This window comes from Lutra lutra, chromosome 2 (genome assembly GCF_902655055.1).
Source record: "Lutra lutra chromosome 2, mLutLut1.2, whole genome shotgun sequence".
In the NCBI taxonomy this organism is placed as follows: domain Eukaryota; kingdom Metazoa; phylum Chordata; class Mammalia; order Carnivora; family Mustelidae; genus Lutra; species Lutra lutra.
In genome coordinates, this window is record NC_062279.1 from 80,837,094 (window position 1) to 80,909,182 (window position 72,089).

At 37.7% G+C, this 72,089-nt stretch overlaps 1 protein-coding gene, 1 long non-coding RNA gene and 1 other non-coding gene across 5 annotated transcripts; 1 reads left to right on the forward strand and 2 right to left on the reverse strand.

The window, feature by feature from the left end:
• Positions 1–732: 732 nt before the first annotated feature.
• LOC125093103 (uncharacterized) lies at positions 733–5,520 on the reverse strand. Its single transcript, XR_007125155.1, has 3 exons — positions 5,415–5,520; positions 4,964–5,052; positions 733–1,277 (listed from the first exon to the last, which is right to left on the reverse strand). It is a non-coding gene; the product is annotated as an uncharacterized LOC125093103 (long non-coding RNA).
• Positions 5,521–5,596: 76 nt separating this feature from the next.
• GASK1B (golgi associated kinase 1B) lies at positions 5,597–58,778 on the forward strand. 3 transcript variants are annotated; one of them, XM_047717809.1, is made up of 5 exons: positions 5,597–5,732; positions 6,888–8,024; positions 23,626–23,840; positions 51,725–51,951; positions 54,834–58,778. In XM_047717809.1, exons 2-5 carry the CDS (start codon positions 7,127–7,129, stop codon positions 55,039–55,041), a joined length of 1,548 nt encoding a protein of 515 aa, XP_047573765.1. In that variant the 5' UTR covers positions 5,597–5,732; positions 6,888–7,126; the 3' UTR covers positions 55,042–58,778. The 3 variants fall into 3 exon arrangements, with proteins under 3 accessions (XP_047573765.1, XP_047573767.1, XP_047573766.1); XM_047717811.1 differs by lacking the exon at positions 5,597–5,732 and adding an exon at positions 5,909–6,191; XM_047717810.1 differs by lacking the exon at positions 5,597–5,732 and adding an exon at positions 5,909–6,182.
• Positions 58,779–62,356: 3,578 nt separating this feature from the next.
• Positions 62,357–62,493, reverse strand: LOC125094611 (small nucleolar RNA SNORA66). The gene has a single exon (XR_007125620.1). It is a non-coding gene; the product is annotated as a small nucleolar RNA SNORA66 (small nucleolar RNA).
• Between the last annotated feature and the right edge of the window lie 9,596 nt (positions 62,494–72,089).

Here is a 72,089-nt window from a genome sequence, read left to right on the forward strand (position 1 = left end):
ACATATGTCAAATCGGCTATCATACATTTTATTTGTTTCCTCTAATACGCTCATTCCATACAAACGTTGCACTGTTTCTCGTCAGGTGGCAGAAACATCCTGACCCAAACAAAACTTTATATAAGTGCAACAAACACTCCCGGGGAAGAGAAGCTAAATGGGTGATTGCAGATTTCCATACTGGCAAAAGGCACGGAGGCTTGTGTTCCTCTTTTCCATGTATAACAGCGATAGAGGGGAGAACACCCAAAGCAATAAAATGTCAAGCACTGCGTTCCCGGTAACTATGCCTATTTGGTGCCCTTCTGGTCACACATGAGAGATCAAGAGATGGCATGCAGCGTCACTTCACAGATTTGAAAGGCTAGCTCTGAGAAGACAGCTAGTTCTCTTTCAAAGTGCTTCTCCTACGTATGGTAAATAGATGTAGTGGTGTAGGTCAACCGGGAAGATGTCCTTCGGAGTGACCGAATAATCAGGTGTCCAATGGAAGGGCACACATTTTTTTAATACAGCTGAACACTGTGATTTCTTTTGCATACAGTTCTGAAGACCTATATAATATAGAGCACTATTTAAGGAACTACAAAATTCTTGGTACCGATCAAACATCTTTATTTTTTTTTAAGATTTTATTTATCTTGAGAGAGAGAGCCTGCAAGCAGGGGTTGGGGCAGAGGCAGAAGGAAAGGGAGAATCTCAAGCAGACTCCACAATCAGTGCAGAGCCCGATGTGAGGCTTGATCTCACGACCCTGAGATCATGACCTGAGCCGAAATCAAGAGCTAAATGCTCAACAGACTGAGTCGCCCAGGCGCCCCAGTCAAACACCTTTATGACAACATTTCACAGATTGTAAGACTGAGAATTCTTCAGTGTCTGGACAGGCCAGCTTGGGGCTGCCCAGGCCTGGTGTTAGAATGGATAGCAAAAATATTGTAAATTCCATATCACAACCAAGACAGAGGTGGTACCTAAGAACCTAGGCTCAAGCCAGGATTATAGTTCTAGAACAGCTATAGGTTCTAGAGAGTGGGGAAGGCTGTGAGCAAGGGTTAGGGACCCAGTGAAAAGGTCTGGCCAGCACAGAACTAGGAATTAGGTGTTCCTTTGTAGGTCTGTAATCTGTGTAACAAACATGAGTTCACAACAGCAAGGAAAAGCGTGATTCTTAGTTTCTCTGTGACTGGAGCCCTTAGATATTTTTCCTCTTCATTTTCTGAGTGGCTCTGAGAAGGTGGCTGAGCTTGAGCCCACAGTAGCAACAAAAGGTACACCTGACAGGAGTGGAGAAATGAGATATGTGAGTAATGTGAATGACAGATCTGGAACCCTATGCACTGTCCAATCTTGTCCTGGAGTTCTCCTAGCCTGAAGAAGAAGCAGTCTTTACTGCACTCAGTGCTTACAACTAGAAGCCTTGGAGGATTTAAAGATTATTTTACTGCCAGTGAAACCTTAGACTTATCCCTTGCTGGCAAGAAGGTGTTAATTTCCTTCTGAAACTAACCATTTAACTTTTAGAAAAGTGAATTATAACCCTGCACACTGGAAGTCTTTCCAAGTTTGGATTGCTGGGTTCTACCTCAGATCAATTAAATTAGAATCTCTCGGGAGGTGGATGGGGCCTAGATATCTATATATTTTTAAAATTTTCAATGATTTTATTTTGCTTTAGCTTCTTTAATTTTAAATGATGAAGACATCATGAAAACTCATTGTAAATAAAAATATGTAAAAAATTATTACTTCTGGGTGTGGTGCATAAACAATGAATCCTGGAACACTGAAAAAATAAAATTAAATTAAAAAAATAAAAATTATCTGAGATCTAAAAAAATTATTACTTCTACTCCTTTTCTATATAGACGTAGAACATAAGCAAGATATAAAGTATATAAGAAGAATATTTGTTTACCTACCATCTGTTTCATAAATTGTAAGTGTATAGCCAACAAAATGTCTCAAAATAAACATCTTTTCCTAAATACCATATAGGTGGAGAAATCGAACACCACCAGAGGCTCTGGACCCTGCTCCCATTGCTTCTCATTACCCTCTTTTGCCTCCATAAAGGTACAAAAAGTTTCCCAGGTAATTTTAATGAGCCATATCATTGTCTTGTTGTCTACCTTTCTGCTTTGTTTTCCTCATGGATTTTTTTTTTTAATGGAGAGAAAGTACTTTAGGTATAAGGATTTGATCTCTCTCATCCAATATTAATATCAATAACAAACATTTGCAGTGTTATATGTGAACACATATATATGTGTTACATGTGAATGTTATATTGTGACAACAAACTTTTGAGCCATTATCATTCAAGGAATTTAGGTTTATTTTTCTTTCTTTCTTCTTTTTTTAAGATTTTATTTATTTATTTGACAGACAGAGAGTACAAGTAGGCAGAGAGGCAGGCAGAGAGAGGGGAAGGGAAGCAGGTTCCCAGCTGAGCAGAGAGCCCGATGCGGGGTTCGATCCCAGGACCCTGGGATCAAGACCTGAGCCGAAGGCAGCGGCTTTAACCCACTGAGCCACCCAGGCGCCTCGGTTTATTTTTCTAAAATGAAATTAAACTTCTCTCTTGAGCTCGGTGGTAGAAAATACCTTTCGGTTCATTTTCAACCTGGATCGTGAGCAATAGATAGCAGTTGCTTCCCCATCCCAAAATGAGGGTCCACCATGCCAAGGGAAATAGATAGCCTGAGGTCGCTGGGGCAAAGGATGGTGACTCTGCGTATCAGACCACCTGTGGGAGATGCAGACAGGCCCACATGGGAAAGCCACCCCACTGGTCATTTTAAATGCTGTCCAAGAGAAGGGCCTGAAGAGAGAATGTGACCTCAACAGGGCAGAGGGCTGCTGGAACCCAACGGGCTGAGAAGAGACAGTCACAGTGGTGTTTTTGAAGAAACTGCAAAATGCTTACCAGATAGTCAGCTTTATATACCTGTGCTAAGCCCGGAGAGCTTATAAACCAATTCATGACAATATAAGGGAATGGCAAGAAGTTTTCCACTGTAGTTACTACTTTTCTGTCCCTGCTACCCTTCAAGTCTGGAATAGCCAGAGACAGACCCAGAGTGGGGTGAGTGGGTATATAGGTGAGGAAGAAGGTCTAGACAGTAAGAACAAAGAAACAAACAGTGCATGGGGGATTTCCTCTCCCCCTTTTCAGTAGGCTTTTGCTATGCTTTTTGAGGGACAGCTAATTTCTGGAAAAGGAAAATACTTAAAGCTTAAGAGAAATTTAAAAATTTTGACTATGTTTAGATCAAACATTTTGATTAGTTTTCATGCAGATTGTGTGTGTCTGTGTGTGTGTGTATGTGTGTGTGTGTGACTAAAATAAGTGGAAACATTTTAAAAAATCTAAGTATGACTAGAAAAACCACGTCTGCATTTTTATGCAAGGAAGTTGGAAAGTGCTACTAAGACACAATGCAAGTTTGAATAGGTAGTGGGGAGAATGAGGAAAATGGTTTTTCTTTCTTTTCTTTTCTTTTTTTTTTAGAGAAGGGGAGAGACAAGAAGTGAGTGAGTGGAGGGTGTGGGGATGGAGAAGGGGCAGAGGCAGAGGGAGAGGGAGAGAGAATCTTAAGCAGATTCCCCACTGAGAGCAGAGACGGACTCAGGGGCTCAATCTCATGATCCCGAGATCATAACATGAGCCTAAATCAAGAGTCCAACCCTTAACTGACTGAGCCACCCAGGTGCCCAATGAGAATTGTTTCTGATAACCTCTGATGAACATTCTTGTCCACTATGTTGGTTATATCCATATATTGACTACTCCAATGATTCAGTGAGCATGTTCCTAATTATATGATGATAGCTTCCCCTTTGATGAGGTGGTGATTCCCTGTCAAGCTGCCTGGGCTGGGAGAAGGGTCTCTGAGAAGTTCAGTAAGGTTCTGGGGAAATAAAAATATTGACTAATCTTTCAAATGATCATTCTGTCACCGTTACCTCATTTAACCATCACAAGAAACTTGTGCAGTAAGTGCTATTATTAGTCTTCTCTTAGGGAAACTGAGGCTAGAGAGGTAAGGCTATTCGTCACAAGGGACTACAGCTAGAAAGCCAAGGATGATTAGGAGCCAGTCTTTTTCCCTCTGGAGCCCATTCTCTAAATAGTCTACCCTTTAGCCTCTACTACTCACTTTTGAGGCTGTAAGAGGAGGCAGTGTGCTGGTCTTCTAATAAAAAGACTTCTGTTGGTGTGAGGGTCAGTCAAGCAAATTTACCAACTCATACAACTCTCGTCTATTTCTGAAACAATTCTTTACTGAAGAAGTTGATTTAGAAACAGCCAGTGAGGCTTTTGCCTGTTATAACTTGGCTTCTGCCTTTAATTTAAGAAGCACTTTTAATTTTTGGAATCAGGTCAGTTATTCTTCTCGGTATGTGAGAATAATATCATCGCAATATAATTTTTTAAAAGATTTTATTTATTTATTTGACAGAGAGAGATCACAAGTAGGCAGAGAGGCAGGCAAAGAGAGAGGAGGAAACAGGCTCCCTGCTGAGCAGAGAGCCCGATGCGGGGCTCCATCCCAGGACCCTGGGATCATGACCTGAGCTGAAGGCAGAGGCTTTAACCCACTGAGCCACCCAGGTGCCCCGCAATATAATTTTTTAAAGATTTTACTTGTGTATTTGAGAGAGAGAAAGTGAGTGAGAGAGAGAGCATGAGCAGAGGGAGGTGCAGAGAGAGAAGCCGACTCCCCGCTGAGCAGGGAGCCTGACGTGGGACTCGATCCCAGGACCCTGGGATCATGACCTGAGTGGAAGGCAAAGTCTTAACTGGTTGAGCCACCCAGGCACCCCCAATATCATTATAATAAAACAACTCTCTCATGGTTTCCTTTCAAGAAGTTAACAGTTACCACCTAGAAAATAACTCAAGTGAGCTTTAAGAGTTTTGGAACACAAAGAAAAATGCTTCTGGAAAAATGCTTACAGTCTCATGAAGTTTAGCCAGAATCCACAGGTACTTCTAGACCATTGTCAATATTAGAATTGTTCCTCTCTTTTCTCCATGTGGCAGAACTTTTAAAAAAGAAGACAGGAGTGAGTTTGAGTGTTAAAGTAACAGCTGTATTATACTTTTTGAGCATTTTAATCACTTGGAAGCTTATTCTTTCCTTCTCTCTATGTTTCAATCCCCTTGATCTGTTTTTTTTTGCATTATAAAATGTAGTATTTTTACGATTCTACACCATACGCTAATCTCTTACTGGTCCCCCAGTATCACAAACTTCTTTTCCAGTGAGACCGGCAATCCCTATCACCTTCCTACCTTCTGATTCTATCTGCCTTTGAAGCAAAAAGAATGAGCTTAAGTGAGACCCAGAGGTCATCAACCCTGCGTTTGTGTCAGGACATGCAAACTCCCCAAGCCAATTACTAACCTGTTTTTAAAGACAACCTCCAATCAGAGGGAATCCATGACTTCTTTTTGTGAGCCATTGCACCGTGTAAGAGCATTCTATAAATGTCTTCCTCTATCTGGGTGCACTCTTATCTCACCGGTCTATTTTTTTCCTCATTTAAGTTAACCCTTTCTTACCTTTTTATGAACCTCTAGGCCTTCTCAGAAGTGGTGGGAGACAAATGTTCTGTAAACAGTCAAGACGGTAAGATGAGTCGTAGTCGCTGGGAACTTTGGTGCTCTACTCCCCCGCTACCCAGGATGGACAGCAGGGTTATGGCATTCCTCCTTTTATAAGGTATTTATCCTGCTGCTGCTTAGCAAACACTTTGAATCCTTTTTAACACCGTGAGACTGAAATTTCTGAGTCTGTTTCCAAACAGGACACTAGAGGGCTCCCAGGGGTTAAAAATAAGTGGAAAATTATTTGATTGAACACTGCTTCTGTACGGCTTTGGCTTTTGTTTTTTTCAGATCTTAAAATTAAAGTTTATTTTTTAAACTATTAAAAAAACCCAAAAAACCTTGCGTGTCTTAAAACTGGGCTACCAATAGCCAGTTGACAAGTAACCATTTTGCTTTGCAATCAGGAGTTTTCAAGAGAGCTTTTAAAGCTGAGCTGAGATATTTGAAATGTGGAACACTCTTGACCATGAAATATGTTCTACTTACATGCCTCAGCCTTTAAAAGTTCTTTGCATTACAGTCAGGGATTACATTCTTCCTGGAGCCAAGCACGGCCAGCTGTGTAAGTAAGGTTGCTTAAGAGTTCTTCTGTTTAGTAATGTAAAAAAGAAAAAAAAAAAAGGAGAGAGAGAAAGCTAGAGATCCCTTTATTTTCTTTCAGCTGACTTTTGTGGGAAGAAAAGGAATGAAAGGCAGTTGAATTTGTGTTTTGTGTTTCTGTGTGTGTGACTGAAAAAATGTAACTTCTTCTGAGATATATGGACATTTGGCTTTATATCGAGAGCATTCTTTATGTAGAGATGATGAAACTTACAGTGAAGAAAAAGTTGCACCATCAGATTAAAAGAATGTTTCTGAATTTGAATGTTAATACTTGGTGCTTCTGCCCAATTTGTAATGCAGGACTTTAAAAAATAAAAATGGGATGGCTATAGATTGTTTTTAAACACCGTCTATCCCTTGTCTGAAATAATTTCTAAATTTCAAAAAGGGTTTGTCGGATTTTAACGCTTTTCTTTCAGAGTCAAATTAAACTACTTTAGCTACAAGTTATAAAATATTCTTGGATTTTCATGGTTTGTTTTCACTAGTTTAAACTGAATATCGACTCTATATTGTCCTGTTTCTCTTTTTAAATGTAACTAAAAAAAATTCATGGTGGTGGTATTTGTGAAAGGAAAGGGCTACTCTTTTTCTTTACTGTTGAAGAGGAACTGAACTAGTTTGAGATTGTGACTCAGTTAACTCTGTTTCCATTCATTCCCAGAAACAAGCCACACTTCTCCTTGGGGAAGCTGATAGGAGTTTAAAAGGTTTGTTGCCGCGAGTGTCAGAAACATTCCCAACTTCATCACCAGCCCTTTACTTCCACCTCTACCCTACCCACTGGAGACCACTTATATACCTAAGAGGAGGCGACAGCTGAATTCAGGAAACCATGCATCATGTCAGCAGGAACCAAGTGCAGACTTTAAACTCTGTTCAACATGTGGATGCAGCAGAGAAATGACCTGTCCAGACAAGCCAGGGCAACTCATAAACTGGTTCATCTGCTCCCTGTGTGTCCCGCGGGTGCGTAAACTCTGGAGCGGCCGGCGCCCAAGGACCCGGAGGAACCTCCTGCTGGGCACTGCCTGCGCCATCTACCTGGGCTTTCTGGTGAGCCAGGTGGGACGTGCCTCTCTCCAGCAAGGAAGGGCAGCAGAAAAGGGGCCGCACCAGAGCCGCGACACCGCCGAGGCACCCTTTCCTGAGATACCCTTAGATGGTACGTTGGCGCCTCCAGAGTCCCAGGGCAATGGGACAACGCTGCAGCTCAATGTGGTGTACATTACCCTACGCTCCAAGCGCAGCAAGCCTGCCAATATCCGTGGCACAGTGAAACCCAAGCGCAGGAAGAAGTACGCAGTGGCCTCGCCAGCCTTGGGACAGGAGGCTTTGGTCGGACCATCCCTTCAGCCACAGGATGCTGATGCTGAAGTGCCTGGGTACGTCCAGGGAGGAAACCTGGCCAAAGTTGGGGAACGACCCTGGAGGTTGATACGGGGCTCGGGAGTGCAAGTTGGGGGCTCAGATTTTCAGCGGTCCAAGACCCAGGAGAGCAACATTAGGATCTACAGTGAGAGCGCCCCCTCGTGGCTGAGCAAAGAAGACATCCTCCGAATGCGCCTGTTGGCGGATGGTGCAGTGGCAGATCTTCAGCCCGCGTCCTCTAAAAGTGGAGCGCACTTGCTGGTGCTGGAGGGGAGCTCTGCTGGCTCTGTGCCCCGCTGTGGCCCCAGCCCCTGTGGACTACTCAAGCAGCCTTTGGACATGAGTGAGGTGTTTGCCTTCCACCTGGACAGGATCCTTGGGCTCAACAGGACCCTGCCGTCTGTGAGCAGGAAATCAGAGTTCATCCAAGGTAACAGCTTCACATGCTTCGTGATTTGCAGCTGTTGGGGATTTGGGTTGATTTTCCTCTTTTCCCTCAGTCTCTCTTTCGAAATGATTTTCTCCACCCACGTCTCACATTTGGACAGCAGCAGCATGTCTTTCCATACGTTTGGCGTTCTTTATTTTCCCAACTTTGGGAGGATATGAGCGTTCCAGGGAAATGCTGTATTCAACATGCAAGGGTAAGCCCACACTGTGTAATCTTTGCTCTCCTTTTCCCTCACTGCACTTCCCAGTGGCTTATTAAATCTAATTAAAGCCAGTGGCAATTTGCATGATGAGAAGAGGAAGCCGGGTGGAGGCAAAGAACTTGCTGACAGTCAGGCATATTATTAGAGAGGTTACTATGGAAGTAAGTAGAATTTCATTCCTTAGGAGTTTTTAAAAGTAAAAGGGAGAGGGGGTTATCTTTCTTCAGCAGATGGAAACTTTTTAAAAGGCCCAGAGACAGACCATGTTAGATTTGACCCTTTGATTTTTTTTTTTTTTTAAGATTTTATTTATTTGGGAGAGAGAGAATGAGAGAGAGAGAGAGAGAGAGAGAGAGCGAGCACAAGAGTGGGAGAGGGTCAGAGGGAGAAGCAGACTGGAGCCTGATGCCAGACCGGATCCAGGGACTCTGGGATCATGACCTGAGCTGAAGGCAGTTGCTTGGACCAACTGAGTCACCCTGGTGACCAGACCCTTTGGTTCTTTTACAATTGATTTAACTCCCTTAGTTTTACAAAGAAAATGAAATGAAACTAGGTAATTTTTTCAATATATACTAACTAGGTATATGGTTTCTTCAAGCCCATGACTAAAATTTATTGAGCTTGATTTCTAAGACTCTGTCAGGTGACAAACATTTTGGCAGGTTCTGGGTTATATAGCCAGTCACTTGGGTGTCAGGCAAAGGGGCTGGTCTGTGGCTGTGCTCACACTATATGAAGGATATTTTCTGAATCTTGAGGCTGTTCCAGGCTTTGAATAAAGTGTGGGTCAGTGGTTTGTGTTTGAAAGCAGAATAAGCCCAGAATTTGCTGGAATGAATCGAGACTGGCCCAACAGACTAGAAAGGACCACAAGGGAATTATAAGCTCAAAGAATATTTTCTTATTTTTTGTCATCATAAAATTTAGCATTTTATGGAGTCCAGAATGGAATGGATTAAAATTCTTGGGAGTGGTCAAGAACTAACCTGTATTTTCAACGGCTTTAGGGTTATAATTTAGTCTTAAAATGGTACTTCTAGAAGTACCAGCGATTTATTTACAAAGACTTGACATTCCTTACTTATCCTGGTCCATGTTTAAGTGCTTCAGTTTCACAGGTATGTTTTGATGTCTCAAGTTCACAAAATAGTCCACCATGATTAGGCAGATGTGCGATAACCTCCCAAACATTTAATAAAAGTTTGGTTAAAACTCATTTTTCTTGGGTGCTCACTATTTGCTAGGCATTATACTAATTGATTCATATAGTTGATACATGCCTTGACCCCATATTTCTCACAACTAAGCTATAAGGTAGAGCTACCTATAAGGTAGGTTCTGCTTAAGCAGAACTTAAGCTCTAAACCACTGGGCTTAGGTGACTGTATAACTTATCATCCAAAGCAGAACACCCTGGAGTAAAAGAAGATACTGGTGAGCATGGAGATAACAGGCATCTACCAAGTCTGTCTTGGCAAAGTAGGTCATAGCATAGGGTCACTCTTATTACCCTATACAGCCATTCACTATCATGTCATAAAGGCCCCTGGGTAGAGAAGGTGAATAGATCCTGAGGTATGGTACTCCAATATGGTACTTCCTTGGGATACTCTTGGATGGAAGTTGGGAGAATTAAGTAGTGGGTAGGAACTTGGAACTGTTCTGCCTGAGTTTGACTTTACCAACCATGTGAGCCAGAAATGTTACAGTATCTCTGAATGCCTCAGTTTCCTCAGCTGTAAATAAAAGGACAGTAGTACTTACCTGATGAAGTTATTGTTAGTTAATACATGAAAAACAAGTGGAATGAGTGATTTTCACACAGTAGATCTTCAATAAATATTGTCTATTTATGTTACTACACTAGACATGAGGTACCAAGTTCACCAAGTTACTTACATGGCCTCCAAGCCTCATATATCATGTCTTTATATGACACAACCAGGTCTAGAACACTGGTCTCTTGACTGTTGAACTAAACTTTTCAATATCAGGATTCCTTGTATATACTTATTCTTTGCTCTTTGCTCTTAATATCCAGGATTTTTAAAAAAATATGTATTTTATACACACACACACATATTTATTTATTTGTTTTAGAGTGAATGAGATAGAGAGGTGGAATGTGGGGCAGAGGGAGAGGGAGAGAGAAAATCTCAAGCAGACTCCCTGCTGAGCATGGAGCCTGACACAGGACTTGATCCCACATCCCCGAAATCATGACCTGAGCTGAAATCAAGAGGTGGTCACTTAACCCTCTGAGCCTCCCAGGCACCCCTGAATATTCAGCATTTGTCGGGATCAAGAGGGCAGTTGTATTCAATTTAAAGGACGGGTTTTATAATCCCAATATATCTTGGTATTGTTCTCTCATTTTGAACCTAAGCAGTGATGAAAAGAAACAAAGTTGTATCAGTATGACTCTCAGTGTGATGAGTTACCTAAGATTATATCTCAAACAATACTAAATCTCTCTTTGTTTTTTTTTCTTTGATACCTTCTATGTAGTTATTTAGAGACATAAAATCAAGCCAATTTCCTCAGGAATCTGTGACATGATTTAAATATAGTTATGAACACTCTACACAATATAATTCTACTCATGTAGGCTATTATATTGGTGTAAAGTGCATAAATAGATCAGTGCTGGTCATGGTAGGAGATATATAGACAGTCTTAAGTTCTTGGTATCTCTCTCTATCCACCTATTTCTAAGCTTTTCTTGACATGTCTTTCCTCTCCTGATTTCCACAGAAGTGTGTATTTTCCTCTAACTCCTCTTATTCTTCTTTTGGTCCAAGCTTAGATTTATCTCAGGCTCCCTGCCTACCTAAGGAGATGATAGATCTTACCTAGTTGCCCAGGATCTATTTTTGGTTCATTTATTTTTTTTAAGATTTTATTTATTTATTTGACTGACAAAGATCATAAGTAGGTGGAGAGGCAGACACAGAGAGAGGGGGGAAACAGGCTACCCACTGAGTAGGGAGCCAGATGTAGGGCTCAATCCCAGGACCCAGAGATCATGACCTGAGCTGAAGGCAGAGGCTTAACCCACTAAGCTACCCAGGTGCCCCTCTGGTTCATTTTATATCATCTCTTTGTATTATAGTTACTTGTTTAATCATCTTTTCATTCCCACTAGTCTCTAGGTCTGTGAAGGCAGAGACGTTTCCTGTCTTGTTTATCATTTCTAGATCCTAGTGGAGAATCTGGCACATAGTAGGTGTTCAATAAATATTTTTGAATGAATGCAGGAATGCATTCTTGTCTTGTTCTACTGATTTTTTAAAAAAAAGATTTTATTTATTTATTTGATGGATAGAGATCACAAGTAGGCAGAAAAGCAGGCAGAAAGGATGGGGGCAGGGAAGCAGGCTCCCCACTGAGCAGAGAGCCCAATGTGGGGCTTGATTCCAGGACCCTGAGACCATGACCTGGGCCGAAGGCAGAGGCTTAACCCACTGAGTCACAGAGGCTCCCTGTGTTCTACTGATTCTTAACGGTAAATCTGTATTTGCTTCCACTTTCAATACTCAGGAGAAAAGTACGACCATTTTTAGACCTAAAGTCATGCTGAGATTTCTCCTGGAGGATCTTATAAAGAGCTCACTATAGAGGTAATGAAAAATGTCTTTGGCAGTCTCTGTGTTATGCAAATAATGAGATTTATAGAGCTTATTCTTATGAGGATCATCAATGTGGTCTGCTGGTCTTACACTGTAATGTAATTTGGTAATGAGTTTTCTGTAGGAGGAACTGTTGGATTATTTTAGGTATGTATTTCCTCTGATGATCTGGCTTGGTCTACGAATAAATTTTTTAATATATGGGAGATTGAGTGGCCAGAAAATCCTGTAAGTAATCCTGCCCTAAGTGTTGTTTCTGTTCTCTGACTTTTGATTAATGTTTGTGAAAATAAATTCATGCCCAGTACCAAGAACATAGCTAGTCTGTATTATGAATCAAATACAGATATTTGGCTTATCTTGGTAAATCTTTTGAAGAAACCTTTGCAGTAGAAAATTTTTTTAATGAGAAAATCCAATGCTACAATTAAATGGTCTACCTGCCCCCAGCCTCTCAGGTGAATCTTTCTGTTGATTGAGTCTGAAGTCTCAGTTATAAAGCTCATCTTCGGGTTTTGTTTGTTTGTTTGTTTGTTTTTAAAGATTTTGTTTATTTATTTGACAGACAGAGACCACAAGTAGGCAGAGAGGCAGGCAGAGAGAGGAGGAAGCAGACTCCCTGCAGAGCAGAGAGCCTGATGTGGGGCTCGATCCCAGGACCCCGGGATCATGACCCAAGTCGAAGGCAGAGGCTTTAACCCACTGAGCCACCCAGGCGCCCCTGTTTTTTTAATTAATAAAATTGTTGTGGGTGATCCTATCAGCAAAGACCCACTAGCTCAGGTTAGCTTAGGACAGGTTTTTGGTTGTATAACTTGATGAATTGTATCTGATTCTCTTTGAATACAAAAAGTATGTATGTGAAATTCGTGGACTCACTGACCTGGTGCTGTATATCGGACCATGTTCTGACAGGTGCAACTCCAAAGATAACCCAGAAAATGAGAATGGTGTCCTTAGGGAAAAGCAAGTTTGTAATTAGATAGGGAGTACCAGTGGTGCACCATGCTACAAAATCTAGCAATTATCACTGGAACAGAGTCTCCTCTTGTGCATATCTACGTGGGAAATGCAAAATTGAATGGAAATACAGCATCAAAAGGCTTTTTCAAAAAATCAATTCCTGCAACAATGATATCTTCTTCAACTGTGAATTTGTAATGAATCTACTGTTATACATCACCCAGTTCCTACAACACATTTGGTATTATATGCCAATGCATCACTTTATCATTCTGTAAAGAAGATACTATCGATACTTTAAATATGAGAATACTGAGATTCAGAAAGATTATGAAATTTGCCCAAGGACACATAGCTAGTGAGCAATGAAACTGAAATTTGTAACCATTCTGTCTGATACCTAAAACCTCCTTAAGCTGATTCTTTTAGCCCACATCACCTCTAAGATATAACTTGGTATAGTTATGGGATAGTGGCAAAAATGGGCAAATTTTAGCATGGTTATTTCTGATTTATCACTACTGTTTCTACTCAATTTCTGTTTTCAATTCAACAACTTAACATGGGTGATATTTTGTTAAAAGGAAGTATGACATACCACTCTAAATACTTCTGCAAGGTTTTCATTTTTTTTTTTTTTAATGCAAGCCAATGCTTACCAGATTTTCTTGTTTTACCATAAGTGATTATGCAAACATGACTGAACATTTTGGTGTGTTTTCTGCCAAACTATCCTTGCAAAAGTCATCAATCGTTTCAAGGGTCACCAGATACTCTATGGTGCTGATACATTTAATTTTTTTAACAAAATATTTTAAACTGTTTACCTAAGATTAGAAAAGCAGACTACATCCACATGAAAGTCAAGAGCATAAGAAAACCCAGCACCCCTCTGTGATCTTCACTTGAGCAGCTTTCCCAAAGCTTCCCTCAAAGTCTGTGCAGTAATATGAATGAATCCCAAGGGACACCATTTTGGTAGCATTTAAGCATTGTACTATTTTTCATGCCCAGTATGGGAAATGCATTATGTATGCTTTATTTTTAAGATGCTGCTTTATTGCCACAGAGCTGTCATACCAAATTAAGGTAGCCTAGTTCCAGGAATTCTGTATGTCAAGGCTGCTTCCATGACAAACTGCAGGCACCCCACTTCCATTTAAATTCATTGTAGATCCCAAGTTGCTCACTGTTTTTCAACTTGCATCGCCTCATCTTATTATAAAGTAGGAGCAATCCAGTGTGTATTTTCCACTCTCTTTTTGAGGCCATGTGGGTAGCACCGCATTTGCTGGGTAATGGGGCGGTAGCCAGAGTAGGGAGATGGCACCTGCCAATTTCATGTTGTTTCAGGCTCTCAGGTAAGGACAGAAACCTTTTGCAGGGAGTTATGAGAATAATCCAGATGCCCCCACAACCTGGAGATACACTGACTCAAAATCCTAAAGCCTTGGACATTTGTACAAACTTTCTTCAAAGATTTCTTTGGGATTGTAGGAATCATGTTTCATTGTTAAAATCTGGATTGAAAACACATTGTGTTACCAGAAAAGTCCTAAGAGTATTTCATTAGCAATCAAATTGAGCTGGTCAGCTTAATACTTTTCATTCATTGGTGAACAAAAGTTTGCTGACCATCCGCTCAGGGTGGCACTGTGTTCCAGGATCCTCTTGTTTGTTTATTACATACTTTCCTAGACAAGTGAGGGGACCTGGTAACCTTCTCTGCCATGCCTCTGTGGCTTGTCCCTTGATCCCACACATGGCCCAGATAGAAAGGACAATGAATAGTTACCATGGTGTGAAGGATGCATGTGTTTCTCAGTTCTGTGCAATCTGCGCCCTTCTCCAGTATCAGAGTCATCTTTTCTTCTTTTAGGAAATATATTATTGACCACCTGCTCTGTGCCAGCTGCTCTTCTGGTCACTGGGGGCTACACCAGTGAACACAAAAGTCAAGAATCTCTGCCTTTTTAGAGCTGACACCAGTGGGCTGTGTGGCAGTTGGGTGGCCCGAAGGGAATCTTCATCCAGCACCGATGCCAGGATCTACTTAGAACCTTCCTGAGCTCAAAGTTATGATCTTTCCATTAGGACTGAATCTGTTATTGTTTCTGGATCGGTCTAAGGACCACGAAGGTCCAGAGGGACTAGACAGCCTCACTCCAATTTCATTGAATGGGTGAATATTGCAGTCATATCCCATTGTGGTTGATAACATTTACTTTCTGTGTATGTGAGGCACTGTTCTAAACATGGAGAAGAAGCCGCACACTCTGATTCAAATACCTTTGTCGTTAAGGGCATGGATTGTCATATTAGTTTTCTAGGGTGGCCATCACAAAAATACCATAGGCGGAGTGGCTTAAATCACATAGTTTTATTTTCTCACAGTCCTGGAGGCTGGAAATCTAAGATCAAGGTGTCCACAGGTTTGGTTTTTTCTGAGATCTCTCTCCTTGGCTTGCTGATGGCTGCCTTCTCTCTTTGCCTTCACATGGCCTTTCCTCTGTGAGTGCCCTCACCTGTGTCTCTCTGTGTTTCAATCTCTTTTTACAGCAACACCAGACATTTGGGATTAGGGTCCACCATAATGGCCTCATTTTTTTTTTTTTAAAGATTTTATTTATTTATTTGTCAGAGAGAGAGAGCGAGAGCGAGCACAGGCAGAGACAGAGAGAGAAGCAGGCTCCCTGCTGAGCAAGGAGCCCGATGTGGGATTCGATCCCAGGATGCTGGGATCATGACCTGAGCCAAAGGCAGCTGCTTAATCAACTGAGCCACCCAGGCGTCCCCCCATAATGGCCTCATTTTAACTTAACTACCTCTTTAAAGGCCCTGTCTCCAAATACTATCACATTCTGACGTATTAAGGGCTTTCACATATAAATTTGGGGGGAATACAATTCAGTTCATGCAACTGACAATCCGGACTAACTGAGTTTGAATCCTGATACTGTAGTCACTTGTGAATCAGGTGGCTGTGTTACCTGGGATAAATTAACTTAATTTCTATGCACCTTATTTCTTCATTAGTATATTGGGGATGATGACAATAAAAATAATGATGGTAACAGTACTTACCTCATGAAGTTGTGAAAATTAAGTGAGTTGATATGAAAAAAATATGTTTTTCATATTAGCACTTGGTTGGCTCAGTGGGTTAAGCATCTGCCTTCATCTCAGGTCATGATTCTGGGGTCCTGGGATCAAGCCCCGAATCAGGGTCCCTGCTCTGCAGGGAGTCTGTTTCTCCCTCTCCCTTTGCCCCTCCCCCTGCTCATGCTCTCTCTCACTATTCCCCTTCTCAAGACACTGATCTGGGGTCTGGAGGAGAGAGACAGGTTTCCACCACCCTCATTTTCATTATTCCAGTGACTCACAAGGTTATGGAGACCTGGGAGTGGACTGTTGAGCACAAACTAGATAGAACCAAGTCATGGAAGCTTCTGCATATCCTTGCCTTTGTTTGTCAAGTTTCTTTCTGATCTTTCTTAACTCAATTGGGAGTGAGGGCACTTCAGTCACAGCTTACTGTGAATGGATGTCCCATTAACCAAACTTCGATTCTGAGCTCATTGACCATTCCTTGGAACTTCAGGGCTATAGATGAAAATTGAGGGATTCTGAAAAATTCATTCATTCATTCTCCAACATTTTTTAAAAAAGATTTATTTATTTGACAGAGAGAGAGAGAGAGAGTGAGAGAGAGCATAAGCAGGGGGAGTGGCAGAGGAAGTGGGAGAAGCAGGCACCCTGCTGAGCCCAGAGCCAGACACGGGGCTTGATCCCACGACCCTGGGATATGACCGGAGCTAAATGCAGACGCTTAGCCAAATGAGCCACCCAGGTGCCCCCATTCTCCAATATTTTTGAGTGCTTGCTTTGGTGCAGATATCATGTCAGGAGTTGGAGGTCCAAAAGTAATTATGAAATAATCCCTGTTCTCATTGAATGCTCAGCTTGGAGGGTAGAAGTCAGCTAAGCAACTGCACCATATAAAAAGGGTATGATAAAGACCTCAATGGAGATATTTTGAAGAGATCTTGCAGGCATAGAGAAGGAAAATTTAGCTCAGAATGCGTGCGTAGGGGGGTGGGTGGGGCATGTAAAAACTTCTTGAAGAGCTAGTGTCAGAACTGGATCTAAAGTCAATGTGGGTGAAGTGAGAGATGGGGTGGGTGTTGGAAGGGTAGAGAGAATAGATGTGTGAAAAACTTGTGAAGACAGAGGTGCTTAGGAAATCTCAGAGCTCTGAAGGAGATAGGGTTTGGGAGGATTGTGGGGAGGATGAAGTGAGATAAAACTGTGGTACTCCAGAGTGGCTGGGTTTGATGTCATCTAAGGACATGAACTTTATCTTGCAGATAATGGGGAATCATTGAAGTGTTTGAAGAAGAGGAGTGATATAATGAGTTTTGCATTGTAGGAAGGTCACCCTGGGCAAGAATTCATGGCTCCTTTATCTACATTAATAAAAATGAAATGGCCCAGGACTGGGTCACCCTAATGTGACCAGGACATTGTTTATAAAATGTGACTGTTTTTTGGAGCCTGGCACAGTGACCACATCATCACATATGTGACGCAGATGTGACACTCTCAGAAGTCACATTTGATTTCTGTTTTCCTAAATGGAATATTGAGACAGGAATTTTCTGGGAAATTTCATTTATATATATATATAGCAGAAGTCCAGGGCAGACCTAGAAAGCAGAAGTTTCTGTCCATTAGTCAAAGGTTCAGAAAAGAGAAGCACGCTGTGTTTTTAAAGTAGAACTGATGATTTAGATTGTTAAGTAGTTTGTGATGGCAGAAGTCACAGGACATTCTCCTTTCCTATTTCCTCAGCTTCACACTTAGCTAACTCTTAAGGAGATATGGAAATTATTTTAACTCAGTCCAATCTAGAGGAAGCAAGTTATAAACTGAAAAACAGTTATGTAAGTAAATAAATGTTTTATTTGTTGTTTGAAGAAATGTCGTCTGAATTAGCCAGAAATCTATTCTGAGATAGGACTTGGTTGGCTATAGAGAACCTATACATATGAAACCTATAGAATTCAGCTTCTCTTCTGCCTCTCCTTTCTTTAAATCATAAAAACCTAAGTTTGGTTCTCTTAAATATTTGACAGGGCTATATTTTCAGTATTTCACTGGATTCTCACACAACCCTGAGATAGATTTGGAAGGTACTCTTCTCATACCTTGGGGAACTCAGTGCTTTAATCAAGGTGGCTGAGGGACTTGACTCATGTTCTGTGGAGATGAGTGATCAGTCAGGAATAGAATCAACATTTGTGATTTCTTTTTCTACCACACTGCATATTCTTAGCTCTTTTTCAGTGAAGTTTCTTTTCCTTATTAACTGCGACATTTCGGCACATAGCTATTCTAGGGCACAGTATTCCTCTGTTTCTTAACTTTGCACTGACAGCTCAATCTTTATGTTAGTCCTTCACTTGTTCCCTTCAAACACTTGTTCAACTGGCAGATATTTTTGTCTGATCATCATTAGGTGTGCAACTTCTCTGCTTCTGAGGCCGGGGCTTACCAGGGATGGGGATCTTGTAAGGCTTCTATGTTTGCTGTGTCTCACTGAATTCTTTCCGTCCAAAACCCAGGCTCTAATAGGTCCACGTGAGGACAATTGTAAAAATTTGTTTGAATAAGTAAATTAACAATATCTAAAACCCTGAGCGGAATTAAAATTTCATCAACTCCTTCAAATTGTCTTCTCCCTCAGGGCTGTCCCAGAATCTTCTCTCACATTCTCTGACTTGTTCACATTTACCAGCTCTAAGCCGAGAGATCTTACCTGCTTCTTCACTTCAGTCTAATACTTTTAATTGCCAAAATCCTACTGGGAGAGGCACTCTAGAAAAATAGAACAGACAGTACTTAAGGGATCATTAACAGCTAGACACCTGCTACACTATCATTGGAGTTACAGCAACACCAATAATTGCCTTTAGCAATTAGAGATCCAAGGCATTAAGGTTTCCCTCCAATGCACTGTTGATAGTTGTTGTGGAACCCAACAGAATTCATTTCCTATAACAAAGATGAGTCTAAAATTTTGATTGACCTTTGTTTTCTTGAATAGATTTTGGAGAGTTGTTTTTAATGAAGGGCTCTGAGCTGAGCTGCCACTTCCCTTTTTGTCTTGTTCACAAGGAGTCTTGAAACAGTCTTGGAACTTGGCCCATATGATAGAAAGGGACCTTTGATTTTAGAACTCCAGAACGTTTTTACTTATTTTTGTTCAGTGACAAATGCAGACAGACACTCATAACTCCAGCCAGCATGCTTAGTGTTCACCTGCAGTTCAACAAAACCAGGCAGCCAGTGTTCAAAGTGAAGGGTGTTTAAAAATTCCAGACAAAGGAGATCACGTAGAGAACTCATTCTTAGTGAATTTTCACGTTCATCTTCTCAAAAGGATGTCTTCTTTGTGCTTTTGGGTAGAGAATGACTTGGGAGAACATCAAAAATCAGAGGAAATATTCAAATTTTTGGGAAAAAAAACAACTTATGCGGCAAGTCGCATTTTTTAAAGCAGCTGTATAACCTTTAATTCACACGAACACCCACATATCTTTTAAAACCTGCTTTCTCACCACTCTGACAGTGAGAATTTTATCTCTTCACTCTTAAGATTTCTCTGGAGAGTGAAGTACTGCATCATTTTGACAAACCTGAATGTGAAGAGATGAATGCTCCTCATCTCTGAAACACTTCAGGGTAAGTTGCTTTAACCAGTTTCCTGTTTTCAGAGGCTATTTTTCTGTCATCCCTTCAGATCTATCAAAGTTCATTTAATTCTTCTAACAGTCATATTTTATAAAAAGTGGAATTCTTTTCACACTCATACTCATGGCTCTGAGATCTGGAGCCATTCTGACTACCACTATCATCTGGAAGGAGACCAGTGTGTGCAAAGGACCCACCCCACCCACGCTCAGCCTGAGAATTACTACTTGCCCTGCTTTCTGGAAATCTCCCTTGCCTGAGGTACACAGATTTCCAGAAGGGCAGGATGGAATATCTTTATATTATATTCAGCATTCAAAATATTTTGCTGAGGGGACATGGATGGATGTGGAGAAAACCCCAGAATATTAACTGAAAACCAATTACTCCTAGCAGCTGAAAGCTCCCTTTGGCAGTTCGGGAACAACCTTTTTTTTTTTTTTTTTAAAGATTTTATTTATTTATTTGACAGAGAGAGATCACAAGCAGGCAGAGAGGCAGGCAGAGAGAGAGAGGAGGAAGCAGGCTCCCCGCTGAGCAGAGAGCCCGATGCGGGGCTCGATCCCAGGACCCTGAGATCATGACCCGAGCCGAAGGCAGCGGCTTAACCCACTGAGCCACCCAGGCGCCCCCGGGAACAACTTTTTTAATAATAATATAGAAAATGTATCATTCAGAAAATTCGATGTGCTGAAATAGAGAAATGGCAAATAAAATTCAGTATCCTTAAAGACTAGATCAGAGGCTGACTCACAACAGTCTGCAGGCCAAAGATGGCCCCTTTATTCCATATGCTGTTAGGTGATATTCTTTTCTAGTCTACTTTTCACTAAAGCTTCATGTGTGAGTCTCGGATTCAACATCTTCATTTGGCAAGAGGCTCAAGGCTTGGATTTCTATTCTTCTACAAGGTGGTACAAGTATTTCCCCATGATACAACCTTGATATTGGTTTATGGTTCACTACCTTGATTTTTCCTTCCCATCCCTCCAAAAAGTCCTCTTAAAACTATGACTCTGTTCTTGAAGTGGCTTGTGAGCTACAGATGCTTTCTCCAATTTGAAATTGTTGAAAAAAATCAAAAGAACAACAACATTTCTTATGACACTTGAAAATGATTTGAAATGCAAGTTTCATGTCTATAATAAAGTTTTATTAGAACAGTCACATCCATCTGTTGATATATTGTTTTTGACTGCTTTCATGCCACAGCAGAGTTAAGCATTTTCTGGGTCAATAGTTGTGATGGAGACAAGGCGGCCTTCAAAACCTAAAATGTTTACTACTTACCTTTGACAGGGTGTGCTGACCACTAGGCTAGGTTATTATATGACAGTTGAACTGATGCCATTTAAAAATATTTAATTGTAAGAGAAATTTTGTGGTAAAATATTTAGTAAAGCAGTCATGACAAACTCTATAATACGAGACAGTTCCACATAGTTTACCTTCCTCACATAATTTTTGCCTCTTCCCCCAGTTGAAATGTAAATGCCAGGAAAATAAATAGAAATTGGCATTTATTGATTGATTGATTTTGGTTCAGTTCCTAGAACTATGCTTGGCACATAGCAGATGCTCCATATACAAATGAAGGCAGTCAAAGACTGATGAATTGTGTCATTCCATCATGTCTCTATATAGTAATAGTTATAGCAGAAATTTCTGGGATGTGCATATACGTTAGGCATCAGGTTGAGGACTTCAAATGTAAGAGCTCATTTAATCCTAAAAGCCAATTTGGGAAGGTACATTCTCACCCCCATTTTACAGAGGATGAAAGCAAGGCTTAGAGAGATTGCTTAACTTGTCTAATGTTACAAAGCTAAGAAATAAGGTGACCAGATTTCAAAAGATCTGTTGGATTCCAGAGCCTAAGCTCTCACCAGAAGTTCTACTTCTTAAGTTTCTAAAAACAGTGTACATTTTGAGGTGAGAAAGAAAAGGATGAGAAAATACCAGAAGTCAGTATATAAATCACAGAACCAATTACTAAGCTCCTATCTGGGGCTTATAGATGATTTTTTGTTTTCTTAGTTTTACATGCTAATGTTTTTCCACATTTCCTGAAATGAGTAGATTTGTTTTTAATTGCTTTAAAAATAAGAATCAAATGTCTTAAAGGAAAGAAAAATAGCCCAGAAGGTTAACTGTTTCAATTGTTTATGTAAATCATTTCCCTATTTCTCTGTGGGACTCATGTGAATTGCTGAGGAAACGCCCTGCCTGTCTGTCTCCTGTATTGATGTGTGTTGTTGAGGTTCAGGATTAGGTTTCAACTCCCTTTGAATATTTCTTAGCCCTGAGAATCTAAAGTGCCATCTGTGTATAACTTTAGTCCAGAAACATCGATGGGTAGAACTCCTTGGTGTTTATCTTTCGAAGTCTGAAGTACACATGTCTTTGCAAGTGATGTTTTGTCTTCCACTCATATTTGGATTCATATTTGGTAGAGACATTGGTCTCTACCTGTCTCCCACTCATGATGGATTGCATTTACCTGGGCTTTACTATTATTATTATTTGTTAAATTGGCGTCGTATTTGGAGTCTACTCATTTAAAATTATATTTATCTTCTACCTAAGAAAACAATTAGTTTTGAGCAGCCCCAAAACTATTTAGGAAAGTCAGAGGAAAGAAAAGGGGAGATGGTGTTAAAAATGAAGTTCTTTAGTTTAGATCTATGTTCTTTCTCTATTTTTTTTTTCTTAATTGTGTGTCAGTGACTGTGGCATGTTTTCCCAAATCTAAAGGACTTCTTGCATAGAAGTCCTAGGCTGAAATTCCAAGGCTAAAAGGAAGAAGATTTTTCTTTCGAATAAAACTGGAATGCAAGTGATCTGAATGATCAAATGAACGCTACCAAAGTTATTGAGGTCACTGTAACAGCAAATTCAAAAGAGGTTAGAGAAGACGGCAGTTTCCTGTAGTAAAGACCAGACAGAGATAAGAACTCTACAAAAGGCAAATGAGCAAGATGGTAAAATAAATGTCTTGAACCAAAGGAATACAGTCATAGATCAAGAGCCTCTCAGGTTATTTAAAAGGACTTTTAAAAATTCCTGTGATGTGTCTTAGACATTCCAGTCATAATTTCAGAGGCTTCTGTTGTCCGGGCCTGTTAAGAATGAGTTAAGTGGGCTTTTCCAGATCTTTGTGACTCCCCCCCACCCCCCCAAGAGCATCATTCTGATTTTTAACTTAGAAGCAAAGCTGCTTAACATCATCTGTCAGTGACTTTATTTGGCAGAAATGGGGGCTGGAAAGTGATGTCATTTGTTTTAAGCTTGAAGTATCATTTAATGGACCTTCGTGATCTTCTCTGTTTATAACTTTACTTGGGCTCATCATTCTTGGTACAGTCTAGCAGTGGCATTTCTAAACTCTCAAGAGTGAGACAAAAACAATTAGTATGACAGTTTTTTTTTTAACTTATCGTCTGTGTGCATGCAGTTGAAGAAATGCATTTGCTTAAATGCACTTTGTGAGGTTATGTGTGAATAAATGATCCATTACCAAGAGCACTACTGTTTCCACCAGAAGAGAAAAAAAGTTTCCATCCTGCTTCTTTTTTTATTTCTTTGGAAATTATGGTGGTGGCTGGTGTGAGCCATGCAATTTCATTTTTAAATTTGTGACTTCCAAAAATTCTTTTTCTGTAGCCCCAGAAAATCAGACAGTTGTTATTACATATAGAGAGCAGCTCCACTCAGACATTGAATAGACAATTATAAACACCTGGATTCTTTCCCTTATCGTGGTGGTTGCTTTTAGAAGTGGAATAAAACCACTTTAACCAGAGGACATTGTTATTGGTAATTAGTGGCTTATTCCTGTGCCACATCAATAAAACATCTTGTCTCAAAAATCTTTCATTTCATTGACTAACAGGGACCTTGAAATATCATCTAATCAAACTCTTGCATTTGGGAGGTGAGAGGGCGAAGCTATGAGTGACTGTCTAAAATCTCACACTGAGTCATGCTGAACATGCTAAAGCAAATTTGTTTGTTTGTTTGTATTCTATAGATGGCCGACCATGCCCTCTCATTCTCTGGGACTCATCTCTATCTCCAACAAGTAATGAGACCCACTCTTCTGTTAAGCTCACCTGGGGAACTTACCAACAGTTGTTGAAACAGAAGTGTTGGCAGAATGGCCGAGTACCTAAGCCTGAATGGGGTTGTACTGAAATACATCACCACGAGTGGTCCAAGCTGGCACTCTTCGATTTTTTGTTACAGGTAAGCTTATCAGATCAAGTAAGGAGTGATCTAAGGCTGACGCTGAGTTATGTAAGGCTAACGCTAAGGAATTTTCTATACTTTGAATTTTCATGAAGCCAAAGTTTAAGTTCTATAGTGGCATTTTGTTATATAGCTTACAGCCACCATTTCTCTTGTTTTCTTTCTAGTAATTTTTTTTTGCAAATATTTAATTAAGATTGGACATTGGAGAATAATAGAATGATAAATATTGACCTTCTGTATAAGTGAGTGACACGGGATATCACAGATGTCTTATAACTCTTGTCCCCTTTTGATGAAGATCTCGTAACTCTCTTCATCCCCTCATTCTGATTACTGCTTTTCCTTTCCTCCATTTTAGAAAAACCTGTTGGCTGCTGTTGTTGTGTCGCTAATTAATACTTTGTAGAATTTAGGACTGTCTTAAGACATTTGCAAAACATTCTCCTTTCGTTAATTCCTCTGTGTGTGTGTGTGTGTGTGTGTGTGTAAGTGTGACATTTTGGGAAGGAAATAGAGGTGAAAATGTAAGAAGGAAACCAGAGTCACAGACTTTCAAGGGATTAGGAACTTTCAAGAAGAGGATGATTTATGGCGTCAGCATTGCAAAACCACCAGTGAGAACAGAGTTGGAGAGCAGGGCATTTGACAAGCAGGCAGTCAGAAGTCACCAAAAACTGTTGTAAGTACAGCTATGAGGTTCAGACTGGTCTAAAGCATTGTATATATATTATCTCATTTTTTTTCCATTTAATTAACATGCTAACTCTGAGATAGGCATCTTCTTTCCATTTTATGGGTTGGTAAAAGGGAAACTGAGGTGTAAAGAGGTTTTTATCAAGAACTGTGGAAAGTCTGAGATCTGACCTTTCTCGCAAGCTAATAGATTAGCCAGCCACATGTTCATAGATGGTAGCAGAGGACAGAGACAGACAGATGACTTCATTACTCATGGTATAGCAAATGGAACTAGCTTCATGCTCCTTTGCCCCTAGAGTCCCATTGGGATGATACAAAGTAGCCTGGTGAATGCTGCATGTAGGGGTTTGTCACTACAGAGGAACTCTAAGCTTAGGAAACCCCCAATCTTATAAGAGGTTGCTAGCAAACCTGTCCAACATTGCCCCAGAAGGAGACATTATCTTTATTATCTTAGTCAGCTGATAAATAAAATCTGACTTCCACATTAGTGGGAAACAATCTTTGTATTTTCCAAGGCTGTTTGCTATAATAACATCCTTGAAGAGACAGTGCAAAGTAAAACCTGATCTAAGATACGCAGAAATGCCATGGAGAATTGTTTCTAAAGAGTTACCTAACTTGTTCAGTATTACAGAGCTGGTAAGTTCCCAAATAGAGATTTCGGCAGTTTTGGCTGACACGAGATTCCATATTTTTGACCATTATTGTATGGAAACTACCAAGGTATCTTTAGGTTAATAAAGGGGGTTGGTGTGATAAAATGTATTAGCAATAAAATGAAAAATGAGGGCTAAGTAGGTAAAGGTACTTTCTATGAGGCCAGGTGTTTAGGGGAGTGGTTCATAGAGAGGTTGAAGCTCCTGAAAATGATGACTAGAGGCAGGAGGGATAGGAGAGTCATGAATGTGGCAGTGAAGTCTATAAGAAAGGAATGACCTTGAGGTTTGTAGTTGAGAACATAAGAGCTAACCTAGACTGAATTAGTGGGAAAACCCTTTTAGAAGTTGTCTATAGTGATGTTTGTTTTAATTATGGAAACTTCAACTAAATCTCCACCCACCTTCTGTCTTTGTTATTCTCCTTTCTATTGAGGAAAACTACAACTATCATTCAACAAATGATGATGTGTTTATGCAGCACCTACTGTGCATTACACTGAAGAAAACTGACACAGGGGTAGCAAAATAGTAAAGACAGTTATCCCCTCTCCCTATCCCACATTTGGGTTTTTAAAAAATTACATAGGGAAGTATAGTATGAAACAAAAATAGATCCATGTAAGAAGGGCTGGATGGGATAATATAAAATTTCTTACTGATACGAGGTTAAAAAAGAGAGAGAGTGCTTTGCCATAAAATAGTAAAGGAGGGAGAGTTTGAGTAAGATTGCAGGCTATAAATGATAAAGAGGATAGGCACAAATGTAAGGAAGGACATGGGGTTGACAATGTTCATAGGATATATAGGGCATCCTAAATATACCATTTATCTGAAGGAGAGTCATTTGGGGGAGTAGTGATGCTTCCTGCCTATAAGAGATATGATAGAAAACAGAGGAAGAGAGCTTTTATTCACAAGAGGTATGTTCGCATTGTAACCTTTGTGTTCATTACCTTGACTGAGCAAGAATGAATTCAAACTGACCCACAGTCTCCTGAGAGCATTAGCAGCTTTTGTCATTGTGCCCATTGTCCGTGGTCTTGAGGATGAATATGGACACATCACTATTATAAGTTTTCAAAGAAGACAAATATTTTAAGAACTTAAACTAATACTGCTAATATTCTAACAATTATGTGACACTTAGTATGTGCTTGGCACAGTTCTAAGCACTCTCTCTGTACTGAGCACTGAGATACTATCTTATTTAATCCTCATAACAGTCCCATGAAGTGGATCTTATTATTATTCATATTTTAGAAATGAGGAAATCAAGGCAAGGAGAAATTAATTAATTTGGCTAGAGTCACAGAGCTTGTATCCAATAGAATCTGTAGTCCAACTGAGGAATTCTGGCTTAAGAGACAAACTTATAAGCAAAGCTTCCTCCTATTCATTTTATAGGGCAATGATGCCATCGTCTTTCAATTTCTCAAGTCAAAAATTTGGGAGTCATTTATATGCCTTGTGATACTTACCCTCATATCCATACAGTGACCAAGTCCTTGAAATATCTCCCCAATCCACCTTCTTTTAGGTATGGCTTATGCTTGTATCTTAGTTTGGGCTTTGTCATTTCCTAACAGGATGAATTCCTCCAGTCCACTCAAACAATATAAGCCAAGATCACCTTCGGCTTGACATACTGGGCATCAGGCTGCTGCTAAATCTGCAGGAACGGATTCTATTGGTAGATCAGTTAGTTCTATTTGTAATCTACTCCCTTGTCCCTTCTGCCCATAGCAGCTTGTGAAGGTGTCTTTCATATTCCTCATAATCCATGAGGATGTGATCTCTGCAAGGCTTTACTGGAACTTAAGTTATGACACCAGTGGGAGTTCCCAGTTTTGGCTCTGCCTAAAGCATTGAATCTAAAAGTCAGAAATTAATTTGATTGTTAAGAGTTAATTTGGTTGGTATCTACCAAAGTATATCAAATTATATATATGAGGATGGCATCTGAGAGAATAGACTTACATTCTTTCATTCATCCACATTTACTTGCTTCCCACAGTGCAACAAACAAAAGACTGATTTCTTCTAGATGCTGCAGCATTTTATAATTTTATCAGTAAGTTAGAAGAGCATGTGTTTTCTTCTTTCTTTCCAACCTTGGGAAGTGGAAAACTGATTAATATTTTTACTGATTTTATGGAGGGTAGTAAGGTCTTGCTTATATTTCCAGTTTTTTCATTATGAGTGAGATTGAGGATCTCATACTTTCAAATATGCATTATTTATAGTTCATTTTTTGTGAGTTGCCTGTTCATATAATTCCCATTTTTATTGCATTCCATAGCTTTTCCTTATTTATAAAAACATTTTGTATATCATGAAAATTATTATCAATCCTATATATCTCAAATAATTTTTTTTTTTTTTAGATTTTATTTATTTATTTGACAGAGAGATCACAAGCAGGCAGAGAGGCAGGCAGAGAGAGAGGAGGAAGCAGGCTCCCCGCTGAGCAGAGAGCCCGATGTGGGGCTCGATCCCAGGACTCTGAGACCATGACCCGAGCCGAAGGCAGCGGCTTAACCCACTGAGCCACCCAGGTGCCCCTCAAATAATTTTTTTACTTTGTTGTTTTTCATTTGACTTTGCTCATAGTAAATATTACTCCAGAGAAATTTTACATTTTTTATAAGGTGATATCTTAGTTGACCTTTTTACTTTCTGTATTTAGCATCATACAATTTTTATAGAGAGGTGTTTGTTAAAATGTTTGCTGAACAAATAAATGAATAAATGAACATATGTAGGCCATTTTTCATGACTACTACAGTAGTTATCTTTTATACAATAATCCTCATCAATTACACTGAGATGTTTACTTTAAAGTCAAATATATGCCTTATTTAAATGGTGATTGTGAATGTGTTGGGAACGCATTGAGTAGAGTTTGTTAACAACTTTAGAAAAGTTCTGCCTGAAGTAAACTAAAATCACTTATTCTATGATGCTACAACAAGGCAAGGGAATACAGAACCCAGTTGTTAATTTTCTGTACACAACATTCTTTTTGTTTTACCCAATTAACAAATCTACATTCATAAAAGCTATGCCATTTTACTGGGTCTATAAATGTGATAGAGGCACAAGTAACCTTTTATTCTTGAAGCGTGGGGGTATGAACTGCAGAGACAAAAATTCACCTCCGTTAGGATGCCAGAAAAGAGTATTCTAGAGAGAATCTGAGTTTCTAAGACTTGGGAAATTTCTATCAAAAGGTCAAATAAAATAATAGGAAAAGATTTAGGATGTATAAAACTTGCTTTTTGAACTCGTAGATAGTCTGTATAATGGTTAGGAATTGAGATTCTGGAACCAGTCTGCTACAGTTCAATCTAAATGTCCAATACTAATACTAATTTTTTAACATTGAGAAGTTATTTAACCTCTCCCTACCTTGGTTCCCTCAGGAATAATAATAATGTTTATAGAGAAGGTTATTGAGAGAATTCAATACATTTACACACATGAAGAATTTAGTATAATGTCTGTTACATAATAGGTTCAGTGAGTATTACATGTTAAGAAATTTATTATTCAGAAATAAGAGTAAAGACTAATACCAATAAAAGAACTAAAGTATTTTACCATTATTTTTATTCATTAAATTGTAAGTCATTCCCAAATTGTTATATTTTCTACTCTTATAAACTTATATTAGAGACCTTAGTCCATTAAGTTTTAATTGTTTTTGACTAGTCTGTCTTTTTTAATAAGCTGTGAATTTCTTAAGGGCAAGTCCCTGTCTTATCCCAGTTTCTAACCTTTTCAATTAGTAGCACAGTAGCTGAAAATGTCACACTCAGGGCGTTATTTTTTTGATCAAAGGAAACTACCTAGTTATATTAAAATATTAAATCAAAAGTGTCCAATTAAAAATGTTAAAAGTTGAAGCAACAAAAGTGTAATTGTAATGAAGAAATAAATTTTGTTAAAATAAGAGAATTAGAAGGTTAGAAAATGAAAATTCAAATGAATAGAAAATATTTAATATTTTTCCTATTTAATGGAGTTATTTGTGTACTTATATATTCTAAGAATAATTTTATTTGATGAGCAATAAGACAAATTACATATATTTCTTTCCACTTGGACTTGACAGACTTTTTTGGGCCCTTTTCTGTCCCAGACACTTGGCAGGTTTAGTGCTGGTGATAAAATAGCTGAGATCCTGTCCCTGACCTTGAGTTATGCAGTCTAACAGCAGAGACAGATAATCATAACAGAATGAATCAGGTGTCATAATTAAGTTTAACATCCTTTTGAAACAAATAAGATGCTACTAGTTCTTCGAGATTTGTAGAGTGTAAACAGAGAATATGACATTTAATCTAGAAACTGAAGACCTTGCAGAAATCAAGTGAGTCCAGGAGACAGGAAGAGAGTTTCAGAGAGAGGGATTCTAACAAAGGGCAGAGTGGGAAAATCCATTAAGTAGTTTTCCCCAGGTGGCTTGTGAGTAATAAACTTATGTTCATAAATTCAACAAACAACAATAATATGAATTGGTATGCCTTGTCTTTTATCAGTCAACTCTCCTAGCTCTTACCTGGCTTCTAATGATTTAGTTCCTGAATATAATACATTAGATTAATAGGTGTTAATCTTTGACCTATTCTCTTCCACTCTTCTTTCTATGCATCATTTTTTTTTCACTTAATGATATGATAATAGTAAAAGTAAAAATTCCAATCAACTATCATCAAACCAGAGAAAATATAACTTTTCATTGAAAGAATATTTGTTTCCGTGGGAATATCCAATGCTAGGCAAAGAAAGATTCCAACTGTGGCCTTCATGGTAGATTATGAAGGTCTTCCAAGCATCGCCTCCTTTTATCCCCACTATTCAGTGACCAAGGGTTTTGCCTCCAACTTTCAGAGATCACTCACAATAGGTGCTCTGACAGCAAGAGGCATAACAATCCAAGGTCTTCGACACTGGGATTTCTAATAGTTTGGGTCAGTTTTATTGTTTTGCAGAAGTAACACATTGCCAACCCAAATAGCCTGTAGCCTTGTATTTATTGTTAAGTCCAAGCAAGCAAATAATATAGGTTTTTGTTCATTTGCTAGCAAACAATGAGACATGATGTAAGTCACAGACTATCTTGTCTTCAAGTAGCAATGAAAATGATTAGCTTGGGCAATATTAGATGCTGAGCTGACAGGGTTTGAGGGAGCAAAGATGGCCAAGGATGAGAGGGTTTTGAGAAGACATATTTCTTCTAATTATTGAAAACCTTCACAATTTGTTTTTATGATGAGAATCACAATGGTTCACTTGATTACAGAGAGTCATTTCCTAAGATAAAGGACATGGGAGTGTGATATTCTAGACATTAAAATTGACCAACTCTAAACTTCGAAGGTATGGATGTGCTAAGAACTAAAATATATCGCAGTTTCTACAGAATTTTAATTGTATAAAGTGTGCTCTTTCTTACAAATGAAATTCAAATGTCTGACTTTGACATAGTTTTTACTATACACATGTCCATGATTTTTCACTAGGAGAAATTATTTTCGGTATTATTGATGCTATAATACAAGGGACTATCTTATTTTAAAAGGCCTCAGAACACTTACCAAATTATTTTGTGACATTATAATTTTATTCTTCTAAGTATTACTTATCATACGTGAGCAAATTGGCCAGAAAAGCTGGTATTTACTGGGCAGCTATGTTTAGATAGAGACAGGGGAGGTGATGTAAAAGAAGTTTACAGATTTGCTTCTGTATCAGAGAACACAAGAGATTTTTGCAGAGAAAAGGATATAGAAGAAATGGCTGACCTATGCCAAGAAAGTATGTTTATTAAGGAAGATTTTGGGTCATCTTCCTTGTTTGAGGAGGTCTGACATACATTTTTATTCATTTATTTGATTATACAACTTTAATTAATGATTATTTTTAAATAATTCATCATGATTGGAGAAGGCACAAAACATTTTTATGCATATGTGGCAAAACAATACTTCACTTTAAATGACAAATGGTCATGTCAGTCTCTCATACTTGATGTCTAGAAGCAAATTTGTCCCCTCATGCCCTGACAATTTGCCCTCTTGACTTACTTCTCATAATATTACTCATAATATTACATAAAATTACATAATATTACTATTTTAAGAATTGGTCGGGTCAGACATTTTTGAATCATCTTTGAATCTTTGACTCTTCTTTGAGATACACTAAACTTTGTAGTTCCTCAGGATCACTCCATTTATGTTTCCCTTTTCTTCCCTATTAATGCTATCCTAATCAAACTCTTATCAATATAGGTCTAGATGTGGTAAGAGACTTCTAGCTGATCTCTTTGTCTCTATCTTCCCCAACTCAATTTATTGTGTAAACTATGGCTGAGTTTATTTTTCCTACTTTCCTTTAAATTGTTTAATTGCTTCTTGCAAAAACAAAACAAAACAAAACAAAAAACAAACAAAAAACTCTAAAAAGTTCAATTTGATTGGAAAATATTTTTTTCTAATTTTAATTTTTATTTTTTAAAAGAATTTATTTATTCACTTGAGAGAGAATTAGTGGTAGGGGTGAGAAGCACAGGGAGAGGGAGAAGCAGAGTTCCCACTGAGCAAAGAGCCAGGTGCTGGCTCAATTCCAGGACCCAGACATAAAGACCTGAGCCAAAAGCAGACACTTAACTATCCGAATCACCCAGGTACCCCTGGAAAATAAATTTTAAATGCCTTAGTGCATTAGGGACACCTGGATGGCTCAATCAGTTAAGCATCTGCCTTTGGCTCATGCTATGATCACTAGAAAATAAAACATAAGCACGTAACTATTATAACACCCAAAAGAAAAATTTGCAATAATTCCAGTAACATGTCCAGTAACTGGTCTAATTTTTAATTGTCTAATAAATGTTTTATTTATTTATTTTCTTGCTTGCTTATTTATTATTTCAGTTTGTTTATTTGAACCAGGATTCAAATAAAGCCTGCACTTTGTGATCAGTTGATATGTCTTTTAATGTATAGACTCTGCTCCCACCTCTTCCTTTTTTTCCCTTACCAGTTTATTTATTGAAGAAAGCATTTGCCTTGTTCTCTAGAGTTCTAGATTCTGGAGTTTGCTGGTTTTACTTCCATGATGTCTTTATTTGTCTTCCTGTCACCTATATTCAATAGACATTGGCATGGAGTTTAGATACTTGATCCAATTTAGATTTAACTTGTTTTTTCAAGACTTCTACGAGGTTGGTGGTATATTTTTCTACTAAGATAATGTCTGGTTGGTCTTTCATTTTTGTGACAGTAGTAGCTATGGATGCTCAATGTTGATCCATCCATTCACTAGGCAATAAGAAATGGGGGTATTCCAACTCTCATCACTTCTTCATTTATTATTTGGAATACTTCTCTAAGGAGTAGTTTACCTTCATCTCTTACCTCTTACCTGGTTCTCTCATGGTAGATTTGATATAAAACCTGGTTGTCTAGTGGTACAATTTATATAGAGAAATGTTAACATTGAAGAAACACCATAACGTGACCTTGTAACTTCCTTCCTATTCTCATCTGCTCATCATCCATGATCTTTTGTGGCATTTCAGTACTGTAGACTGAGAACCCTGTAGTTAGCAAACACATAAGGAGGTATGTGCTTGTTAACTTCAGGGTTGTGTATGCCTCTGTGTGTGTGTGTGCTGTGGTTTTGTTTACTTACTGCCTGTTGCACCCTCCACCCCCACTTTCCCCATGGATTACTCACCACTGCTTCTACTTCCCCATCGAATGTGCAGCCTGGCCCTCAAACTCCAGTCAAATCCTTTCTCTGCAAAGTCTTCTGGCACCAAGTCAATCATATTAAGCTCCCTCTTTCCTCTGAATATCTAACATCATTTAAAAAATGTTCACAAGTTTTCAATACATTAAAATCAGAGGGCAACAACGCAGAATCATATGGATATGCAACAGAAGTAAAACAACATCATTGTTTGTTGTAAGGCTTGATTCATGTCCCAGCCTCTTCAATAGTCTGGTCTGTAATTTAGGACAAGTTCATAATCTCTGAGCTTTGATTTCTTTATTACTGAAATGGAGAATGATCTCACTTCACTTGGAGATTGATATGAAATGAAATCTTTATCACATGAAATGTTTATCATGATATCTGGCTGCCTATGGTCTGAATGTTTGTGTCTCACCAAAATTCATACATCGAATCTTAGCCCCCAAGGTAGGGTATGGGAGGGTGGCTTTGGGAGGTGACTAGGTCATGAAGACAGAGCTCTCATGAGTGGGATTAGTACCTTGTCAAAGAGGCCTGACAGAGTTCCCTAGTTTCATCTACCAGGTAGGGACAGAGTGAGATGTTGCCAGTTTGCTATTGGGAAGGGGGCCTTTACGAAAAACAGACTGTGTTGGCATCTTGATCTCATACTTCCAGCCTCCAGAACCATGAGAAGTAAATATTGTTTATAAATTACCCAGTCTATGGTATTTTATTTTTAATCGTATAATTGTAGCAGCGCAAATGGACCAAGGTACTGGCAAATGGAAAGTACTCAATAGAACAGCACAGATCTCATCTAGAATCACCCTTTTATAAGAATTTGAATGTATATATGCACACATAGCTGTGATTTCTTGAATCTCCAAATACTACAGGTCCTTGGAGTAGGGTTCATGTCTGTTTCTCTGTGAATTTTCTGCAGTAAAGAGCTACTCATCATAGCGTATCATACTATGTAGAAAATCATGAGATCATATAATGTTGTTTCTATGGACCAGCCATTCAGGTCAAATTGGGATAAAGGGCTGTCATTTTTGCAGAGATGAGGGCATTTCAGAGAACACATTCTTACATGTTTGTTAACTGCAGGGTTCTCACCATACAGAATCTGGGAAGCTAGTTGGGATTATATTCTGAGATTCTGTTCCTCAAGATCTCTAGTTCCTTTGTTGAAACATAAAACAACAAAAACGAACAACAACAAAACCCCCAAAACTTAAAGAACAAAGACTAACATAACAAATACCATGTTTCTATCTTCTAGGATTATACTGTTAACTTTTTGTTGTTGTTGTTTTTGCGTATTTGCTTTTATAATTTACTTTAGAAACATCAACACATTAAAAATCAGTTAAACTCCCCTTTGACCATCTCTTCAAGTCCCCTTCCTGCACTTTCTCTGAATAGATGGTCACTGTCATGAGTGATTCATTCACCCAATTTTAAAGGAATCTTACATGCATAGTAAGTGGATATTTGTGTGTTTTTAAAAGCTTAAATACTTTAAGTGCAATTGGCCACATGCTATTCCTGTCCTTTTACCAGTTAGAGAGAAGCAGGGTTTAGGCAGGCTGTGGTTTTATGATGCCAGAAAAAGGGATGTTGTAGGAGGTAGATATTAGGGAGGTTCTATTCCTGAGAACATAGGTCACAAGGCAATAGCCAAGAAAGTTTTCCTTAGATTGAAACAGCATCTTAATATAACAAATACCTTAGGGCATTTATTTATTGCTTCTGGCTACTTTGACACCATATGAAAGACTGCTTGGCCTCGTAGGTGTTTTATTTAGATAGTTTACTTTATAATCTTTTGTTCTTTTCCCTGTTCTCATAGCTTAGTACTTTTTATTTTAATTTATAAACAAAAATCAGGACTTATAAGCAAACAGGACACTGCTCATGGGATTCAGTTAAATTGAACTAACTAGAAGAATTTCTATGTTCTGTCTAGACAATTCCAAATCAATCTGTGAGGCTCAGTCATCATGTGAGATTTTGTGACTTGGCTTTGAGTCTGACACGATGTCATTTCTATGCCTGGGAACTATTGTACTCTTGTTTCTCAGTGTGATTCCTTTCCAGATGTCCTCTTGGTTAATCCACACAGCCAATTCCCCTTTGATTATTCATGGAATACATCCCATTTACACATGTTTGCTCCTTCAGAATCCTCTCTTCCAAAAAGAGTCTGATGTAGGAAGTCTGTGAAACCCCCCACTTCCGTGAAGAAACTGACCTGCTAGATTGTACCTTGTTCCCTTAACAGTTAGGCCTTCTCAAAACCTTGGGGAGATTAGGAAACCAACAGTAGAATTATATTGGCCTGTATTTCAAAAGGCAAATAGTTTCGCTTTTTATGGCCGTTAAGTGGAATGTACGTCTGCTGCTAAAAATTTTCTGCAAGAATATGACAGGATTGAGAAAGTAAACACAAAGGCAGTGGCCTGTGAGCCTGTGTTCTGGGCTTTGACATCATGGCTCTAGTGGAGGTCTGACTTTTAGAAACTACATTCTCTTCACAGCATCAAAGCTATTTGATTTTCCATGGAGGCAACATCAAAGAAAAACAATTGTCTAGCCATACTGACCCTGGTTTATCACAGAGGCATGGCTTTTTGGCCTTTACAACAAGAATGTGTTTCTCTGTACACTGATCCACTTCTCGTTAAGACTTCCCTGTGTCTCAAAGCATATTGCTCCTGTTAAGGAGCATACAAGTTGCTCAGACATCGGCTTCCAACTTAGAAGCTTTTAGAACCTACTGTCTAGTATTTATTCTCAGAGATTTCTGGCATTGATTATACTAAAGCCTTATTTGCATAAAACGTGGACTAGGAAATTGGTTCACATAATCTTTGCTCTTTTATCATTCTGAATCAAAGGGGAAAATGGTCAAATAAGTTATATTCATGAACTTCATATTGCTAAGTGACAACCAAATGAGCATTCATGGGTCAATTCTAATTTAATTATTAATCAAAAACACAGTATATGTTATTTAATGATACACATTTTTGCTTATTTCAGCACTTGCCATGGAATTTATAAACTGTGCTGAAATTGAGTACTGCATAGTTACTATGTCTCAATCCTAAATCTTGATGTATAGATAGCTGGGGGAGAAAGATCAGGGATTTGAGGAAGTCTGTGTGATTCCCTAACCACCTTTTGATATTCAGAGATTGTTTAATATATCATTTGAGCTAGCTGTGGGATTGGCTTCCCCATTAATCCTATGCCATTGAACCACAGACAGTTTGAAACCAACCTTAATTGCTATGTTCCAGGAAAATAGGAGATCTAAGCATCAGACTTGGATTAATCCTCCAGGAAGCAAATAAAAAACCATGGATAACTTAATACACTAGTATTTTCATAGGAACACCTGAGAGGGCAGGCAGATATTCATCTGGCCTGAATATAGATATTTTTTGATATAATTATTTTTAGAAGATTTATTTTAAAAATAATTTTGCCTGACAAAGTAGACTCAGAAAGGGTTAAGTGAGAGGTGGTTCATAAAGATTCTATAGGTTCCATCTTCTTGTCAACCATATTCAAGTTGTTTAATGAAAATAGATAACTAAGAGAAAATGGAGCTCAAAAAATTATTACTGAATAGGACTGTTTGGGGCAATGTCTTTTTTTTTTTTTTTTTTTTTTTTTTTTTACCATTTCAGAGGGTCCATGAGGTCAGCACTGTTTCCATAATGGTGTTAAGCCAGTTTTTGCTTTTTTTTTTTCCCCTCTATGTTCATGTTTGCAGTAGTGGATAAACTTGTTGGTGCCTTAGCACGAATCAAAGCTGGCACTACATTATACCAATACCTGTCCTACCCTTCATTGCCACTGTACTCATGTGAAAAAGTACATGCAAAATAAGCCTGATTCACTTAAGAATGTCCTTGATAAAGCAGTAAAACTATTAATTTTCTTAAATCTGTACCTGTAAGTATGCATCTTTTAAAAATTCTGTTTAAGGGGTGTCTGAGTGGCTCAGTGGGTTTAAGCCTCTGCCTTTGGCTCAGGTCATGATCTCAGGGTCCTGGGATCGAGCCCCACATTGGGCTCTCTGCTCAGCAGGGAGCCTGCTTCCCCCTCTCTGCCGGCTTCTCTGCCTACTTGTGATCTTTTTCTCTCTCTCTCAAATAAATAAATAAATAAAATCTTTAAAAAAAAATTCTGCTTGAGGGGAACCTTGGTGGTGCAGTCAGTTAAGTGTCTGACTCTTGGTTTCAGATCTGGTCATGATCTCAGGGTTGTGAGATTGAGCTCTGCATCAGCTTGAGATTCCCTCTTCCTCTCTCTCTGCTCCTCCTGCTTGTGCTCCTTCTCTCTCTCGAATAAATAAATTAATTATTATTAAATAAATAAAATAAAAAAAAAATTTAAAAAATGGAAAAAATAAAAATTCTATGTGATAACACAGGGAGAATGCCTAAGACACTCCTAATGCCTCCCACAGTGTGGTAGTTGCCTGGAGCAGAACTACTTAGGCAGTTGTTTGACTTGTGAGCTGAACCAGCTGCTTTTTTCATTAAACATCATTTTTACTTGGAAGAACAATTCCATTTCTCTTATTATTTTGTTGGAAAGTATAGCAATTTCTTTAAAAACATGTTAACATGTAATGGATGGGTCAGTGTTATTTTTAAATAATACGTGACAAGTTATTTTTTCAGGTTTAATTTCTATATAATAACTAGCTCACATAAATTCATCCTTTTTGGTGTCTTCAATAACTCTATGTGTCAGAGGTACTTAAAAAATGTTTGAGAAGCAGGTCTGGGTAATTTTTCTGAAAAAAACTTCCCCTTGTCCAAATAGTACTTATAACGTCAAAGGTATTACATCTCTGTGATTCTAAGATTCTGTGATTTTGATTTGAAGATTCTGAGCTTCTTACAAGAAAATGGGTAGTAGAAAACATGGAGGTCTGGCCTAATGAGAGGTCTTTTGGCAGTTAGCTCTCTGCATTAGATAGGTGTGAGTGGGTGAGCTGAGCGATGCCTGTATTCATTCTTTCATTTTTTTCAACAAACAGTTTTTGAGTTTGTGCACTCTGTAAAACATGATGGATCAGGCACAGTGAATCATACTTAGAAGCATCAGACTGTGATCTTCATGAAAGCAAAAAGCTTGTCTTTTCTACCCTGGGAGGCATTGTGATGAGTCAGACAGAAGTTGGTAGAAATTCACATCATACACTAGTTTTGTCTCCTTGGGCAAGTTATTTACCATCTTTGAGTTTTTTCCTTACTTGTAATGTGGGAAAAGATGATGTATGTCCCCTTGGGTTATTTTGATAATTAGAAACTTTATCATGTAAAGTGAGTTAGCAGTATCCTGGGATTTTTGTATCCAAGCTGCATTAAAGGGTTTACTTTATAGCAACTTGCTATCCCAAAGAGCGTAAAAACAAATCTGTCTTCAAACAGGAACTTCTGTAAGTACGTAAGTACATGTAGCAGTAATCGTTGAAAAAGGTAGAAACTCAACTTTATTTAGTTTTTTTCCAGTTCTATTGAAGTATACTTGACAAACACAACTGTATATACTTAAAGTGTAGAGTGTGATGATGATCTGATGTTTGTATACATGTGAAATATTTACCACAATCAAGGTAACTAACCATCTATCACCTCACATAGTTACCTTTTGTATGTGTGTGGGAGAGAATGCTTAAGATCTTCTCTGCATCTTTAAAGTATACAATACAATATTATTAACCATGGTCTGATCGTCAGATTTTACCCAACTGGCAACTAAAAGCTTGTACCCTTGACCAACATCTCTTCATTTCCCCACTTCCCAGCCCCTGGAAACCACCATTCTACTCTCAAGTAGTACTTATTTTTCTTTTTTTTTTCTTTTTTTTTTTTTTTTTTTTTTAGATTTTATTCGTTTATTTGTCAGAGAGAGAGGGAGAGAGAGCGAGCACAGGCAGACAGAATGGCAGGCAGAGGCAGAGGGAGAAGCAGGCTCCCTGCCGAGCAAGGAGCCCGATGTGGGACTCGATCCCAGGACGCTGGGATCATGACCTGAGCCGAAGGCAGCTGCTTAACCAACTGAGCCACCCAGGCGTCCCAGTACTTATTTTTCAATAACCAGAGAATAATCAATCTGTCAGAATTAGTTAGCTTTTTATAAAGAGAACCAATTTCCATTGAAAGATATGAGTTTAAATAGCTTTTAGATATGTTATATTAGATTGTGTTAATCATTGTTGAAGAAAGAAATAGTGATACTTGGTAAAGACGGTCAAGAAGACTTTATTGGTGATGATGGTTGTAGGTATAGGGACCACTGTAATGGGATATTCCAGCGGGGGAGAGAGATTGGGCTCCACCCTGAATACAGCATGGGGTCAGTGGAAGGCAAATTATGAAGAGGAAGTGCCAGGAGTAAGAGGAGGTCTGGTTTAACTGGTCTAACCAGATTCTTGCTGAAGACAGACCCTGGGGATCAGACATATCCCTGGGGGCCAGTGGAAGATGAATGCGATCAGATATCAATGGTGGCAGGGTTCTGGTTAAACTGACTTACAGGGCTCTTGCTAAAACTGGATTGTATATGGAAGTGCCTAGATGGGCCTAAGAGAAAGGTTCAGGAGCCTGATGAAAGTGACATCAAGCAAAGGAACTTTGTCACTATAATCACAATTGTGTTTTTGCCTAGTCATTTAGTTTATCTTATTTTTGCCAATATCCTTATAATAAAATACTACATTATAGGGGAAAATAAAAGTGATAGAAATTTCATGAGAATACTGAAAGTTAATATAGTCAAGTCAAGGAAAGAAAGTTTTTAGTGACAGTATTTACCTCAGCTATATGTATATGTAATCTTAAGTGTTTACAGCCCTATTTAATGTTAAATTGTTAAAAATGGTGTTTCATATCCTCAAAAGAAGGCACTTTTTAAACATTTTACTTATATTATTCTTGTTTTAATTTTCTTTGTTTACTATAAACCCATTCCATAAATCAGAACTTTATAAAATGTAAAAATTATTTCTCTTAGTTTTCTTTATAAGTCTTTACAGGAAAATGGGTGTGCCTTTGGCAGAGTCTATTTCCATGCAGCTCTATTTGTGCAAATTACAGATTGTGGATTTTCTTTCTCTAAAAATAGATTATCATTTGCCTGGTGACTCTCTTTAGTCTTTCTGGGGCAGAATGATGTTTGACTTCTGGTACTTATTCAGAGGTACAGTATCTGGGTTCTAAACATTGCATCTATAGAAATAGATCCAAATATATCATAGCATTAAACATGTTTTTACTTCCGCATAAAGAAATACTGTTCTATCTTTACTTACGATTCAGTAACATGGAAGAAACTAGACATGCCGCATTGAATTGGTTCATATTGATATTTTTAAATGTGGAATTCTAGAGATTGAGTAGTATAGAGCAAATGACTGCTCTTTCCAGAGGCAGAGGCAAAAGTGAGCCTACGGCCATTGTTAGGTGTATATATTGAGAACTATTTTTACTTTTCTTAGTGTTCATCAGATGTTCTGCTAGTCACATTTACATGCAGAGTAATTTAATGGGCACCCGTTGCCATGGCAGCAAAGAACGAAAATTAAATCTATTATTTTATGACGTGAGAGTTCCCAAGTGATACAGGTACAGGCTGGTGAGAACACTTTTGCTTTTGCTTGTGTAGAGCTCCCAAGGTAAGACACTAAATCTGTATTAACAAGTACCATGGGGACTATGGGATTTATTTGAGGTTGCTCTTCTCTATGATCTGGTCTACCTTTATACATTCATTAGACTACAGGGATCCATCTAGTTTCACTGGTAACATGGTAGCAGTACACAAATTCACATCAAGACACACTCACATACAAGGCTTTTCTAATTATGTGTTATTAGCAGATAAGTAAGTCTATATGTTTCCGTGTTTCTCTGTACCTAGGGTAGGGCTGATACTAGTTGTGATCCTCACTGTCTTTATGCCTTTTTGAAATAAGATAATTGTTGAAAATGAGACAATGAGACTTCCCCTCCTCCATGCATTTCCTAAAAACAAATGATAATTTGACAAAATGACAAAACAAGTTTTCTAAAGACAAATTATCTCATTGGACAATGAGATAACTGGGTTATCTGGGTTATTTGATGAGATAATCAAAGGAATATTCCGGAAACTGTTAATTACAGAAAAGGATGCCCTATTGCTTTTCTGTCCCATCTACTTGTTATGTATTTATCAAATGCCTAGTACTGGCAAGGTGTTATGGCAGACTCCTGTGGGATATAACAGTTCGTGATCCGTGGTTAGTAAAATTAAACCCACATAAGGGAGCCAACCAAGAGAAATGGCAAGCACAGGCAGTTCCATCTTTTGCTCCCTTCCCATTTTTTTTTTCCCCTTCATTCACTGGATGCTACTTTAAAAAAGACCCATGTCTTCCTTTGCCACCATTATTTTGTATTTGATTCTTCCCAGTAGAAAACAGGGTTTGAAGGAGTTTTATAAATAGCGAAATTCACAGTGAATACCAACTCTCAGGGGTTCTTTTTATAATACACACTTATCAAGTGCCTACTATGTGCCAAGTATTGGATGAGTTACTATGGTAAACTGTTAACTTCTACTTATTACATGTTTTATTGCATTATTTAAACTTCCTCTTTAAAAATACAGTTTTCTTTGTAAAAGTACGAATTTTAAGTGGTTAAAAACAAATGGCTTGAAAAGAGATGGTGAGATCTTAAGATATTGACTCACCAACCAGAAATGCACACATACCTACACACAAATGCTCACTGAGACCCTTAAAGAGGTGTACAAAAACGGTAGTAGAAAAATCTATAGGGTTATGTAATTTAACTCAAAGAGTTGAATGAGAAAAATATTTGGATCAGGGGATTTTCTAATCTATGTGAGGAGGAACATCTTCATTTTCCTCTCTCTTCAGCTTCCAAGTACACTCTGTCTTGATTCCCTTCAGTTTTTATTCTTTTTAACATTTCCCTCTGATGCCCTGCTCCCTTGTTTTTACCTTCCTTCCAGCTCTAAATGAGAAAATGATAGCGAAAATTGAAGACACTTCAGAAATTTGGCTTTCCCTATTGGGCACAATACTTTTATGCACCTTTTGCTCTCCTACCTGCCTTCATGTTCCCCTAATCCTCGACAGAACCATCTTGCATTATCCTACTTAAAATGTGACTCATTTTGAGTGACTCAACCTGCCAATTTATTAGTCCATGACAAGTACAAAAATTGCAAATAAGCACTTAGAAATTTTGATGGCCATTTGGTAGGGGAATTTCATCTGTTGATTCAAATATTTGGCTGGTATTTTGTATTTTATTCTCTAGTAATAAATTATTATTGTAATTATTATTATTATTAGTATCAGTATCATTTAACAAACAACAATCCATATAGATTGTGGGGCTGAAGGAACGATAAAAACAAAAACCCCTGATCTTTCACTACAGACATTCTGAGAAGCACTGGTCTCATGTACTCTCAGTTCTTCTAAAGATGTCTTTTGATTGCCTACCTTCATGTCTTTGTCTATTTTTTTAGTTAATACTTCCTGTCTCTCAAAACACAACTGTAATATCCTCTCCTTCATGTGTTTTTACCTGAACTCCTACACTGCAGTTTTTTGTATTTCTGCTGAAACTTTATAACCAGTATTTACTGAATGTAGTGACATTCAGTAATTTAGTATTCTATACAAGTGCATTTGCTTTTTTTTTTTTTCCCCACCACGTTGGCTGCATGTGAGAGAGATAATCAGGTTGGAGAAGGGCATGAATATCTGGGTTAGAATCCCGAGTTCTGTCATTTATGAAATGAGGGACCTTGGGTCAGTCAACCAGCCTCCTTGCTCCTCACTTGCTATTGGCAGCTCCTATCCCTTCGGGTTGCTGTGAGCATTAAATGCAATGATACATGTAAAGCATTAAGTGTACAGTTCCTGGCACATACTAAACACTCAGTAAATGACTGCTATTATGTTTTTCATTAATATTGGCAGCACTCTTAGAATATTTTTTATTGCTTTTGTTCAGACATTGCCTGAAATTAGTTATTTAATTTCATTGCTTTGAGGAAAAAGAAGCTATGAAGCCATTGCTTTGATAGACCCACTTTTTGAAGACACAGCTAGAATGGGTGGTGTGTAAAAGGGTGGAAAGTCATTGGATTTCTATAGATTCCTATGGGGCTTTGGAGAGCTGGTCAGTGCAGCAGAGGCATCCTTGTTTAGGCGCTGTAAACTTAACTGAGTCACTCAAAAGATACTTTTCTCATGCAGGCAAAAGTTACACCCCCAAAAGGAAAATAGAATTTAAAAAAGGAATTTTAGAAGAAGGCAGTATATCTAAAAATATTTCCACCACCACCAACAATAAATTTGGCTAGAACACCTGGATTTTTCTGAGTATAATTTTAGTTAGGTAAACATTGAAAATATATATTTTCCTAAAAGAGGAAAGAGCAATTTTATGGAAAATGGTGGTTGGTAGTAATCTTGGGATTCAGAAGATTAATTCTGTAAAAGATTTTCCTTGTTTTAAAGAGTGAGAGGTTGTGAATTTGGACAAGTTGCATTAATGATGATCAATACTCACATTCACTTAACTGGTAAGATTTACCCCCAATGAGTCTTCTTCGTAGGATAATTATCTAAGGATATAGACCTGTAGATGTGAACTATAGTGATTAATTATGTGGTAGTTAAATGAAATGATAGCTTTACTATGTGAGCCAAAAAATATATATTTTAAAACCATATTATAGATTCACAGTTATCTAGGATATGCTTTATTAGGCTTTAAAAAAATAGGTAAACTCTCTTGGAAGTAAGCAGAAATATATTCAATATATAACTAAATTAAATGCCTAGCAACATGGCACTGAATTTAAGGGAGTGGATTATGGTTTTGTGGTCAAATTATTTTTGGTATAGTGAATGTGAATTCAAAAGGAAGACTATAAACAAAATTCTGAGAAAAGCTAGGGAATAAGATTTAAGAGCTACTTAAGTCCTTGCTAGACAAGGACAATAATACAAAGACATAATTTACTTTACTTAGAGGATAAGAAAAATGAAGAGAAACCCAGATTATTTGCCTTACAACCCGGTTATATATTTGTAGGTGTACACACTCACACCGCCCCATACACACTCAACATGTATTAACATACCTACCAACTTCACATGTACATCCAAATAAAAGGGGGCGGTGAACATTTTCTGGACAAGGAGTTGAGCTGAACACACATGCATTTTTAATAATAAGGTCTGTTAGACTTGAATAGCACAACAGTCTGTCAGGGAAGTGGTGAAATCATCACAGACTGTTGAGTGATTCAAAATTAGATCAGACAAAGCACTTTAAAAATACACTGTAGGAACCAATCTAATGCTGGGAATGCAATAAGAAAAAAATGACCTAAATCGGTCTTTTCCACCTCTAACTTTTAATGTTTTCTTGTAGTTTAAAATAGAAAAGTATAATATTTATAGGAGTACTGAAAATTGATATCTGGACTCTGAAGAGCTTATTATTTAACATTAATATTTTTGACTCATGGCTTTGTTGTAGAAACAACAGAAATGTAGCTATATTTCTTAGTCCTTTCTTCACTGATATGAAATCAACAATGAAGAAAAGGCTCAGGTTCAGGGTACCATTTATTAAGCGGTTGATAGATTAGTCCTTAAAACTTAAATGCCTACCATTTATCCTTTGTAACAGACCTTGAATGTTGTGGTCAAAATTAAATAGGATTTATGTTATTTTTTTCTATTATATAATGCCATTATAACAGGTTATAAGCATATGATGATGTTGGACCATGATATAGAGATTCTTTGGGAATTATAAAAGAGGGGAAATTGGATGAGAAGCAGCTTCTAGAAGTATTATTTTTCATGTTCTCCCTGACTCCCTGATCTTAAATAATTGGCAATCAGATGCAATCTCTTTATGTCACTTGATTTCTCTTATATTCAAAGGAAGTCAAGGTACTACACAAAATGGATCAAATTGTTTGAAGTGAAAGGACTCAATATATTTTTTTTAATTTTATTTTTTATAAACATATAATATATTTTTATCCCCAGGGGTACAGGTCTGTGAATCGCCAGGTTTACATACTTCACAGCACTCACCATAGCACATAACCTCCCCAATGTCCATAACCCCACCCCCCCTCCCAACCCCCCTCCCCCCATCAACCCTCAGTTTGTTTTGTGAGATTAAGAGTCACTTATGGTTTGTCTCCCTCCCAATCCCATCTTGTTTCATTTACTCTTCTCCTACTCCCTTAACCCCCCATGTTGTATCTCCTCTCCCTCATATCAGGGAGATCATATGATAGTTGTCTTTCTCCGATTGACTTATTTCGCTAAGCATGATACCCTCTAGTTCCATCCACGTCGTCGCAAATGGCAAGATTTAATTTCTTTTGATGGCTGCATAGTATTCCATTGTGTATATATACCACTTCTTCTTTATCCATTCGTCTGTTGATGGACATCTAGGTTCTTTCCATAGTTTGGCTATTGTAGACATTGCTGCTATAAACATTCGGGTGCACGTGCCCCTTCGGATCACTACGTTTGTATCTTTAGGGTAAATACCCAGCAGTGCAATTGCTGGGTCATAGGGTAGTTCTATTTTCAACATTTTGAGGAACCTCCATGCTGTTTTCCAGAGTGGTTGCACCAGCTTGCATTCCTACCAACAGTGTCGGAGGGTTCCCCTTTCTCCGCATCCTCGCCAGCATCTGTCATTTCCTGACTTGTTAATTTTAGCCATTCTGACTGGTGTGAGGTGATATCTCATTGTGGTTTTGATTTGTATTTCCCTGATGCCGAGTGATGTGGAGCACTTTTTCATGTGTCTGTTGGCCATCTGGATGTCTTCTTTGCAGAAATGTCTGTTCATATCCTCTGCCCATTTCTTGATTGGATTATTTGTTCTTTGGGTGTTGAGTTTGCTAAGTTCTTTGTAGATTTTGGACACTAGCCCTTTATCTGATATGTCATTTGCAAATATCTTCTCCCATTCTGTCAGTTGTCTTTTGGTTTTGTTCACTGTTTCCTTTGTTGTGCAAAAGCTTTTGATCTTGATAAAATCCCAATAGTTCATTTTTGCCCTTGCTTCCCTTGCCTTTGGTGATGTTCCTAGGAAGATGTTGCTGCGGCTGAGGTCGAAGAGGTTGCTGCCTGTGTTCTCCTCGAGGATTTTGATGGATTCCTTTCTCACATTGAGATCCTTCATCCATTTTGAGTCTATTTTCGTGTGTGGTCTAAGGAAATGATCCAATTTCATTTTTCTGCATGTGGCTGTCCAATTTTCCCAACACCATTTATTGAAGAGGCTGTCTTTGTTCCATTGGACATTCTTTCCTGCTTTGTCGAAGATGAGTTGACCATAGAGTTGAGGGTCTATTTCTGGGCTCTCTATTCTGTTCCATTGATCTATGTGTCTGTTTTTGTGCCAGTACCATGCTGTCTTGATGATGACAGCTTTGTAATAGAGTTTGAAGTCCAGAATTGTGATGCCACTGACTTTGGCTTCCTTTTTCAATATTCCTTTGGTTATTCGAGGTCTTTTCTGGTTCCATATAAATTTTAGGATTATTTGCTCCATTTCTTTGAAAAAAATGGATGTTACTTTGATAGGAATTGCATTAAATGTGTAGATTGCTTTAGGTAGCATAGACATTTTCACAATATTTATTCTTCCAATCCAGGAGCATGGAACATTTTTCCATTTCTTTGTGTCTTCCTCAATTTCTTTCATGAGTATTTTATAGTTTTCTGAGTATAGATTCTTAGTCTCTTTGGTTAGGTTTATTCCTAGGTATCTTATAGTTTTGGGTGCAATTATAAATGGGATGGACTCCTTAATTTCTCTTTCTTCTGTCTTGTTATTGGTGTAGAGAAATGCAACTGATTTCTGTGCATTGATTTTATATCCTGACACTTTACTGAATTCCTGTACAAGTTCTAGCAGTTTTGGAGTGGAGTCTTTTGGGTTTTCCACATATAGTATCATATCATCTGCAAAGAGTGATAGTTTGACTTCTTCTTTGCCGATTTGGATGCCTTAAATTTCCTTTTGTTGTCTGATTGCTGAGGCTAGGACTTCTAGTACTACGTTGAAGAGCAGTGGTGATAACGGACATCCCTGTCGTGTTCCTGACCTTAGCGGAAAAGCTTTCAGTTTTTCTCCATTGAGAATGATATTTGCGGTGGGTTTTTCATAGATGGCTTTGATAATATTGAGGTATGTGCCGTCTATCCCTACACTTTGAAGAGTTTTGATCAGGAAGGGATGCTGTACTTTGTCAAATGCTTTTTCAGCATCTATGGAGAGTATCATATGGTTCTTGTTCTTTCTTTTATTAATGTGTTGTATCACATCGATTGATTTACGGATGTTGAACCAACCTTGCAGCACTGGGATAAATCCCACTTGGTCGTGGTGAATAATCCTTTTAATGTACTGTTGAATCCTATTGGCTAGTATTTTGGCGAGAATTTTTGCATCTGTGTTCATCAAGGATATTGGTCTGTAGTTCTCTTTTTTGATGGGATCCTTGTCTGGTTTTGGGATCAAGGTGATGCTGGCCTCATAAAATGAGTTTGGAAGTTTTCCTTCCATTTCTATTTTTTGGAACAGTTTCAGGAGAATAGGAATTAGTTCTTCTTTAAATGTTTGGTAGAATTCCCCGGGAAACCATCTGGCCCTGGGCTTTTGTTTGTTTGGAGATTTTGATGACTGTTTCAATCTCCTTATGGTTATGGGTCTGTTGAGGCTTTCTATTTCTTCCTGGTTCAGTTGTGGTAGTTTATATGTCTCAGAATGCATCATTTCTTCCAGATTGTCAATTTGTTGGCGTAGAGTTGCTCATAGTATGTTCTTATAATTGTCTGTATTTCTTTGGTGTTTGTTGTGATCTCTCCTCTTTCATTCATGATTTTATTTATTTGGGTTCTTTCTCTTTTCTTTTGATAAGTCTGGCCAGGGTGTTTATCAATCTTATTAATTCTTTCAAAGAACCAGCTCCTAGTTTCGTTGATTTGTTCTATTGCTTTTTGGTTCCTGATTCATTGATTTCTGCTCTGATCTTTATGATTTCTTTTCTCCTGCTGGGTTTAGGGTTTCTTTCTTGTTCTTTCTCCAGCTCCTTTAGGTGTAGGGTTAGGTTGTGTACCTGAGACCTTTCTTGTTTCTTGAGAAAGTCTTGTACCGCTATATATTTTCCTCTCAGGACTGCCTTTGTTGTGTCCCACAGATTCTGGACCGTTGTGTTTTCATTATCATTTGTTTCCATGAATTTTTTTCAATTCTTCTTTGATTTCCTGGTTGACCCATTCATTCTTTAGAAGGATGCTGTTTAGTCTCCATGTATTTGGGTTCTTTCCAAATTTCCTCTTGTGATTGAGTTCTAGTTTCAGAGCATTGTGGTCTGAAAATATGCAGGGAATGATCCCAATCTTTTGATACTGGTTGAGACCTGATTTAGGACCAAGAATGTGATCTATTCTGGAGAATGATCCATGTGCACTAGAGAAGAATGTGTATTCTGTTGCTTTGGGATGAAATGTTCTGAATATATCTGTGATGTCCATCTGGTCCAGTGTGTCATTTAAGGCCTTTATTTCCTTGTTGATCTTTTGCTTGGATGATCTGTCCATTTCAGTGAGGGGAGTGTTAAAGTCCCCTACTATTATTGTATTATTGTCGATGTGGTTTCTTTGATTTTGTTATTAATTGGTTTATATAGTTGGCTGCTCCCACGTTAGGGGCATAGATATTTAAAATTTTTAGATCTTCTTGTTGGAAAGTTCCTTTGAGTATGATATAGTGTCCTTCCTCATCTCTTATTATAGTCTTTGGCTTAAAATCTAATTGATCTGATATAAGGATTGCCACTCCTGCTTTCTTCTGATGTCCATTAGCATGGTAAATTCTTTTCCATCCCCTCACTTTAAACTTGGAGGTGTCTTCGGGTTTAAGATGAGTTTCTTGTAGGCAACATATAGATGGGTTTTGTTTTTTTTATCTATTCTGATACCCTGTGTCTTTTAATTGGGGCATTAATCCCATTAACATTCAGGGTAAGTATTGAGAGATATGAATTTAGTGCCATTATATTGCCTGTAAGGTGACTGTTATTGAATATTGTCTCTGTTTCTTTCTGATCTACTACTTTTAGGGTCTCTCTTTGCTTAGAGGACCCAAAGGACTCAATATTTTTTTCTAATAATTCTCATTTGTGCTTTTTTTCATTTAACCTATAGTGATTTGCTTGGGTTGCTCTTTCTTACCTTTGGGCAACCCCTGTGCTCATGTCAGACAAAGAAACTTTAACCAGAAGTGGGAACTTAATGTTCTCTGCATTTTGGATAAATCATTGCTTAGACTTATAGCCCCATGGATCAGTTGTCTGGAACCAGTCCTGCCAGGGGCCTCCCTTTATCTGTAGGTTGCTTGTAGATCAGCAATGTATCCTCTGCATTATCCAAATGATGCTTGCCTCACTAACCACCCCTGTCTCATGTGACTGGTTTTATATAAATGTCACAGAAAATTGGTTTAGGCTGACTTCTTTTATAATCCCTGTTTCTCAAGATACGCTATTTGATACAAAGTTCACTTATGTGCAGAAAACAGAGACAAAGGTCATTTGTCCAGTTCTTAAAGTTTGCTGTGGTAGGGAGGCAAAATTAAATGACCACTTCATTCTCCTCCGGGAGTAGTGATGGTGTGGAGGTACTTAACATGGGCAATATTTGCCTTGGTGCCTTACCCCACTGATGGATGGGAGATGGTCAAAAACATTTGTTGGATGAATAAATGAATGAATGAATGATCATTTCAAAGTAGGCTAAATTTTGGTACTACACTTTCTTTTATTTTTTTGGTACTACACTTTCTGCATTCCTTCTTGAGCAGTTGACCTCTTAGCGTGGCTAACTCCGCAAGATCTGTAAAAACAGGGAAAGAGAAATAATTGAAATTTAGTGCCAAAGGAATAAAAGTGACAGTGTTATGTCCAGCCATCTTTTGAATCATGAGCATATGTATTTTCTTTGATTAACCTTAAACTATTCGACACGATGTATTGGGGGGGAAATCTTGGAGTTTTGGAGATAAATATACCTGTGTCTACACTTGATCTTAGCCAAAAGGCTGAGAAGTGATAGCTGTGTCTAAATCTTAACTTTGCTACTTACTTATATCCTACTCAGAGTGGATTTGTTTTTTAAGATTTTTATTTATTTGACAGACAGAGATCACAAGTAGGCCGAGAGGCAGGCAGAGAGAGAGGAAGGGAAGCAGGCTCCCTGCCAAGCAGAGAGCCCGATGCGGGGCTTGATCCCAGGACCCTGGGATCATGACCTGAGCTGAAGACAGAGGCTTAACCCACTGAGCCACCCAGGTGCCCCCAGAGTGGATTTTTTAACTTCTCTGAAGCTCAATTTTTCTTCATAAATATGGAGAAATTGCCTTTTGTCTTGGAAGCTTGTTTTGACGTAAATAAATTCATACAGTGTGTATGTGTGGGTCTCAATAATAATAACTTTTCATCTTTTGGAGTATCTTCTAGATGCCTGGGTGAGGGCTGGATGGTATATAAATATTTTCATTACTATCCTCACTAATTGTACAAGGTGCAGTGCCATAATATCATTCCTATTATATAGGTAATTAAATTGAAAGTCAGTGATGTAAAGGAATCTACACAAGGTTGTAGAGATTTGACTTGAAACTTATCTAATTCCTAGCCTGAGGCTTTAATTTACCCTGATTAATAAATATCATTTCTTTTGTGCCCAAAGGAAATGGAAATAACACAGTTCTCCCTTTCTAATTAATCTATTTACTTCTTCTATAGGATAGAAACCCTATCCCTGTAATAAACCCCACTGGGCCCAATAATTTTGTTCATCCTGCTCACTTATTTAGAATCTAGCTGTGGGCTCCATATAGGTAGTGCTTTTTGTTATCATTGCTGGATGTCACATCTTTTCAAAGATTTATTCCATGTTATTTATTTCAGGTTAGATAGTATAATTCTAAAGTCCAAAGAGGTTAGAGGATGCAGTAAACTTTTAGAGCCACTGAGATAACTTAGGTTTTCTATAATCCAGCTGGAGGAAAAAAAAAATGAGCCATAGCCTTTAGGTATATAAAAGTGCAGTGGTAAGGGTGTCTGGGTGGCTCAGTTGTTAAGCATCTGCCTTTGGCTCAGGTCATGATCCCAAGGTCCTGGGATTGAGCCCCTCATCAGGCTCCCTGCTCTAGGGGAGGCTGCTTCTCCCTCTCCCACTTCCTCTGCTGTGTTCTCTCTCTTGCTGTGTCTCTCTCTGTCAAATAAATAAATATAATCTTAAAAAAAAAAGTGCAGTGGTTTCTATCTTCTGCCATGAATAGAGCCAGAGATTCTTCTGGCCATATGTCTACAAATGATGTCAGTGGGAACTTTGAATATTAAGGGTGGAGATGTCTAACTTGGATGATCTGACTTTGGAGCTGTTAGAAGCTGGAAATGCTTTTAACCATGGCTGAGTCAGAGGGATATGAACCTTGGACTTCCTCTGACAGTTGCCTTTAATTAAATGAGCCTGGCCTTATTAGATTCTGGCAAGTCAGATATTTAGAAAGCACTAATTCTTCAGAAATCTTACTTTCCCAAGTTTTGTTTTCACTCAGCATCTTAGATTTTGTTTTTGCTTTCCATTTTCAGATTTATAATCGCTTAGATACAAATTGCTGTGGATTCCGACCTCGAAAGGAAGATGTCTGTGTACAGAATGGTCTGAGGCCAAAATGTGACAACCAAGATTCTGTGGCTCTAGCACATGTTATCCAGCGAAAGCATGACCCAAGGCATTTGGTCTTCATAGACAACAAGGGTTTCTTTGACAGAAGTGAAGATAACTTAAACTTCAAATTGTTAGAAGGCATCAAAGAGTAAGTTTTATGATGTAGTAACATCTATGGGACATCACATTTCTATTAAATAAGTGGTAAGGTTTTGAGAAAACTCAAATGCTATGTGTGACTGATCTAACCCTTGAAAAGGAATTGTGGATGTGGAATCCGGGGATGGAGGCCCAGAAATGGGAAACAGACCTAAGCAGAACAGAACAAGACTGCAGCCATGGTGTCACTTTCACCAACCCATGCAACCTACAAAATTCCTGATATGTTTCTGTGGCCCTTACTGTGAAAATCCATGTGGGTAAAGTTGGAAGCATGCAGGGACCTCTGGAATAGGAACTGGCAAAGTAGGGATATGGAGACGGCCGGAAGCTCCATTATCAGGGCATGGGGCAGGGGGACTAACAGACACAGATACTGATGTGGTGGGATGTCCAAAGGCATAATAAACTCAAGAGATTTTTCTGAATGTGGCAGGAAATTGGAGCTAATCTGCTGATTAGGACACAGTATCAAAGGACAGCAGCTGTTTGAGTTCAGTTGGGAGGGTTTTGAACATTTGGAAATCTTTCTTGTAGATATAGACATAGACATAGGGACAAAAGTATCTTGAGCTTATCTATTTGGAAATAAAGGAAACTAATGCATTTAATAGTGGCAGGAACCCACTGTAGAGTCTGGGCCATTCAATTTTAGCTATAGGGATCGAGGCTAGATTTCAGGCCCCGCTCATAGCCACTCTTTCATAGCCTTCCTACCTTACTTAGAAATCAGAGTGACCAAGACATGGGTATGTTTGAGACTTGGAAATAGAGGGTGCATTAGTGAAAGAGTGAATCAGCTGTGTGAAGCTAAGTGACTCCTGGAAAGCACATGAAGGAGTCTAAAATTGAGAGTAGAACCCGAATCTTTCAAATCCAAGTCCAATCATTTTTCTACAGTAACTTGTGTTATTCAAGCTGTTCCTTTTATTTTTGTTAACAACACTCTGAAGCATGTTTCATTATTTCTTCCTAGCACTCCGCATTAGGTAGTGTGGCTTTTGTGTACTTCCAGGACTAGAGACAATACTATTCCCATGAGAGTTTTGTGAGCCCCAGTTTCCTGAGTTTTTGCCACGTCTTGCCCATTAATATTCATTCTCACATCTCTTTGTGGATTGAAGTAGAATATATGACAGATTCTTTCTTTAAAGTGGCCTAAACCTAAGGGAATTTTATGTGTAGAAAATGACTGAAGGCATCACTTACTGAGTTTGATATTGGGAGGTCTTCTTAAGTCTTTAAATTTTCTCTGGAATTAGGACGTGCCTGAGAATATGGTCATCTATTCAATACATTCATATTATTATGAATACTGTTTTGTTTATCCTTTGAAAGAAGTTAACTTTAAATGCAATATGAGGAGTAATGAGTCTAGAGTCAAATTTTTTTTTTTTTGAATAAGTAAGTCACACATTGAAAAGCAAAAATGAAGACTTTGCTAGCCCAGATTATGCATAGAATATTCCATTAATCAGTGTAATGCATAGACAGGTACTTTTTAAATTTTCTTTTGTGAAAAGGATTAGTCACTAAAGAGATCCATGGTTTTTTACAGTTTCATCTCATACATTCTGGTACAGCTAATTAGTGAAGGGTCATAGAATTTATAAATCATGGATTATTAATATTTCATAGAGCAAAAATGCTTACTTAATTAATACCATAGCCACTAAATTATTATAGTACATGTCTTCAGGGAGCTCAGAGCATCTTATCAGCATTAATTAATTCCACACCTACTCAGAGTCATTAAGCACGTCCAGCTCTGTGCCCTTTGGTCTTTCTGCAGCATCAGAGCACTTGGGTCCTTTGCATTCTTGCCCCCTGAATGCCATCCTTAGCTCACTCCACTGAAATTTGGAAAAGGCATTTAGGAGGACTGAAACTTCCAGCAAACTGTATTCTTTGAACAAGGATATATTCTTGGTTTAGTTGTTAAGGAGCAACTACATTTGCATGAAATTTACTATGCAACCCCAGTATTTTTACTGTGCTTTCATTAGTATTTCAATGAAAGCTGGATGGGGTCAATTGGAGATTCAGCAAAACACTCCTTATGAAACTTGAAACTTGATAAAGTTCCTCAGATAATGTACATGGTAGGCAGCTTGTTTTTACTTTCTAAATGAAAAGCAAGAAGCACAAAGCACTCTCTTAAGGTAGTTCAACAAATTCCAAATTGGCCTCAGGTGTTCCAGAGGTGGGTCACAGTGGAATGCCTGCTTCCTAAAACATGAGTTTTGTTAAATATATTTGAAACACTTCAGTATTCCAATTTAGTAAAATGCCTCCCAGATTCTTAGAATTCCTAAAGTATAATCTGAATCAGAAGTAATTCTTTATTTAATTGAGCATTATGGAATGATTCCTTTCTCTTCTTACCACCTACATTTCGGATCATTTCACATTAAATTCAGTCATGCATTTGTCAGCATTTTGCTTCTCATATTTTCTTGCATAAAAACCCCACGTTGACGCTTATGAGGATACTATTCTACTTGATAGATTGAAGTGGGTTTCTGTGGGTGAAATGGAGCTTAAGATTGAGGAAAGTATTTTTGCCAGGCTAACAGAACTCTTTTTAATTCCACGCCTCTCTTTGCCTACAGATAATGACTTTAAGTAAGATGTTAGTATGTCAGGTTCTCAATGGAAAGTTCAACATAGAAAATTCAGTTCCCTTGAAACATATTCTTCTAGTATATTATTATTAAGAGAAGTGTCAGCTTGACAGTGATAAAATATTTTCATTCTCCAGGTACTATTTGATAGTGTGATTATGCCAGATTAATGAAAGGCAAAGCAATTGGGTAAGGCATAATATTTCTAAGCAATTACTAAGAATGAAATATCATTTTATCTTCTCAGGTTTCCCGAATCTGCAGTTTCTGTTTTGAAGAGCCAGCACTTACGGCAGAAACTCCTTCAGTCCCTGTTTCTTGATAAAGTTTATTGGGAAAGTCAAGGAGGCAGACAAGGAATTGAAAAGCTTATTGATGTCGTAGAGCAGAGAGCCAAAATCCTTCTCACCTACATCAATGCACATGGGGCCAGAGTATTACCTATGAATGAATAAAAGGATCTTCTGGTTAGATTACTAGATAAAGTATGCATTTTTTGTTTCTGTTTTTAAATAGGTACACAAGCTCAAGTCTTTTAGGAATGAGGCAGTGTAGATGACTATATAAAGTAAATACATTTAACCAAGTGTTTATGATGGGTCTGAGCACGATAAGCAGGCTTAGAACCTTTTAAGAAACATATTGCTCAAAAAACGTTTGTTCACATTTTTCTCTAACATCCTGTCACGTGAGTCTCTACATCTGATTTTACAGGATGGTTGCAGTTATTATTCCAGCTAGCTTTGTTAAAACATTTGTCATGCCGTTTAAAAGAACAGTGTAAGACAGAGGTACTGATCCTTCAACAAAGCATATTTTATGCCACATTGACTGGTCTGCCCAAGTACTGATGGGAAGGGCTCTTAACACTCTTCAGTCTGATTGTTGAAACAGAGCTGACCCAGTATGACCCAGAGGCAGGTCCGCATTGGAAAACTGAAGCATGTGATTTGCAAAAACATCAGGGTGTACGATAATTCTGCACAGAAATGGTGGGTTATTTGCAAAAGCGCCACTATATATTCTACTGTATCTATAAACGAATGGCCATCCCTGTGAATCTGAGAAGCAAGAATCATAGTTTCCTTTTTTTTTTTTTTTAAAGAAATTTATTTTCTCTTCAGTATTGAAACTATCCAAATCTGACAATTTATGCATTAGGTAGTTTTGTTTTCTCAGTTTTGGTCCAGCTTATTCCTAGTGGCTTAGACCTTGAATAATTTTAAGTTATGTTACCTATTTGAAATTATACTTACAGAGTGCCTTTTTTAAATAGATGCTCTTTTAACAAATTTTGTCATTTTTACAAATGATATATTCTAGTTTTTGTATATTTTCTTAATAATAGTGGTGTTCTTCAGATTTAAATGATATTGCCCAGATACGGACAATAGAACCAGGTATGGAGTGCATTTAAATATATTGTTAGCTTATTCTAATAGGAGAAATATGAACAAAATAAATTAAAACCTGACTCTCCTCAGTGAAAGCACATGACTAGAATCAAAATAGCGAATTTGGACAATGTTGAACTTGAAATAATTTTCCCCAAACACCCTCTACCAACTTCTTAATTAGGCATAAGACTTGGACATACAGTATTCACATGTTGGGTCTTTGTGTCCTGGGAAGATATGCCTGTCATCACATATGATAAATATTCATACAGAGGTTTTAAATCTCAAACACGTCATCATCCTTGCCCCCCACCTCACCCACTCCTTATGTAAAAACTGTTATACTGACTTCTTCTTTCCCTGAAAGTTGAAAATACAATTTAAGAATATTGTATGCTTTCTAGTCTCTGTTTTCTAAGTTCTGTATGTTATTGCTAAAACATTGCATTTTCTATGTTCTAATCAAGGGTCATTTAACACCACTGTAAAGTAGAACTATTTAAGACATTACAATAAAGACTAGTCTTTTAAAAAATATATACCTATAGATTCTAATTTATGCAAATATATAGGGGCAAAATGTCAAAACAACACATGGTAACTAGAAGAGAAGATGGCCAACGAGAGAGGGATCATTTGACCATCTAATCATAACTTTCCTAGACTGATATTTAAGTACTACATCGTAGCATCTGTATTGCTGTGCTGACCATTGGAGAAGTGGTCTTCAGACCATTCTACTCTTCCATTATCCCTCTGAGGTCCTTTCTCTGGTTCCACACATTCTGTGCACTCTTTGGTTTGCCCAAGTCTCCACTTTGACTTGCTGTCTTTGGGTTTTTTAAGATCCCCCTTTTCTCTCATTAATCAGCATTTTAATAAAAAATTGGCCTACCAAAACCTTGGAGACCAAGGTTTTATTTTGAGCCACTGACTCAAAAGAACTCTGTCAGGTTGCCTTATACTTTGTCTTATCGAGATGGCATATTTGCATTTTAATAAGCTTTTTATGGAATAGGTCATCTTTATCCAAATTTGTGAAATTAGTGGTGAGAATCCAGTCTCTCTAGAAATTAGCTTTCATGTTGTGTACCAAGCTACACAGCCTTTGGGCGGCTTGGTTCTCCCTAATGTGGGTCTGGCTTTCCTTATTTGCCTCCAGTGATTCTGACATGCTTAATATTAAATGAAAGGTCCTGGAACACATGTTTATTTTAGTCACCTTTGCTTTTTAACAATGTGTTTTGTTTTATAATCAGTGAATAATTCATGCTGTATTATTGTTGAATAATGAATAGCTACGGGGCCAGGCTTTTAATTCTAAGTAATGCTCTTCTTTTCTCTTACTGAAACAATGAGAGTACTCTGCCTTTCTAGTGCACTCAGATTATGCTGTGGTTTCATTCACATAAGCATATTATGTGGTTTATTTATAACTTGATAAATTTGAAATAGAACAATTTACCTTGGCAGAAGTACAAAAGTTTATTCTTGTGTGACTTATTTTCTTTAAGCTGACAATATGAAAATAAATACATATCTTAAAAATCTGTAATAAAAATATTAGAAATTAAAGATGCGTGTTTTTTATTTTTTAGATGGGTTTTTTTTTGTACATGCATTACTTTTCGGAAGTTAAGTACAGAAGACTGTCTGCTACCACTGTCCATGATAAAAGAGACAATTAAACAGTTAAGAGTTTTATTGGATTGTGCTTGTATATACATATATTTGATATTGATACTAGTGATTGTATGCTTTCCCTGGTGTACATAGAGCATTGTCTTAGGTGGTATGCAAATTAGTTAACAGATATCACAAACTGTAAGAGACTACTTAATTTTTGTTTTTCTTTGTTGGAGGTGAGTTTTAGAATTATATAGTTAAGGTTATCTTTATAAAATTCATATTTATTAAGTTTATTAGGCACTCTGGGGAACTTATCAAAATATAAAATGCTTTAGACTTAAAACATTTATAATCTCTGAACTTGTATAATAACATGTTTATTCCATTGTACTTTAAATATATATTACATTATATCTAATGAATAAAATAACCTAGATGTAGATTTATCTACACAGTATCATAGGAAATTCTAATGTTTATCTCAGCACAGAGCAAAGGAAGGCACTCTTAGGGCACCAGTCTGAAAATATGATATGGAAATTGTACGTGGGTCAAAGAAAGAGGATAAAGACTGTTCTCTAAAAACTGGTATCATCAAGAATTAAGAACTTTCCTTCATAGAAGATAATTTAATTTATTGGAAAAGTTATCTGACACTTGGAAACAGCCAGAAGAGATTTTTTGTGTTCTTTCAGTGCAATGCTGGCCTTGCTTTTGTATTAAATGGTCTACTTAACAATGTTGTAGGGCAGAGGTTAATGTGTAGATTTTTATCCCATAGAGATGCAAATAATTTCTGCCTGGTGGAAAAGACAACGCTAATGGTTTTACAGTTTATTATCTGTTGGACATTAACCAGTTTTATATCTAGTCTAACAATCTTATCCTGACATTGCCTGTAAATACTTAGCTTTTGAAGTACTCTTTGAAATGATTTTACCATCCTAGTGGTTCCCTTGCTAATGAATTATTTAAATAAAATCTTTGACATATGTTCATTTCACATTTGCATAGGAAATGGGGTTTTACCTTTTTTGAAAATTTTGCTTTTATAAACTTTTGACTACAGAGTCATATTTTATTTGCTTGAGAGTCATGTTGTTAAATTTTTGAAAAATTTACTTTAGCAATCTTTCAAAACACAGATATTAAAGAACTGAATGGTACCATGTGATTAACATTTGGAGCTTATTTTCATTTAACTTTTAAATTTTTTAATGGTTATCAGTTGATTATCTAGTTCAAAGGTCTGACTCAGAAAGCTTGCTGGCAGACTCTGTTTTGCAACCTATAAAAATGCCCATGGTTAGTGAATGAAGTCACAGAGAACTTTTCTTACAACAGCACTGCATATGATTAAATTAGTTCAACTTTTTTTTTATCCTAGAAAGTTACCTTTTTACCATCATGATTCCAAAGTACATTTAGTTTCTTGATAAAAATGTGCACAATCACACATTAAGAAATCTCTATGCATCTTCTTTCTAAAAAAGTAATCTGTATTTCTTAGCAGTACTTGTCAAGATTTCTAAAGCTTTTGAGACAAAGAGCTAAAAAATAAAACCTCCCTTGTCAGTGGCTTTAATCACATGCTGCAGCATAGCTAGCTGTGCCATATTTCAAAAGGCAAACTGGGCTGCAGAGAGTGGGACCAGTCACTAAATGAGACTGAAACAGCTGTGATTTTGCAAGATGTGCCAACATTTTCTTTAGCTCCAGGACACCAGACATTATTTGGCTCATAAAGTACCCTATGTTATTGGCTCAACTTCTGTTTAGGAGAACAAGAGATCTTGTTCTGTATCCTTGTTTGAGGCCCTCAGGGGTATTGAAATGGAGGTCAACATTTATTTTTTTTTACCTCTTAGTAACTTAAAAAAAAATCAACTGTGATTCGGATACCCTTTCTAACTTTGTGAGAATTAAAATTTGCAAGATTCAGGTCTTTCTTAAGAGAATGAGGAAATAATTTACAGCCTCTCTTAAGAGTCAGCCTTCCAAATTTAATCAGGTAACAAGTGAGAGTTATAATATAGGACTTGTGTTTTGGTGACTCTTAGGACAATGATATTCGCTACTGATACTGTGTCATTCATTTCCTTTGTCTTATGGTTGGTTGCAAGTAGAGATAGCATGTTGTGTTAAAAGAGGAGTGACATGGCAGCCTCTGGAGTAGCAAATTCCTAATTAAAGACACAAATTCTTAATTAAGTCTTGACTTTAGCCTGGGCTACCTACTAGATAGATGTCAGTAGTAACATGCCTTCAAGTTGTGGCAACCAAAAATGTCTCCTGATAACTGCAAACTGTCTTCTTAGGTGGCAAAGTCATTCCCTGGTTGAGACCCGTTAGTTCTTCATGTTTTAGTACATTCATTGATAGAAGTCTTCCATTAAAAAGTAAACCTTTTATTTTATTTTACTTTTTTTGGTCCTTTCACATTCAGCTTATAAAGGAAAGTCCTTGTATAGACTATATTGCCACACTGTATGACATCACTCAGAGCTCTTTGAGGTCTGATGGTTTGGAGAAAGAGATCAATAAAAGAAGCCACATGATAGGAGGAAGAGACATATTAAGCTTTGCAATAAAAATTTTAGAAAAGTGAAGCATAAATCTAAGGGCCTATGACAAATTAAATATCAGGGTAAAAATTTTGGAATAGATGCTGGTTGAAGTAAAAGTGCTTGAAAATCTGTGCTCTTCCTCTGTCCCAGTGCCCAGTATCTGTAGTCTTTGAGAAGATGCCTGGAATATAAAAAAGCCATACTCTTTCCAGGGACCTTATAGCCCTGTGGGAACCTCCTCTGACAGAGGGTCAAAAGAAGTGGAGGGTGTTACCTTACCAGCAGGAGGGGAAGAAGAGTAGCAAATTGCATTAGAGGGGACTTGGTCCTCTGTGATACAGTTAGCAGCCAACGGGCAGTGAAGAAGGGTAAATAGAAGAAAAGAATGGAATATCAACAGGGTAGGCTATGTGATACTGTAATAACAAATGCCATCAAATCTCAGTGGCTTAAAGCCATAAAGGTTGGTTTCTCACAGCACTGGTCCACCACAGCTTGGCAGGAGAGCTTTGCTTCCCATAAACACCTAGAGAACCAACCTGTTGAGGCAGCCTGGATGTTTCTATTTCTGTACCTGAGGGAAGGAACATTCTGAAGGGCTTTGCACTTTGCACTTTTGTTTAGGACAAAAGCAGGGAATTTGAACTGTTTGTTAAGTAACACTGGTAACTACAGCAGATGATGACAACTGCAGTAGTGGCTCTGAGTATATTTGAGGCCAAACACGACCTAAATGTATTACTGTCTATCAACTAACCCTCTCCTTCGGGAATATCCTTGTGCTCCTGACACCGCCTCAACTGACCTCTGCCTGGGGTTCCAGGCCATAGTTGATAGGTTCAGGGGTGTACATGTGATTTAACCCTGGGCCAATCACATCTCTTTATTCAGCTCTGTTTCCTGTCATAATTGGTTGGTTCAAACTGAACACCTGACCTAAGTAGGTCACACAGAAAACTTGCCTCAGAATTTTAGAATGGATAAACAGAAAAAGAAACCAAGACCCAAGACTAAAGCAATAATGGGTAATGTTCTGGAGGTCTTAGTCAGATGTTTCCTCTATGTGAGTGCAGAAAATTTAACGTAGATAGAATGAAACCCTGAGAGGTGTTGACAGCTGAGATGGGGAAGTCTGGTATCTTGACTCCTTGGTGTTAGCTGTTCTGGAGGTCTGTTCCAATTTCTGGTTTCCTCAGAGTCCTTTCTTAATTCACCTTTTTGCTTCAATTTAATCTAGGTTGATAGCTTTTCTGATAATTGCAACCAATGGAAAATCTATAATTAGTTTCTAAGGTAATTAGGTCTTTTTCTAATTTATCAATTTTAGAAAGTGTGTCATGAGTTCTTCCTATGACAGGTAAAGATGTTCATGCTCTTAAATTTCTCCTCCCTTTCCACTTCTTTCCTTCACAAACCAACTTCTAACATATTTATCATCGTGCTTACACGTTCTTCTTCTTAATATTTACCTTCTGGTTTCCACTTTTTTACAGGAACATTAATTTTATATTTGAATGGATTTTCTGCCCACCATCAATTATAGCTTCTCCATTCCCGAGGTTTTTGTTTGTTTTCCTCATTCATCTCTTTGCTGACTGGCTTCATCAAATGATTTTTTTACAGACTTACCCATGAGTTCCATATTCAGTGAGCTTTGCTCATTTGTGAAAACATTCTGTTTGTTTAAGTATGTAACAGCCTGGTGTTATAAAACTTGGGTTCCACACTTAAAAAAAAATTTTTTTTTTTTTTTCAAAACAAAATGCCCTTGGAAGTCTGTAGACATTTTAACCTTTGGCATTGAACATGGTAGATAATATTTCAGAGGCCAGACTGTGTTTTTGTTTTGTTTTGTTTGGCTTTTTTTTTTTTTCCTGACTTGTAGGTGATTTGCTTTTCTGATTTTGATGCATGTTGAATTCTTTTTTTTTTTCTACAAAACAAAGTAAAATAAAGAGATAAATGTAATTTTTAAATATCACCACTACAGAGGATAGAAAATAGTTAACTCTGATTGAAAAAGACTGTGATCAGGTCAAACAATCAAGTTCTAATACACATTCTTATTTATTATCTTAACCTAACTTTAAAAATGGAGTAACTGGTAAAAATAAATAAATAAATAAATGTATGTATGTATGTATGTATGTATGTTTAAATGCAGTAATTGGTAGTTATACTATACTGGGATAGAATAGGTCAGCTCAGTAAGTACCATCTGAGGCTAATAAATTTCTATCACCACAATTGCTTTAGCAAACCTGGTTCCCCTCACTTCTGCAACATCATGCAGAGGAATTCTTTTTTTTTTTAATCTTTTAATTTTAATACATTCTCAGGATGTGTCTTAAAGTTGGTCATTCTGCATCATATTTTCCTGGAACACAACATAGAATCAACATATTTATATTTTCTTTCATTTCAGGAAGAATTTTATAGTATATATTTGAATTTTTTTTGGTTCTATTCTATTTGTTCTGTCCTCAGGTAAAGACAGATTTATTATGTGTGTATGGAATCTGCCACTGAATCAACTGTTTTTTCCCTATTTGCTTACTTCTCTGTATTTTTTTCACAAAATGTACTATTTTCTCAAGGATTTCCTTTATGTCCCTGACTTTATTTCAGCCACATCTATCCTGCTTCTTCCTGCTTCCTATTAGTCTTAATTTCTCCTAATGATTTTATTATCTTCAAATTTCTTTTTAGGGAGCTCAGCTTTTATCTTTGGTGGCTTTATTAACTCTTGATTAACCTTTATTTTTCATTCTTTTTATTTGAAATAGTTTTTCAAAGAGGTTTTCAAAATATTCTTTGGGACTGCAGGGGATAGTTTTCGGAACTATTAAAATTAAAATTAAATTGGGGTGCCTGGGTGGCTTAGTTGGGTAAGCATCTGCCTTCAGCTCAGGTCATGAACCCAGAGTCCTGGGATCCAGTCCTGCATTGCTCCCTGCTCAGCAGGGAGTCTGCTTCTCCCTCTGACTCTCCCTACCTCATGCTCTGTTTCGCTCTCTCCCTCAAATGAATAAATAGAATCTTTAAAAAAATTAAATTAAATTAAATTAAAATTTCAGTCACACTCAGTATTTCAAATGCTCATGAGCCATGTATGCTTCATGGATATTGCATAATCTATTAGCACAGATATAGAACATTTCCGTCATTGCTAGTATTGTAGAACACAGGTCTCTGTATTTTCTTGTGTGGTGGGATTTATATTTTCTGTTCTCAGCAGCAATTGCTGGTTCCCTCCATTCTTCTCTTTTACCTTATCTGCCAGACAGCATACCTAGTTTAGGGTTTAGGTCTCCGTCTTATTTATTTTGGGTTGCCATAACAAATGCCACAGACTAGATGGCTTTAACAACAGGAACTATTTTTCACAGTACTGGAGAGTGGAATTCAAGATCTAGATGCCAACAGGGCCAGTGTTTGGAAAAGGCTCTCTCTTTAGGTTGTAGATGGCATGTTTTTATTGTGTCTTCGCATGGCCTTTACTTGGTGTATGGAGGTGGAGAGAGAGGGGAGTAAGCTCTCAGGTGTCTCTCTTTATAGGTGTAGTAATCCCATCATGAAGTCTCTACTCTCATGACCTCATCTTAACCTCCTAAATTCTCCATTTCCAAATATCATGACATTGAGGATAGGCCTTCAACATATGAATTTTGGAGTGACACAATTCAATCCATAGTACTAGCCATCATAAATTCATGTCCTTCTCACATACTAAATAACATTAATTCCATGCAAACAATCTAAATGTCTTAACTTGTTCCATCATCAACTCTAAAATCTAAAGTCCAAAGTCTCATCTCAATATTATCTAAATTACATATGGCGCATGGGGGAGACTTGAGCTATAATTCATCCTGAAGCAAAATTCTTCTCTAGTTATGAGCATGTAAAACTAGACAAGTTATATACTTCCAAAATACAGTGGTGGGACAAGCTTGGGAGAAATATTCTCATTCCAAAAGGAATAAATAGGAAAAGAAAAGGTTGATGGTCCCATGTAAGTCCAAACATAGAAAGGCAAATTTTGGCCTTTAAGTGTCAAGAATCATCCCCTCTGGCTCGATGTCCTATCTCCCAGGCCCACTGGGGTGGCAGCATCACCCTCACAGCTGCAAGGCTTTATCTTGCTCCTTTAGTTTGCCATTGCCCCATGACTCTCTGCAAGGGACCTGCCCACAGGGCTTGGGAGGGCAGCCTTACCCAGAGGCACCTGGTGACAGCATTCTGGCCCACGGAAACCAGCAGAAGCCAGTTCTGTCCCAGGGTCTGTGGTGAAAATAACAGCTCTGATGATCTCTGAATCACCTTCTGCGTCATTCTTCCCTTTTCTTTCTGAGGAATATTATACATTCACAGCCCAATAGCTTTCCAGTCTCATTGTGTTGATTATGCAGTTATGGAAGCTGAGATGTCTCAAGATCTGTAGTCAGCCAGCTTGACAGTCTTGACTCTTCTAAGAGTCCTGCTTTCTCTTGTTCCTTTTTGTCCAATCCTGCAGTGTTTTTGCTGGTATTATTTTCATTTTCTCTTAGTTATGTCTTTTAGAACCCTATTACTTATTTTCAAAGAAATCTACACAGATTTTCTGGTTTTGGTGATAGTCATCTTATAGCTTTATACTAGATATATCATTCCTTCCTAAGAATAAGGGCTTCCTAAGAATAATCTTAAACCACTATTCCCTTGCCGTATTTCACTGAGAGGCCATTATAAGTTCTTGAGTTAGGGAGCCATGTTTTAGAGTGGATTGGAGCATGTGTTGGGGGAGAGGGTAGGGAAGCTGCAGAGAAGTAATTTAGGAAGTTCTTGAAATTACTTAGGCATAAGATAATCAAGGTATGAAGTAGGATAGGTCTAATTTTAAAGTATTTTTCATACATAATTGTGGACCATTATATATCAAGAATCAAAGAGAATTAACTAACAATTCTGAGAAAAATACCCTCGTTATTGGAGATGACTTGAAAGCATATTCTAGAATACTATGTAAAACAGGCTGCTTAGGGCTTTAGATTTATTTTCTTCTGCTATGGTCATCATACCAGTATTACCTAAAGATGCTTGTCTAAACCAGACAAGGTGACAGAGTTTGTATCATTGAAAATTTCAGAAGGACGAATATATGCATCACACACACATGACCACATGGACCATATACATGAAACAATAAATCTAGATAAGGAGCTAGATTGTTTCCTTTTATTTTTTCATAATGAGAAAGCTGATTTCTCTTCTCAGTGGAGTATAAAACAAGATACTTGCTATTATTAGGATTGAGGCTCTGCACTCAGGTTGGGATGCCCTAAACCATGAGATTAAATTTATATCTTAGGATGTTCTGGCCCAGTTAACTCTCAGCTGCTGATGATTGCAGAGTTTATTTGCTAATTTGATTTCTCTGAGGATTTATTTATTCATTCATGTGACAAATATTTGTCAAGTGCCAGCTAGGTGCCAGTCCCTGCTTTAGGTCTTGAAATGTAGCAGAGAAAAATAAGTGAGCACATGTATCTTTAGCAACTTCCTATCTTCAAATCTTTGAAAGTTAAGCTGCAAAGTTAATATAACAAAAATCAGAGGCATTGACCAAATTTTTCTCATACATAAGAATAATTGATTTTATAGTGTTCCCTTAACATTCCCTTTCTGTTCTTCAAATGTTCCTATTAGAAACAGAAACAGTATTTTTCATATATATTTGTGTACATAATCAGAATCTCTTGAGTAATATCTCAAATACCCTTCACAATATCTCCAGCCAATGCATTTTATTTTCAAGAATAGCATGTATTGTGCAGCTTACATTCTGTTCTTTTCCCATTTTGTCTTGGTAGGAAGAACTACCCATATAAATCATGGCAAAGACTAAAGAAAGAAATAGTTTGGATTTTTGCCAATCTTGGTAGTATACTTTCAAATCAAGGAAGTGTTTCTGCAATCAATATTTAAATAGCATATTTGGCAAGACGTTCTGCTCTGAAAGAAATGGATGACTTTTTTTGAAGTTTAAGAGTAATGGGAAGACAGCAAAGTTCAAGAAGCCATCCTCTATAAGTCTGCTTTCCTTTGTTGTAACATAATCCCCTCAAGGGCCTTCAGTATCTCAGATCCCTCTCTTTACTTTTCTTTGTCTTCTTTTCTTTTCTTTTTCCTTACATTTTACATTTCTTTACATTTTTAAGTGTATTGCAGAATTGTTACTTCTATTTTTTCTTTTCTAGAAACCTCTTCAATGTAATTTCTGACCACTGGGATAACTTTTTCGCAATACACAACCAGATCATTTTTGCAAAGTCTCCAGCAATTCTTTCTTCTTTTCTTTAGTGCTGATTGCTCCCCTCTTTTTCTAGGATACAGAGATGCAGACTTCAGAATTTTTTCCTGTTCTCAAGCTTTCATCACATCCTCTTAGGATCTATCTACTCTCGCCATATTTTTGCTCCCCCAAAATTCATAGCCTTGTTTCTGTTGCTTAGACAAATGGCAGCTAAATTTGCCGGAATACCTTACAAACCTCTTGCTTTTCTTATCTTTTAACACTTAAAAATGGCTTATATAAGTATTGGACACCATTTAAATCAACCAAAAGAGTGTGAGATAAAGCGAGAGGCAAATAAGGGATAGTACAGATACAGTTGAAGATCTAGTTGTTATTTAGGCACATTTGGTACACATTTTTTCATTTGTATTTTGAAAATGATTGTGTATGAGTTCCGGAGAGTTGTGGCATGAAACAGTATGGAGGTTCTCCTTACTTAATAGCAACTACCCATATCAGGTTCCTACTGTGAAGTTGGCATGGTGTGATGCACTTCAAAAATACTATTCATCCAAGTTAGTCCTCATGACACTATCTGACAATGAGAAAATGGAAGAATGGAGAAATTAATAAATTTTCCAGGAACAAAGAGCTAGGAAGTGACCAAACTGAGATTCATATCCAAATCTACTTGACTCCACAACTTATGCTTATGACAATTAGGCCACACACCCTTCCCAATTCCACACAGTGTTCTCTCCACTCTTCAAAGTGACTTAGCTCCCAGAAAGAATTTTATTTCTTATGCACACTGAGATAAATTGCAGGAACTATGGCCAGTGTTTAAGTGGAAAAATGGACTAATAGACATCTGATAGAGATAAGAAGCAGAAGCCACTCAAGTTTGCCATATCTCTCACATGTCTGGTTCTACTTAAGTATGTAACATGGTGATCTTTAATGTTCCCCACTATCAGTAATTAATATTTCAAAGTGTTACGTTGGGCCATGTGTTTTGGCTTTATGATTCATAGGAGACAAAGAGAATTTCAACTCTCAATTGCAATCTGAACTCATTTGTCGTAATGTTGAATTACACAGAACTTGGGCACATGTAAAACAAATACCTCTTTCTGTTCCAAGCCTTGATGAGCATTTTTCTTGATGCATTTGGATTCCTCGGGTAAGAAAATCACAATGTAAAGCCATTCTTTACATTTGATGTTGAATTTGAACAAAGAGCTGTGAGACTGCTGTGGTGTGAAAGCCAGTAAAGTTCACAGAACAAAGGAGGGCAAAGCCCCCTTAAAATCACAGCATTCCACTTCATTTTACTTTGTGTTGTTATGTTGAAAATTGAATTTGCTAGTTTGCAAATAGATATAATAGCTAGTAGAGCTTTGGTCAACGGATTAGTTTGTGTGTTTTAAAGCAAGAGATTGAAAAAATAAAGAACACATTTAAACTCATATAAAATCAGCTCTGTGCTGGGAAAGAATTCTTACTTTCACTTAAAGTCATATGAAAAAAGCTTGATTTTCATGACCAAACAGTAGTACTTTACACAATTTTATACTGGTGTGATTGAAACATTCTTTTGCATTCTTCTCTCCAGTTGTGTGAGTGACAGCACTCTTAAAAAAGGTAATAAGTCACCAATATATGCTCAACAATTAAATACCTATTTTATGCTCAACAATTAAATACCTATTTGGTTGTCTTAGATAAGCCTTTGGACCTTTGTATTGAGGATTATGGAAGACTGAGAGGCAAAAATATACACATCTCCTTTTATAAACAGGCAGGCACAGTTATTCAAGAACACTGGGATTCTCTATGCAGCCGTCTCATCATGAGCATGAAGCAGCATTAAAGTTGATAGCCAGTGGGATATCTGAGACCATGACACACAAAATACTATGAAATTCATGGCTTCAGTACATTTTTGGGGGGATGGTCATGAGGTGCTTTTTAAGAATGTCATATTCTTTCTTATGAAATCAAGATAGTCTCTCAAAACAATTTTGCTGTCATAATGTAGAAATGAGGGAGAGAAGCCATTCCCAAATATGTAGTTACTAAACCCATTTTGTAAAATACTATTGTTGGAAAACAAAGCTCTATAAATTCTATCTATCAACACATACATTTTATGGTAATTGATTTACTTTTATTCATGCATTTCTCTATGTCATTCTAAAAAGGACTTGGAGCACTTTGTTTCCAGGTAGAAATAGCAAAACACTCAAAACTATACACATATAAATGATGAACACTGAAAACCTGAATTTTGGAAAATAGAAAAGAAAGAGACTGGGAAATAAAGTGATTTTTTTCAGCATAACAGTATTCCTTGTTTTTGCACCACACCCAGTGCTCCATGCAATCCGTGCCCTCTCTAATACCCACCACCTGGTTCCCCCAACCTCCCACCCCCCACCGCTTCAAACCCCTCAGATTGTTTTTCAGAGTCCATAGTCTCTCATGGTTCACCTCCCCTTCCAATTTCCCCCAACTCCCTTCTCCTCTCCATCTCCCCTTGTCCTCCATGTTATTTATTATGCTCCACAAATAAGTGAAACCATATGATAATTGACTCTCTCTGCTTGACTTATTTCACTCAGCATAATCTCTTCCAATCCTGTCCATGTTGCTACAAAAGTTGGGTATTCATCCTTTCTGATGGAGGCATAACACTCCATAGTGTATATGGACCACATCTTCCTTATCCATTCGTCCATTGAAGGGCATCTTGGTTCTTTCCACAGTTTGGCGACCGTGGCCATTGCTGCTATGGACATTGGGGTACAGATGGCCCTTCTTTTCACTACATCTGTATCTTTGGGGTAAATACCCAGTAGTGCAATTGCAGGGTCATAGGGAAGCTCTATTTTTAATTTCTTGAGGAATCTCCACACTGTTCTCCAAAGTGGCTGCACCAACTTGCATTCCCACCAACAGTGTAAGAGGTTTCCCCTTTCTCCACATCCCCTCCAGCACATGTTGTTTCCTGTCATGTTACCTGATTTCAAGCTTTACTACAAAGCCATGATCACCAAGACAGCATGGTACTGGCATAAAAACAGACACATAGACCAGTGGAACAGAGTAGAGAGCCCAGATATGGACCCTCAACTCTACGGTCAAATAATCTTCGACAAAACAGGAAAAAATATAGTGGAAAAAAGACAGTCTCTTCAATAAATGGTGCTGGGAAAACTGGACAGCTATATGTAGAAGAATGAAACTCGACCATTCTCTTACACCATACACAAAGATAAACTCAAAATGGATAAAAGACCTCAACGTGAGACAGGAATCCATCAGAATCCTAGAGGAGAACATAGGCAGTAACCTCTTCAATATCAGCCACAGCAACTTCTTTCAAGAGATGTCTCCAAAGCCAAAGGAAACAAAAGGGAGAATGAACTTTCGGGACTTCATCAAAATCAAAAGCTTCTGCACAGCAAAGGAAACAGTCAACAAAACAAAGAGGCAACCCATGGAATGGGAGAAGATATTTGCAAATGACAGTACAGACAGAAGGTTGATATCCAGGATCTATAAAGAACTCTTCAAACTCAACACACACACAAAACAGATAATCATATCAAAAAATGGGCAGAAGATATGAACAGACACTTCTCCAATGAAGACATACAAATGGCTATCAGACACATGAAAAAATGTTCATCATCACTAGCCATCAGGGAGTTTCAAATTAAAACCACATTGAGATATCACCTTACACCAGTTATAAAGTGATTATTTTGAAGATGTCAGTATTGGATATAGGATTTCATGAAACAGGAAAAATCTGATCAAGTTCTTTAGGGACCAGGACAATCAAAATTTTAGGGGTTTATGAATATATAGGAAAGAAATATCTTTAATGTCAAAACCATATAAAAGTTTCATTAGTTACAGTACTAGCTTTGAAGATTAGAACCGAAGTATAATATGTAAAATATTTTACATTATATAATAACTATAAATACTAATTTAACTCATTTTGTTAGAAATATTGTTATACATATATTATGTATATATTATATACATATATGCATTTATTTAATACACATATATACCCATAAAATATATATCTTATATACATATATGTGCCTATATATATGCATAAGCATGTATATTGTATGCATATATGTATCTGTATTATATAATGCAGTAACTATTTAGCAGCTGAATATAGTTTACTTCATAGTATGCATTCAGTCATACACCTAAATCTCAATGTCCTTATAAAGTCAAGATTCACAGGATCTCTTCAACTGGTGTTAGCCTAGTGATAATTCCTGTTAAATTTCTGATACACATTAACTAATTATTTCAACAAATATTTCTTGAATGCCAGTCATATTCCAACCTAATAAAAAGTGGTAAACTGAGCAGACATGGTTCTTGATTATTTGAAACTTACATTTAGGGGAGTATATGAACAATAACTTTAAAACTTGCATAAATGCGAGAAATAACAGGGAAGATGGGTTGCAGATTGGGGAACAAGTTAAGGCCTTCAGGAGGAGGGGTGATTAAACTGAGATCTGAATGGAGACTGAGTAGCAGTTACCCTGAAAAGTGGGGAAAGAACATTCTAGGCAGAAAGAGGAGCATGGAGAGTCATGGAGGTAGAAAAATGTTCATCTTCCAGGAAATAAAAGAAAGCTGAGTTTTCTAAAGCGTGAGAAATGAAGGAGCAGCACAAAACATGGTTAATGAGATCAGCAGAGCCCAGATCATGAACACCTTACTTGAAGGCCCTGCTGAGGATTTTGATTTGTGCTAGAAGTGCAATGAGATTACCCTGGTATCTGTGTAGAAAAGAACTAGAGATCGAGAAGTTTGCAAGGGAGACAGTTTAAAGACCATTTTGTGGCTCTTGTGAGAGATGGCAGACTGTAAGGAGGATAGAGTGTAATGAGGATGGTGTAGATGAAAATCTCTTGGCATCAGATTATTTGGGAGGACAAAATCAACAAGATTGGCAGTAAAGGTTTCAAGAATGACCACCAGCTTTCTAACCTGAGTAATTAGGTTCATTATGGTACCCTTAACTGAAATGGAAAAGATCAGTGAGAAATAAATTTGTGAATAAAAGTAAAAAAAATTGTTTGACACATGTCAATATACATTCAAGTGGAGATGTTGAAAATAGATGAGATGTATGGACTAGGCAAGGGTCTCTCAACATTGGCCCTAATGACATTTTGGGGCAAGATAAGGACCTGGGTATTACAGGATATTTAACAGCATCTCTGGCCTCTACCCACTAGATGCCAAGAGCACTGTCCTCTTGTTATGGCAATCGTGAACATCTCCAGACATTGCCAAATGTCCTTGGGGGGTAAAACCACCGCTAATTCAGAATGACTATCTTTGAAATATACTTTGGGAATTGATGGAATATAGATGAAATTCAAAATCCATGAAAGAAGAAGAAATCACCCAGTTTAGGAGTTTAGGTTTCAGCAAAATGATGTATCAAGTATATGCAGAAACTCTCCCACTCTGTTTGGAATGTTTGATAAAGTACAAAATATCACAAATTTAACACTGAAAACATAGAAAGAAAGAAAAGACCTAGGCAATAGAATAATAATAATAATAAAGGATAAAAC

What these genes read in the sequence shown, in the direction of transcription:
- GASK1B (XM_047717809.1), top strand. Translation starts at nt 7,127, where the DNA reads ATGACCTGTCCAGACAAGCCAGGGCAACTCATAAACTGGTTCATCTGC. An exon ending in TCTTCGATTTTTTGTTACAG is followed by an intron (nt 23,841 to 51,724) that starts GTAAGCTTATCA and finishes TTCCATTTTCAG; the next exon opens with ATTTATAATCGCTTAGATAC. An exon ending in TTGTTAGAAGGCATCAAAGA is followed by an intron (nt 51,952 to 54,833) that starts GTAAGTTTTATG and finishes TTATCTTCTCAG; the next exon opens with GTTTCCCGAATCTGCAGTTT.